We start from the raw sequence: 72,089 nt of genomic DNA on the forward strand, positions 1-72,089 counted from the left end.
GTGTTACCCCAAAGAGAACATTGGTGACATTTGACCATCTTCTGAATGGCACTGTGTGCTCACATTCCTACAGTTTCTATCATTCATGAATGACTAAAAAGCATAAGTGGAGTCAAACACAATTGGCGAAACCTCATTATCAGTGTTCATATTGGGAAAGGGACCTTTCTCTAGTTACAGTCTTGACTTGACGCCGCACAGAGCTGCGAGCTGCCCCACAGTGTCTTCCCAACAGATCCCCCGATCCAAATCTGCTTCGCCCTTTTATATACTTCAGCCAAGTCCATGAGCCGTGGTCTAATGACAAATAATGAGTGAGTGAGTGAGTTTGATTTTACGCCGCTTTTAGCAACATTCCAGCAATATCACGGCGAGTGACACCAGAAATGGGCTTCACACATTGTACCCATGTCGGGAATCTAACTCGGGTCTTCGGCGTGACGAGCGAACGAATGACAAATAACATGTCCTTAACAAGACATTTCCCTTCAAATACGAGAACTGATACACTTTAGAAGTGCAGCAATATATTTACTTGTCGAATTGGAAACCGGATCCCTCGCCAGTCGATGATTGCAAATCGATTCCTAAAGTACACAGACAGTTACGGGATTGTCGGGGATTTCACGAGGGTCGAAGGCTTTTCCGACCCCAAGGGCTTATATATTTCAACTAAAATCGAGGAGAAACAATATTAATATGTGTTTAATATTGTGTATAGAAGTGCGTTACCAGAAGCTAAAGAAACGCTCGTAAGCATGTCACCTTCTTATGAACCACCTTTCACCAGTTCTGGGATCTCGTGGTTGAAGTGAGTGAGTGAGTGAGTGAGTGAGTAAGTATGGTTTTACGCCGCTTTTAGCAATATTCCAGCAATATCACGGCGGGGGACATGGGCTTCACACATTGTACCAATGTCTGGAGTCAAACCTGCGTCCTCGTCGTGACGAGCGAACGCCTTAACCACTAGGCTACCCGACCCCCTCTAGTGGTTTCAGTTTGACAGCAGTGATGGCCGACAACATGGAACACTAGGCTGACGATTGTGTTGTTCAACACACAGTAGTCATTAGTTGCGGGGTGGGGGGAGGGGGATTAGATCAGGTCCTAAGCAACCCATGCTTGTCTCTCCCGTGAAGATCCGGGGTAGAACAGGTCTTCAGCAACCCATGCTTGTCGCCCCCGTGAAGATCCGGGGTAGAATAGGTCTTCAGCAACCCATGCTTGTCTCCCCCGTGAGGATCCGGGGTAGAACAGGTCTTCAGCAACCCATGCTTGTCTCCCCTTGGAGATCCGGGGTAGAACAGGTCTTCAGCAACCCATGCTTGTCTCCCCAGTGAAGATCCGGGATAGAACAGGTCTTCAGCAACCCATGCTTGTCGCCCCAGTGAAGATCCGGGGTAGAACAGGTCTTCAGCAACCCATGCTTGTCTCCCCCGTGAGGATCCGGGGTAGAACAGGTCTTCAGCAACCCATGCTTGTCTCCCCCGTGAGGATCCGGGGTAGAACAGGTCTTCAGCAACCCATGCTTGTCTCCCCTTGGAGATCCGGGGTAGAACAGGTCTTCAGCAACCCATGCTTGTCTCCCCAGTGAAGATCCGGGATAGAACAGGTCTTCAGCAACCCATGCTTGTCGCCCCCGTGAAGATCCGGGGTAGAACAGGTCTTCAGCAACCCATGCTTGTCTCCCCCGTGAGGATCCGGGGTAGAACAGGTCTTCAGCAACCCATGCTTGTCTCCCCCGTGAGGATCCGGGGTAGAACAGGTCTTCAGCAACCCATGCTTGTCTCCCCTTGGAGATCCGGGGTAGAACAGGTCTTCAGCAACCCATGCTTGTCTCCCCAGTGAAGATCCGGGATAGAACAGGTCTTCAGCAACCCATGCTTGTCGCCCCCGTGAAGATCCGGGGTAGAACAGGTCTTCAGCAACCCATGCTTGTCTCCCCCGTGAGGATCCGGGGTAGAACAGGTCTTCAGCAACCCATGCTTGTCTCCCCCGTGAGGATCCGGGGTAGAACAGGTCTTCAGCAACCCATGCTTGTCGCCCCCGTGAAGATCCGGGGTAGAACAGGTCTTCAGCAACCCATGCTTGTCTCCCCAGTGAAGATCCGGGATAGAACAGGTCTTCAGCAACCCATGCTTGTCGCCCCCGTGAAGATCCGGGGTAGAACAGGTCTTCAGCAACCCATGCTTGTCTCCCCCGTGAGGATCCGGGGTAGAACAGGTCTTCAGCAACCCATGCTTGTCTCCCCCGTGAGGATCCGGGGTAGAACAGGTCTTCAGCAACCCATGCTTGTCGCCCCCGTGAAGATCCGGGGTAGAACAGGTCTTCAGCAACCCATGCTTGTCTCCCCCGTGAGGATCCGGGGTAGAACAGGTCTTCAGCAACCCATGCTTGTCTCCCCTTGGAGATCCGGGGTAGAACAGGTCTTCAGCAACCCATGCTTGTCTCCCCTTGGAGATACGGGGTAGAATGGGTCTTCAGCAACCCATGTTTGCCGTAAAAGGCGACTATGCTTGTCGTAAGAGGCGACTATAGTGATCGTGTGGTGGGCTCACTGACTTGGTTGATGCATGTCATCTTATTCCAATCACATGGATCGATGCTCATGATGTCAATCACTGGACTGGCTGGTCCTACCTTACTTCCACGGCCACTTTTATTACTGTTACTTCTATTACTGCTTCTTTTATTGCTACTACTACTACTACTACTACTACTACTACTACTACACTTACTGCTACTTCTACAACTACTACAACTTATATTATAACTACTTCTACTTCTACTTCTACTTCTACAACTACTACTACTACTACTACTACTACTACTACTACTACTACTATTTCTTTTACTACTGCTACTACTACTGCTGCTACTACCGTCGCTGCTGTAACTGCCATGCATAATACTCTACTGCTACTTCAGCTACAGCACCTACTGCTGCTGCTATTGCTACTGCTGCTACTTCTACTACTACTTCCCCGTGGGGATAGTACGTTAGAATTGTCCCCAATCAAGTTAGGCACGATGACTTGGTGTGATGTCGTACCTAACAACATGAATCGTTGCTCATGATATCAATCACTGACTTGTTGGTCCAGACTAGATTATTTAAAGGCCGGTATCGCTGAATATGGCTTCAAACAAACACATACTTCTACTAATTAAAACTGCGTTCAGATAAATGGGCAATACTTTCCCCACTGACAGATGAGATATATATACCTGGCTGGGATGTACCTAACCTCCTTCGAATACACTATGATTATTCAATCTTGAAACTGATAACTTGTCAAATACAGTTCAGCGATCATAACCGAGCCTTACCGACTGTAATACAAGGGCGATAACTCTGGATGTCTTCTGTCATCCCCTACAGACCGTCGTCATAGAGCTGGACTTTTGCTAAATGCGGCGCTAAACAAGAAACAAACAAACCTAGCTGTCAGGTCGTCCCTGAAACGGTTCGCTTGCCATACTGATGAAGACATTGTAGATTACCGGACGAACATTGTAGATTGTTTCTCAGCCGAGTGAGTGAGTGAGTGAGTGAGTGAGTGAGTGAGTGGGTGGGTGGGTGGGTGAGTGAGTGAGTGAGTGAGTGAGTGAGTGAGTGGGTGGGTGGGTGGGTGGGTGAGTGAGTGAGCTAGTGAGTGAGCATTAGCAACATTCCAGCAATATCACGGCGGAGGACACCAGAAATGGGCTTCACACATTGTACCCATGAGGGGAATCGAACTCGGGTCTTAGGCGTGACGAGCGAACGTTTGAATGACGAGGCTCTCTCACTGCTTGTTTCAAAATGATGACCTCTTTTCGTCTGAGATGGTGTAATGCACTGCGCAGAGGTGCTACCTTTTCAAATATCCTTTGATCCTTGGTTCGAATCCCATATGCGCGCCCCGTTAATGATTGGAACTTGAGAAAACGGCCGCAGGGCAATTAAATAGTAATAAAAAGTCAGCGCCAGAGAATACCCAGTCTCGATTATCCAACGAAACAGATTCCATTGGGCGTAAAGGTCCAAATAGCAGTGGAATGTATATGCATCAGTATGAATCACTGAAATTAGGTGATGACATCAGGTGTTCTCGAACTGAGAAAAACACGCGAACACGGCCACAGACAGATGCTTTCGTCCTCTTTTAACCACTGGTACACGAGCAATGATGCAATGATTGATTCATTAAATCTGAATAATGTTGATAGGACTATATGATGAACTCTTTAACTTATATTTATCATTGTTAAGAGCCTCCCAAGCTGCTTTAAATATCAACAGTTAGAATTACACGGGATGCCTAACGGTTTCTAAATCTTACTTTTGGTCGAAATTCTTTTCTTCGTTCAATAAAAGCTATACAGGAATAAACAGTGGAACACATCTGGATGCAGAGAGTTCCTGAGTTGACATAAGCCTTGTACCCTGGGGGTATTGGCCCATCTACCCAACCATCTACCCAACCATCTACCCAACCATCTACCCAACCATTGATACAAGCCAGTTGCAGTGAATGTTATACAGTAGTTAAACCACACACGATGAGATCATTTTCAACGAGAGTAAGCCACAGACTCCTTTGTGGTTGTACGTCTCTAATCGATTTCCAGGAATTTATATACAACTTTTCACAATTTAAGGGACTTGCTTGGATTATTTAGTTTCCGCCACAAGCTAATACATATGTACAGTTTATTGTTTTGTTTTGCTACACCAGGCAACGGCTGTCTAAAGAAAATCTTATATTCAGTCAACAAAAACAAGCTAAACCTATCTAAGGCAGAACATTGACCAATATAGTGTTGCTCTCTGGAGCTTGTTTACTCCCATTTCTCGGAAGACTTTGGGCAACTCCGATTCTAGGAAACATGCCGTATTTGGAAGTGTTTACTATGTTTAATAAATACACAGGTGGAGTAGTTCTGTTTTCATCGGTCCAGCGAAATGTATGGTATTAGTCCATGTTAAAGTATGGGAGTTCCGATCGTATTAGCAATAAGATTGTTTTGTGGGACGGGCCCACGACTTTTTTCCAAACAAGGGCAGATAACTCTGAAGACCATAGCGTTGAGCTATGACAGTTCGGCGGTTGTGACCTTGCAGTAAGACATGGGATATCAAACTATGGCATACATATATTATATTTTACAGAATGAACCTTTCATTTTCCTCAGATAATACACTGGAAACTGCGACCCCATTGACTATTTAGGAATTAGAAGGAGGGCGTTTTGAAAGATCACACGTACTATACAGGATTGTGTGATGGCAACTGTCATTTGTTATTATCTGTCAATTTCGTTGTTTGTTGATTAGATTGCCAACTTACACTATGTTTATTAAGCAAAATCTAAGTATTTTTATATTTTATGGAGATTGTTTTGTTTAAAGATCTTTGATAACCATAAACACCCCCCCCCCCCCCCCCCAACCCCCCAACGCACGCTCGCATACACGCACACACACGCGCGCGCCCACACACATACAATGGAATGGGTCCCTGTCATTTAGGTGTCGGTTATTTAGGAGATAAACCTACAATGTTTTCAAATTTGATGTAGTCCTCCTGTAGAGTAGATACCTCTTATTATAATTTGGGACCGCCTCCGTGGTCAAGTGGTAGAGTGTCCGCCCGGAGTGCGGAAGGTCCGGGGTTCCATCCCCGGCCGCGTCAAGACGTTAAAAAATGGTACTTGTTGTTACCCTGTCTGGCTCTCGGCATTAAGGGGCTAAAACAAGGACTGGTCGGCTCGGAGTCAGTATACTGTGTCTGAGTGGGGTATTCACACGTTAAACTGCGGCATGGTATCACAGTGAGCTAGCACTATAAATTGGCATAAGTCCGGACTAGTACAAGCAGACACACACACACATACACGTGCATGCACGTCGCTATATAAGTGCAATAATCTTGGACGCGATGTTAAACCCCATTTCACCTCACCTATAATAATTTGGAACCGGGCGCTTCAGCCATATTATTGTAGAATTATACATGTCTGTCGATGGAATGACTCTTGTCCGTCCGTATGTCAGCAGTGTACTCAGCAGCGATCATTGTGGTCGCCAATGCGACTTAAATCTATGATTGAGACCTTTTTTGTTCTACTGTTCGCCACTTGGCTACCTAAAAATATACGATACGGACGACAATCATTTCTGATCATTTTGTTCTGGGTTACTAAATGTAGCCTCTTGTAAATGCATTTGCCCAAACAAAGCCTTACAAAATAAATCCGACCAAACGATCTAATGCTTTTAACCCTCTTGGTGCCACGGGACCATATTGTCCCTTTTCAACTGTGAATTAAGATGTCAAACACTGAGTGTGCACAATCAAAATTGTAACCATCATCACCCTAATCATCTCAGCTTTAACATCGTGTAACTGCGATCTTATGCAGGGCTACGGAGTGCGAAATATGGTGAGATGAGTAGGTGGTTACCGCTCTTCTCGACCTTTTTCCTCCATGTTGAATTTCATGCGAATGACGGCGAATGGTGAATGTGGGGGTTAACAGACTAAACGGCAGCGCGTATTCTATTGATGTTTATGATGATGATAACAGAAAATATTCAAATCTAAGATATGGAAAGATAGCTATGAACGTTGATATAAAGGTGGTACAGTGTATAGGTATGGACAGGAAGTTCACAATCAAAACGTAAACACTGAATGACAGAGCCCGAAGTGATCAACAGGGCACGTTCGCGTCATATCTGTGCCGCGATATCTTGTCTACCAGTTGTCTTTCATGCTCGCCCGTTTCGACAAATAACTGCTGCTTTTTCATAAGAAATGACTATGAGTCATGTGTGATTGTTCAAACTACTTGACCGCGTGAATGAATTGCCCCAACCGTTTGACATTTGGTGGCAAAGGGAGATTTCAAAAGTGTGGCCGCGACATCTAACGTGAGTCGACGCCATATTGTCAACAAATTGTGTCAAGGTCGGTTTCACATGTGGTAGCTCGGCCCCTTTTCTGTCGGTGGTACACGCAATACAAACATAATGCAACTACTGAAAACATCAACATAACTTCTAAAATGATGACAACAATGCCTTTTTGCATTTGAAATTAACCGCTTATGGATACTGTGCTGTAAAGTTCGATTTCGACTTGTCTTTCGTTTCATTGAAAGTGTGATAATGGCGCTATGATTGGTTTGCTGAAATATCACTTTCCGTGAGTCTGATGTACATGGTACATGCTGTGATAGTATAAGATAATTGATAACCGATTGTGTATGTATATAATAACTATTTATATATATATATAAAATCAAATAGACACATAAATCTCAGAAAATTGAATATATTATCATAACACGACAGCTGGTATTTCCAATATTATGCCATGGATATTAGATGTACAAATTATTGATGTAGACTGTAATCTCAATTAACGTGTGATAACCTATTGCGAGTCTTCAACTCTGATTTGTTGTCTGAAATGTCAGCAACGAATAGATTCTAAACGCTTTATATATTTTCGTTCAATGACGTAACAATCTGCAATGCTATTTGTGTAGGCTAGTAGACGGTCGGTGATTTCCGGCCGATGTGAATTTGTTGTCTGGACAGGTGCGCGTGATTTGACCTCGCTTGTTGTGACGTGGATGACGTCATGTCAAACAGCTGATCTAATGTTGTGGTTTCTCGATCCCGATTGCTATCTAACTATAGCACTCTCTGTCAATGAACATTTCAATGGCTCCATGCAGCGGTTCGAGGATTCGGTTACGCTATCTAACAATACTGTGTGCAGTGCTTCGAGTTTACCCATTTCCGACATGCACAAACCGTTCTGATTTGCTTGACAACATCATTTCAAAGGGGTTATAGCGAAAACGGCACCTCAGCAAAACGTCACCGGGCGAAAACGGCTACTATTGCCTGGCGAAAACCGCACCTTATTTTTTCCACCTTGGTCAAATAAATGCAGAAGAAATGCAGTAGAAATGAGAGTACCAATCCAGGTACCAGGACAGTGTTGACAGCAATTCAAGTCCGAGTTGAGGTATTAATATTGTTGTTATAACTGATTTGTGTAATTGTTCAAGGTAATTTACAATAAGCTCTCAATTACATGTTGAATAGTTTATTGTTACAGTAGAGTAATTGAACGTATTATGTTTTAGGTAAAGGAACAAGCTGTTGAAAACATCTACAAATCGGGCGCCAGTATCGTTGAAGATGCTCAACAGAGACTCGTCGACCCTGGTGGACGCCAAAACCACTCAACCCTCATTCGCATGGCGAACTGAACCCGCGAACTGTTGCGCCCCAAAGAGCCGAGGACATTGGACTTCGAGGTACTTAAAATAATAAAATAAACTACATAATGCTATTGTATAAATTCTCAGAATAACCGCAATTTTGTAACATAACGAGTATTGTATTTTAACTTTTATTCATATTTTCAGATTGCCGAGGACTGCTTACCTGTCCGTGTAAATACATCACATACATCCAATAACATGTAAATACATCAAATAACATGTAAATAAACCATATATATTACTACAAAAATCGTTCTTATCATTATTAAAAATTGAGGTGCCGTTTTCGCCCGACACATAGATCTAGTAGCCGTTTTCGCCAGAGAAATCGGTGACGTTTTGCTAAAGGGGCCGTTTTAGCCTGCACCCTTTCAAAGTACTTTGCTGTCTTGGCACAGCGAGACGCGATCGTTCCGACGCAGTAGGAGCATGACAGTTAAAAAAAGCATGGTTTTCATTGGTTCATATATGTGTTAATATATGTGTGACCTTCCATAGGAGTTCACGTGCATATGTAATAAGCTAAATATGTGTCTGTGGTTTTCATTGGTTAATGTGAGTGACCTTTCATCAGAGGTCACTTGCATGTGTAATCAGCCGAATAGTACGCTACATAATCTCACATATGAGAGCTGAATATGTTGGATTAAGTTTTTGTTCTATACTTTAGGTGTTTATTCCAAGTTACCACCTTGTTATTGTAACCAGATATCCACACCATTCTTGGATTCTAAAGTAATGCATTTATTAAAACAGTTAGCCTATATAGCCTTCACCTTCATCGAACACGGCGGGATAACTGGTTGCAGTTATCGTTCGCGTAGTATCGCTGGAAGCACATGCGTCTCTCCGGCTCACCTGCAAATCAAATTTCTAGCGTAGCGCCTAGACACTTTGCCTTCTAAAGAGTTGGATTCGTTTTGTTGGATGTTATTGTATGCTGTTCTTGTTTGTTACTGTAACTTATTTTGCATACTATTATTCTTTTCAGCAACTGTTTTCTGCGTTTTCTCTCTCGTTTCAGGTCAGGACACTTTACATCTACAACGCAGTAATGGCGGTAAGAATTGTACCAGTATTAACTATATGCAGTGTTAAAGTACAGTTATATGGTTTACTGATATCCTATTCGCATTTCCTCGCAAAGGTTTATGTATTTAACTATGTTCAGACTCATAAGTAATATTATTTCATGTACATTGCGTTACTAGGCAGTCGCGCGTGACAGGTGGCGCCCAAAATTCATGGCGGCTACAAAACGTTTACTATTATTAAAGAACTACATATTTCAGATGTTATTCCAATTTATATGAGGTGTGGGTTCTGATGGAAACACAATTTGCAAACATTTGCTGCGTTTTTTGTCCTATCAGGCAAAAATGGGGTTTATTATGAATACCTATATGAATGTCAAATGTATCATTTTGTTTCATGTCATTAAAATAGGTCATAAGGCCTATGGATATAGGCTAAAGGCCTCCATAAACCTAAGCTTGTCATACCAAGCGACTTAGTGGACCCGGAAATCCATAAGGGTGTCATGATACACCTACTTCATGATACAATACTAATTGCCATGTTTGATTCACTACATGATACAATCGCATTATATTTTGTGTGAATTCTTCATGTTCCATACCACCCAACAGACAACAAAATGTCGTTGATGTCAAATGGTTTGTGTTTGTATGATTGGTTAATTTATTCCTACAGTATCATAGTATAACTGACATTAAATGAAAATATAGGTTGGTGTATCATATGGGTCATATTGTCCTGTAGCAATTTGAAATACATCGCTGAAATGTGACAGCCATAGTGATCATGGTTAGTTATTTGGTTTATTTGGTATCATCAATACCCCAAGGCATGGGTCTAGTATTGTCAGTCACTGTATTGTCTTGTCCGGACCTAGCTGCAGTGGGGCGGTCAGGTAGCCTAGAGGTTAAAGCGTTAGCTCGTCACGCCGAAGACCCGAGTTCTATTCCCGACATGGGTACAATGTGTGAAGCCCATTTCTGGTGTCCCCAGACGTGATATTGCTGGAATATTGCTAAAAGTGGCGTAAAACCTCACTCACTCACTCACTCACCTAACTGCAGTAAACGTATCTGTGCTGCCAGAGCAAGATAATTGTGTTTAGATTTCCACAAACCTATCTTCCTGTGCCATACCTTATTAATTTTCTAAATTTGTTTCAGAGTGGCATTGTCTCTGTTAGCGGACATCCTACGACACGGCCAGAGCTTGGTGGACCAAGTACTCTTTCAACTGTTATGATTGGACCATCTTGAGGTAAAGTAACGTTTTCCTTGTTTATTTGCATCTAACGTAAAACATTTTGCACAATTATTTCTATATTTTTAACCTGTATTACATTAAAAAAATAAATCCCAAAGTACCTGTTAACAAAAAAAACCATTCAGATTTAACATGTCATTAAGTTATAGTGGCCTTAGACTGCTGTTGTATCTTTAAAATTGTAATGACAACTCAAACTGCTATGGTTGAACATTGCGGGGCGGTTTTTTTCATTAAAAAAACATCAGTTAATATTCCGTGTCTGGAACACAAACCTCAGCAGTGAAATATTGCAATACTAGGATAAACCTGATAAAATAGAGTGCAGAGTTATTTCTCTTTACATCATGTTACATGAGCACTGATCTATTGCACATCTCCTGTTTGGATCATGGTGGCAGATTCTGAGGAGTTTGTGTGCTTGTTTTGCCATTTGCAAACTTGGCCAATGCAAATGTGAAATTTGCAGGAAAATCACTGGAGATAATGATTTAATATTTATATATTTACTGTATGCTAGGCATTGTTTTAGATAATGAGATTAATATTACTGTGTGTAATTGTCTCTTAAAAAAATAATCCTGAAATAGCAATCAGCTGTACATCCCACATTTTCTTCCTTATCTATCGGTTATTCACTTTAAAAAATACCCAAAATCATAACTGAGAAGAATTTGTAATGCTGTGATAGAAATACATTGTGTCTCTAACTCCTCATGTTCATTTTAAGGGGTCAGTAGAGTTAATGTAAATAATGGTGAGTTTAGTGCGATCTGCTGATCAGTTCACACCATCTTTCCTAGGCAAGGGAGTTAACTTACTTTAAAAGTCCAGCTTCCACCCTTGCCAAACTAGGCTGGAAATTCTAAGTTATGTTTTGGCTGGACTACGAGTCTATGCATAGTCCAATCAAAATTGCATTACAAAATCGACATGTGGTTTGTAAACTGCTGTTAAGATTGCTGTTTGGGAGGGACATAGAAGGGCCATAACTCTTAAAAGCAAATTCCAGCCTAGTTTGGCAAGAATGGAAACTGGGCTTTTATAGTCCGTTAACTCAAAAAGATGAGTTCAATCACGATTTTGCCGAAATTAATATAAACAATATTTAATGATATCTTCGATTAAGTTAATATAATAGATTACAAACAAACTACTGTCACAAGCCTAATTATAAACATAATGCTGAGTGTTGCGTTGAGACAAAAACATGACATGATTCAATTCTATATACATATGATTATTTTTCAATTTGCAGATCCTGTATTGGAGACTCTAAATAAATGTAACAGAGCCATGCTTTTCTCTGCTATGATGGATTCAGACCTTTTTAACAGCGGCTTTGTCTCCAAAACCCGTAGACAACTCCCTGAAATGGAAAGAAAAGTCTTAGACCTAGCTGCGGCCACAGATATTGTACAAGGCATTTTCTACTCCATTGCCTTTACACAGGGAAGTCAGATGTTTGTGTCCTATTTTAAAAGTGGGTGCTTCTCTGGAATCAGGCCATCCATTTCCAATGTTCTTCAGGAATCGGATTCAACAGTCACTCAACTTTTACCATATAGGTGATGTTGTTAAGTATTAGTAATGTCTGTCCTTTAATACAGTTATCATAGTATGGATTCATACCAATTTCATGAAGTCAGAAAATTATTATTATCTATCTGTATAGCATTTAGCAGTCTGCAACTTTAGCCACTAGTTGGAAGCCCAAGGCTAGTAAAATTCTGTTTGGTCTATTAAACGCAGTTAAGAATAGTCCATATAACAACACTACCCCATTCATTCTACTGAAAATGATCCTAAGAGCCGAGTTCAGACTAGTACCAGTAGTAGTCTTGGCAGATTTTGGAGACTGATTATGTGTTACTTTACTAGCCTATATAGCATGAGTGGTGCAGCCCTGAATATAGTACATTTATGAATTATGCACATTATATCTTTTTTGTCCTAAGAATACTCACCCACAAAGACTTGAACAAGAAAGTTCTACAGCAGCAAAAGGCAGCACTCTCTCGAAGCAAAAGCCATGTGAAACAGAATGGGCATACTGATGGTAATGTATATAGATAAATATATTGTGCTGTAAAAGGTAGCTCAAAATGGGCCATTGTTTGACAGTTTCCTTCCTACATGCCATGGTTGGTTATCAACAATCTGAAATTTCAGTTCAAGCATTTTAAATGGCATGTTGACAATCTTTGATATACTGGAAGCATTTTATTAAGCATTGTAATTTGGTACAAATTCTCAATTTGAATTTAATTCTGGTTCCTTTGTCAGCCAGTGTTCCATGTATGAATCAATTTGTATTTTATTGGACATATATGTGCAGTAATGATATAAGTTGTTTGGAAACCTCTGTTACCTTTGTTGCATTTTCTTGTTCACCGAGTAAAACCTTTTTGATCAGTATATTTTGAGTCTACGAGCCCAAACTTGGTTCTTAGCATCATATTCAGTATATTTTAGTGTTATCATATGGCATTACTAGACCAAAGAGACTTTTAATAAACCTGGGCTTCCGAATGTGGCTAAAGTCTCAGACTGATTGTTCCTAAAATTAACCATATGGCTGCCACTAATCTTAAAGTCCATAGATAATTGAAAATCCTAAAACACAACCTGTTTTTTTTTAATCCAAAAGTAGTTAATTGCAATCATTGTCTTTTCGTTTGTTAAATGCTGCATTCACCAATATTACAACTACCAGTTTATAATGGCAGCTGTAAATAATAAACAAAATTGAAATCCTCAGTGGCTGACAAATCTGAAATATATCTACTAGCCACAGGACAAGGCATGTCTACATTCACTTGTGCTGATATTATGTTTATATTTGTCCACAAAAATTCTGAAAACCTTCATTGAAGGAAATAAATGATTTTGGCTCAGTAAATGCATCTGCCACTGAATAAGTACTTGGAGCATATTTGGTTGTCCAAGTATAGAATTCTACATACCACTGCTCGAGTCCTGTAGTCCTTTGCAGTACTGCCCATTAGTTAAGGTATTATACGTACCAGTAGAAATTTACCCTTTTTAAGGGTTCTGCTGTATGTTATCATTATAAGGACAAGTGTACTAAAACTGCTAGTTTCTATTGCTGGTATGGCACTCCAATGTGTCAAGCCCTGAGTAATCTGTGGAGTAGCTGTATTGAACTCAAAGTATGTTGACATTCATCATGTTCATCTCTTATTATGCACATACCACTACCTTAACAGCAGTTGTTATGATTGCATACTTTTGATTTTCTTTGTAAGTATGTTTATTTTCATTGTGATCATAGTCATAGTTGCTCACATTTAATGATATACCCAGTAGTTTGCTTTTGGCAGTTACATCTTATATTAGTCTAATTTCCATACGTTCCATGACTATGTTATGTTTTATTTCTGTTATCTAAAGACCACAGTGGACAATACATTTTCTACGAAATGTTATTCTCATTTGGGGCCATCTATGTCAAATAATTTATATGAATTTATACATGAGAGGACAAGTATTGAAAAAGTAATTATTGTATATACCAACTTAGTTTGGAAAAATAGCAATAACATTATTGTAATGTTTGATTAGGTTTGTTTAAGGCATCATCAGGTTTTTTCATTGTTTGTAATTTTCATGGGTTTCTTTCAGCCTTGTGTTTCTTTAAGTATAAACATAATAAAGTATAGTTGGCCATGAATATAAGAAGAACAAATTAGACTTTTTAAAAACTTTTGTAGTTAATCAGCATGATCAGAGCAATGTTGTTGTTTTTCAGGACCCAAGAGACAATGCTACAGCCAGTATTTCAACAGCAGATGGAGTATATGCAAAGTAGTGTTTGATAAGTTGTCCATTCTTGCACAGTCTGAAGACATATCCAACAAGCTTCAGGTATCATCTGTGATTTTCAACTGTGTCAAGAAGAATGCAGATGAAAATCACATCCATGATAGGTAAACTTTATATACACGTTCCATAGTTACAGTATAAATGTTTTTATCTTGGCAGTGCCATTATCACTCTCATTTCACAAATGCTAAACTTTGATAGGCCATCATTATCGGCCGACCTGTTATGGGCTATGGAACAGAATAATAACAGAAGAGAATGTTTGGAAATAAAAGGCCAGGTGTGGAAGGCGGCGACTGGCGCTAGACCGAGCAAAGGGAGATAACTCCGAGCAGCGAAACCATGTGCTCTCCACTGTACAGCAGACGAGCTATATGCATTTGTGTCCACCCATGGAAACATGAGGGCTGGAATGGGCTCCCACTGTACAAGCAGGCAACCGAGCATACAAGCGAAACCTTATCAGGCCAGAGCCCGTCCAAACCTTGCCACACCTAACGGTATTTATTGATATAAAGCGATAATCAGCAACAACAACATGAACAACATTCATAAGGTTTTTACATTTTGCTGCTATGTACATGAAGGTGTGACAAGAGCGAGGGAAGGGAGGGTGGGTATTTTTTATGAAGGTGTATACTGGTGTACTGAAGCGGTTAAAGATGGCGATGTGAGTGTTTTTGAAATGACGTAATAAATATGACGTCACTTGAGAAACAAACAAAGACGATAACAAGGAGAAGAATTTGTTTGGCAACAAGGCCACGTGTTATGGTTGTGGTTATTTCGTATCACAAATTGGAGGGTGATAATTATTGCGGAGTCACCGAATGTATCATTATATTATGATTATAACTTAGAGTGATTATGTAAACTTGAATATGCTTGTGTATGAACAGATGAGTATGCGCCTATGTGTCCATGTGGCCGAAAGGGAATACACGATGTACACAGACTACTTGGATATGCCTGGAATTACATTATGATTAGATCTATAAGTTAAGGTAGATTTATCAGGCGGGCCAATAACACCATTTAGCTAAATATTGCTAAATGACATTATGCATCCTCCTCCTGTTATGAATGTAACCAAATAGTCAATAAACAAAAGTCAGTGTTTGTTTTTAGCTACCTGACTGATATTATCAAGTTTCATTTACCACAAAGTTTGCTTATTTACAAACCGTCCCAATCTTGCTCACTCACTACTCCCTTCTTGGGGTGAAACTGCACATTGGTGCATCGATGCATCGTGATTTTTTTGTATCAATACAAGACGATATCGATGATGACATCCAGCATTTTTGTCAGTCAACTATCGCGAAATGTGTTGTAATTAGGGTTTCAAGTTCACTAATTAAACTAACCGCTGCAAAACATGTCTACAGCTATCTTTACCTTTTTATAGTCAAGAAGTTTCCACATGATTTGACGTAAATATGCACATTGCAATACGTATTGTACATGTATCATGATCTTGCTGTTGTGTGTCACTGTACTCCCTTCACCTATGATAGTAACACATTTATTTGACTATTTTAACAGGCCTCTACACATATTTGGGCTTCATGACACTGATACACTTTTGCAAGTTCTAAAGGATCACAGAATCCATGGAAACCACGTTGTAGATGACCCTGTGGACTTCAGCAGCTTGAAAAAAGAAATAAAACCAAAAAGTGTTGAAGAAGAGTTCCACATTTTGTCATCAGTATCAAACTATCACTGGGACAATGACCAAAAAGCGAGCTACATGCAGTACTTTTCTACATACAATGAAGACACAAGGAAGTACCCTACCTCTTTAAGAAATAAAATCATATTTCACTTCTGAATTGGATGTCAAGAAAAGTATAGACAAAGTGTGAAGATGCTTTCTGCTCAACATGCTCAGGGAAACAGTGAAAACTGCACTCACTCATCATCGCTGTTTGACAACTTCTCAACACGTCTCATTGAAGGTGGCACTATTCTCTGGCAGTCTCATTCCTTTACAAAGGATGTGTTGATTATGAGTGACTATTGTCCTGAAAGTGGAAAGTTCAAGCCCCAGTCATACTGCAAAGTGACAATGCTTCATGAGGAGGAGGATACAACACATGTCCAGTGTTCTTGTTCTGTTTACAAGATGTCATGTTAATGAAAGTTACATTGAAAATGACAGCACAGAAGAAACATCTAGACACATCAGGTGTTACATGCATGCATGCCCGATTTGTGAAAGAGTATTTACTGCAAGATTATCACAATCTCTTCAATTCAGAATTTCAACCTGAATCTGACAAAGATAAAAAGTTAAGGGATTCAATGTTAGTGCAAAATCAGGAAATAGTGCTGGTTGCAGAATCTCCTCGTGTAACCAAATATACAGTCAAAGGAAGAAATGAAAGTGTTGAATTTGTACATGTCAACAATGATACCTGGACTATTTCATGTCAATCAGGACTTTGTTCGGTTGGAAAATCTAAAACTGTAAAGAACTTAGAGGGATCCCAAAGGATCTGTCCACATTTATTGTCAATGAAAGAAAACCAACAACTCTGGATTCCTTCACATCAACTGAGAGCACTTCTACCCCGGTACATTCACTGAAAAGGTATGTTAAACCATGCAACAAAACCTTCGTTTGTATCTTATAATGAAAAGTACATGTAGGTATCAGGTCATGAGTTTTCCGCCTGTCCTGGCTTTGTTATCAGCAAAATCTGAATCAAAGTCACTTTAAGATGTAATACCTATACATAGGGGTGGCTACTGGGTGTTATTTTCACTATTGTAGTTGTATTGTAATAGTAGCCCACACTATCATGACTATTGCAATAGTATTGTGATAGCAGTAAACCAACTTTAATGCTATAACTAATTGAAACTACCATATTCGACGTGATAAGCGCCCACGCCGATATTTTCTAAGATATTGGCTAGTGAACAATCCCAATTAGCACCCCTTCTGATTGATCAATGTACACAAGACTTATTTATTCACATATAATATGCACTCGTGTGTTATATGCACCGTAAATAATGGGGAATTAAATTCTGGAAAAATATATCTGTCGTACATAAACATTTCACGCTGTCAGCATGGTCAGCGTAAACCACGAAATTTATCTTTCAACTCTTCTTTTTTTTTCACCAAAATAATGTTCTAATAAGAGCCCCCTATTTCTAATTTTGAGAGTGCCTAGGGTGCTTATTACGTCGAATACGGTATTAATTTTTATGCATACTATTAACATTACCAAGGTTTCCTGTCGATATAGGGCAAATAATTGCAATAGTTTTATAGTTTGATATACCAGTACCGGTATTGTAAAATTACTATCGTAATTGGCTCATTATTTACTGATTGATAGATTTTTGTGGTTTGTTGTTAAATTCACATCTGATGCATCCATTCTTCTTAGTATTAATAAACATAATATGTCAAATACTGATAAATACTGTTCAGGAACATATGGTTGAAAAAAGGCACATTTCTTTTCACTCAGTCAAAATTGCTGATTTTATCCTTGGAATTGTTTCCTTTTAACATGTTCATAAAACTTTAGATCAGGTTTATATTTCTACACTTTTTGTTATTGCTAATGTTTGCACTTTCATCACCAGTCAAACTTCAATGTCGACACTGGCTTCTGGGACTTTGGATCACTGAGTAAACATCCCAACTCCTCAGAGTTGCCCAAAATATAGGGAGTAAGTAGTATCTTTATCTTTAATCGCTCTGCTGTGTGAACTATTTGTGTATAGATTTCATATAGTCTGACAAAAAAACACTGCAATGGAACTATCTAAATTCAAATGTAAGCTATTGAAGTCAATGCTTATTACTCATGTTTCCTAACATTAAAACATGTTAAGTGCACATTGTTTCCTCCACTGCTCTTTGTTAAAATGTTCCGTATAATATTGTATTTTAAGGGATTAATTAGGACATATCTTGTTGTATTTCAGAAATATCCACTTGCATGAAAAATGGTGCTTTCAGCACCAAACAGATGAATCTGGTTTTGTCAGTATTATCTTGCTTTGTCCTGCACTACCAGAAAACTGTTCATGTGGGGTATGTATGAATTACCAAGCACAGTATGTCCAGTTTGCTTTGTCGCTGATAGCCATAGGGACTGGAGGGATTTATCCACACCTGCTCATATTGACTTGAATGCCATATATGTATAATGTTATGATGGATCATAAATTAAGTAATTTTAGAAAAATGCTAATTTTTAACCAAACGATTAAATAAATCCTAATTTGCCTGCCAGAGGCACATGGTTAAGAATCAGCTTAAAAAACTACCCGACAGTTGCAGGTCATTTTGACTTTTTGTAACCTTATCAAACAGAACTTTGTTACCAAAAAGTCACTCTGACAGCCTTTGCTTTCAGTTCATGTCTGATGTTGTCCAATCACAAGATGTTGGCATACCATATTCGACGTAATAAGCGCCCGGGGCGCTCTCAAAATTAGAAATAGGGGGCTCTTATTAGAATATTATTTTGATGGAAAAAAACATAGTTGAAAGATAAATTTCGTTGTTTATGCTGACAGCCTGAAATGATTATGTACGACAGATATATTTTTCCAGATTTTAATTGCCCATAAATAAGGGTGCATATAACATGTGTGTGCGTATTATACCGAATAAATAAGTCTTGTGTACATTGATCAATCGGAAGGGATGCAAATTGGGCTTGTTCACTAGCCAATATATCAGCAAATATCGCCGTGGGCGCTTATTAGAGCGGGGCGCTTATTACGTCGAATACGGTATATATATTTTAGATCCATTTACAAGATTAAGGATGACTGGAAGAATGTATACTGTAGGGGTCAGATAATGCTCAAAATGTACTCAGGACAATCCATGAATTTACAGGTCCAATTCATATGTTACCACTGGTCCTTGTTGCTTTTTCAATCATGCACCAAGCTTTAATCTTTTTTCAGTGCACCTTCCATGATGTACAAACACCAGATGGCATTAACCTACTACAGCAGCACAGCACGAAAACAACTTTACACCCGACTAGCCCCTATTATGGCAACTGTTTGCTGTGTCATACAGAGGAAGAGGACAGTATTCATTTTTGGAGGAAGAAACCACCATTGTTGATGAACTGTCATGACTTTTTGTATAGAATTACAAGCTTTTCAAGTGACAGTGTCACATTCACTGGTTACTGCAAAGAAATGGATCGTATGTACAAGTCAAGACACAATGAATCCAGTTTTATGTCTCAGAGTACATTTAACAACTGTTTTATTCTCCTGGAAAGCTAATATGAAGATTGACTTCAGGAAGATTGGAGATCCATTCTGTAAATCTTCCGAAGTACTTGCATGTGATGGAACCAGTCAGTTTTAGAGATGTCAAACTTATTCGGCCCGAAATAAATAATCTTTTGCAGAGTTCTTACACATCACAATTTGCAGCTGAAATACATGTACATTAATTTCATAGTGTACCTTGCAGACTATGCAAAGAACTTGCTTACACATTTACCTGCTTACCAGGATGCACATAGCATCCCTAAATCTTACAATCCAGAAAGTGGCGTGGCATATCGTTTTACCGAAAGTGGAGAACAGGTTAGAAAACTCCCTATCTACAACATAAACAAGATCAGCAAAACTAAAATTTATGATGACCTACCAGCAGCAGATGAAAGATGTAACAAAGACTTCCCTAGAGTCAGCACAAGTGGACACAGTAGTTTGTTTTTCTGGTTTTTACCCATTCATGGTCATTGTCTTGGGTTCCACATAATTCCTGAAAGCGAAGGCAGAAAAGATCCGTTTGCTTCCATGTTCAGGTACCTGCCTGAACCACCGACACATGTACTTTATGACTTTGCTTGTTCACTTTCTGAATACTGCTTGAATAGAGAACCTTCATTCTTTAAAGACACTTGATTCTTCCATGATTATTTCCATGGTTGTACGCATGTGTGTGGCGACGCTTTCAAGTCTTCAGTGTTTGAAAATGTGGGTGTCAACACGGAAATCTGTGAGCAGTTCAATTCGTTCCTTACAAAATATCAAAGCAACTTCAACTCATTTGAGCCAGAGCAAGTTTTGTTTTCTTCTCCTTCTGGAGCAATCAAAATGGAATTAGAGAAAAACCGAAATGTTTTATCAACGATTGCAAGTTGCTTTAGATGGTTCAAAGTAAAATGTGATGAATAGTACTCACTAACATCAATGTTGCATGATACCGGTGATGTAGGACTGGTTTTAGGACTGTATATTAACGTCGTTCAAGCCCAACTAGGTTACTCAGTGCATGAGAGGTTTTTCTAGGTACTCAGATGTTTCAAATCAAACTGACACTTTGTTCTGTAATACTCTGCTGTAGATGAATGATATTTTTCCAGTTATATCTATGTTGTCATACTGCTTTCCTCAAACTTTTTACATTTATGGTTTATTTGGTTGTAGTTTGAACAGTGAAATGAGTCATACATAGATTTGTTTATTTGCTTTAATGTTAGTCTTAATAAAAAGATAAAACTTACAAAATGTGTTTATTTATTTTGTTGAGAACACATATTACCTATCTGTGTAACAAAAGTATTCATTCAACAATAATACCACCAGTCATATACTAAAGAATCTTGCAACAATACAGCACACAAACAACTTCAAACAAGTAAAAAGTAATTGAGTTATTACATGATACTCAATGAATATATTAAAAAATGCTTCTTAACAAAGCTAATTATAGGCACATGCGCGTATGGTGTTATGTCATACATGATATTAACCCCATTTGAATACTGTAGACGTTATGGTTCGCCAACATACCCGCATCAGGAAGAGCTAGGGTTAGGTTATATATGTCAAGTCTGATGCCGCCACAGATATGTAAACGCCCTATTTGGGTTAAGGTTTCTACCCAATATATGCCTGACAGTGATTTACAACTGGGTTATTCCTAAATACAGACGCTGATGTTCTCGTATCTCAACATAAACATGAATCATGAGGTGCTAGGGTGAGGTTTTCTACCCAATATATGTCCGGCACTGATGTAAAACTGGATTATTCTTGAATCAGGCGCAGATGTTTTCTTATCTCAACAGAAACATGAATGGTAAGGTGCTAGGGTTAGGGTTTCTACCCATTATGTGTCCGACAGTGATGTAAAAGTGGGTTATTCCTGATACAGACGATGATGTTATGAAATCTCAACAGAAACATAAATGATAAGGTGCTAGGGTAAAGGTTTCTACACAATATATGTCCGACAGTGATGTAAAACTCGATTATCCTTGAATCAGACGCAGATGTCACGAAATTTCAACAGAAACATGAATGATAAGGTGCTAGGGTTAGGGTTTCTACCCAATATATGTCCGGCACTGATGTAAAACTGGATTATTCTTGAATCAGACGCAGATGTCACGAAATCTCAACAGAAACATAAATGATAAGGTGCTAGGGTTAGGGTTTCTACTCAATATATGTCCGACAGTGATGTAAAAGTGGATTATTCTTGAATCAGGCGCAGATGTTTTCGTATCTCAACAGAAACACGAATTATAAGGTGCTAGGGTTAGGGTTTCTACTCAATATATGTCCGACAGTGATGTAAAAGTGGGTTATTCCTGATACAGACGCACATGTTATGAAATCTCAACAGAAACATGAATGGTAAGGTTCTAGGGTTAGGGTTTCTACCCAGTATATGCCCGACAGTGATGTAAAAGTGGGTTATTCCTGATACAGACGCTGATGTTATGAAATCTCAACAGAAACATAAATGATAAGGTGCTAGGGTTAAGGTTTCTACACAATATATGTCCGACAGTGATATAAAACTGGATTATCCTTGAATCAGGCGCAGATGTCACGAAATCTCAACAGAAACATGAATGATAAGGTTCTAGGGTTAAGGTTGCTACTCAATATATGTCCGACAGTGATGTAAAACTGGGTTATTCACGATACAGACGCTGCTATCACGAAATCTCAACATAAACACGAATGATAAGGTGCTAGGGTTAGGGTATCTACCAAATATATGTCCGACAGTGATGTAAAACTGGGTTTTTCCCGATACAGACGCTGCTATCACGAAATCTCAACAGAAACATGAATGATAAGGTGCTTGGGTTAGGGTTTCTACACATTATATGTCCGATAGTGATGTAAAAGTGGGTTATTCCTGATACAGACGCTGATGTTATGAAATCTCAGCAGAAACATAAATGATAAGGTGCTAGGGTTAAGGTTTCTACACAATATATGTCCGACAGTGATGTAAAACTGGATTATCCTTGAATCAGGCGCAGATGTCACGAAATCTTAACAGAAACATAAATGATAAGGTTCTAGGGTTAGGGTTTCTACTCAATATATGTCCGACAGTGATGTAAAACTGGATTATTCTTGAACCAGGCGCAGATGTTTTCGTATCTCAACAGAAACATGAATGATCAGGTGCTAGGGTTAGGGTTTCTACTCAGTATATGCCCGACAGTGATGTAAAACTAGATTATCCTTGAATCAGACGCAGATGTCACGAAATCTCAACAGAAACATGAATGATAAGGTGCTAGGGTTAGGGTCTCTACCCATTATATGTCCGACAGTGATGTAAAAGTGGGTTATTCCTGATACAGACGCTGATGTTATGAAATCTCAACAGAAACATAAATGATAAGGTGCTAGGGTTAAGGTTTCTACACAATATATGTCCGACAGTGATGTAAAACTGGATTATCCTTGAATCAGGCGCAGATGTCACGAAATCTCAACAGAAACATGAATGATAAGGTTCTAGGGTTAGGGTTTCTACTCAATATATGTCCGACAGTGATGTAAAACTGGATTATTCTTGAACCAGGCGCAGATGTTTTCGTATCTCAACAGAAACATGAATCATGAGGTGCTAGGGTTAGGGTTTCTACTCAGTATATGCCCGACAGTGATGTAAAACTGGATTATCCTTGAATCAGACGCAGATGTCACGAAATCTCAACAGAAACATGAATGATAAGCTTCTAGGGTTAGGGTTTCTACTCAATATATGTCCGACAGTGATGTAAAAGTGGATTATTCTTGAACCAGGCGCAGATGTTTTCGTATCTCAACAGAAACATGAATGATCAGGTGCTAGGGTTAGGGTTTCTACTCAATATATGTCCGACAGTGATGTAAAACTGGATTATTCTTGAACCAGGCGCAGATGTTTTCGTATCTCAGCAGAAACATGAATGATCAGGTGCTAGGGTTAGGGTTTCTACTCAATACATGTCCGACAGTGATGTAAAAGTGGATTATTCTTGAACCAGGCGCAGATGTTTTCGTATCTCAACAGAAACATGAATGATCAGGTGCTAGGGTTAAGGTTTCTACACAATATATGCCCGACAGTGATGTAAAACTGGATTATCCTTGAATCAGACGCAGATGTCACGAAATCTTAACAGAAACATAAATGATAAGGTGCTAGGATTAGGGTTTCTACTCAATATATGTCCGACAGTGATGTAAAACTGGATTATTCTTGAATCAGGCGCAGATGTTTTCGTATCTCAACAGAAACATGAATGGTAAGGTGCTAGGGTTAGGGTTTCTACCCATTATATGTCCGACAGTGATGTAAAAGTGAGTTATTCCTGATACAGACGATGATGTTATGAAATCTCAACAGAAACATGAATGATAAGGTGCTAGGGTTAGGGCTTCTACTCAATATATGTCCGACAGTGATGTAAAAGTGGGTTATTCCTGATACAGACGCACATGTTATGAAATCTCAACAGAAACATGAATGGTAAGGTGCTAGGGTTAGGGTTTCTACCCATTATATGTCCGACAGTGATGTAAAAGTGGGTTATTCCCGATACAGACGCTGATGTTATGAAATCTCAACAGAAACATAAATGATAAGGTGCTAGGGTTAAGGTTTCTACACAATATATGTCCGACAGTGATGTAAAACTGGATTATCCTTGAATCAGGCGCAGATGTACCAAAATCTCAACAGAAACATGAATCATGAGGTGCTAGGGTTAGGGTTTCTACCAGATGCATGTCCGACAGTGATGTAAAACTGGATTTTTCTGGAATCAGACACAGCTGTTGCGGTATCTCAAAAGAACCCTCAGAAGAATCGTAAGGTTCTAAGGTTAGTGTTCCTTCCCAATATATGTCTAATTGTGATATAAAACTGGGTCATTCCTGATACAGACGCAGGTGTTACTGTATCTCAAGGTGCTAGGGTTACCCAATACATGCTGAAAAGTGACAAGAAACTGCTTTCTTAGCCACACAGACCCTACTTATTAATTTCTGTCTTTATGGTACTGCAATTATGCCAAAGTAGAGTGAGAGAAACTTGGGTGCACAGGTGGCCCACTTGTCATGGTTGATGGAACTTGATGTGCAGTTAGTGCCAGGATGTCCTGGTCATGGGTTGAAATCCAGAATACGACCCTTCGTATCAGCACCACAATACCTCATGTGGTTGCATAAATTTGTGTCTCCCTTACAAATCACACTGCCACATGTCCATCTGTTCAGCTTTAGGTCACTATTCTCCAAACCAGTGATCAGAATGGATCCTCACATAACCAATCGACACAACTCTGCAGTGTTGAAGCATTTTAGACCATTAGGCCAACTTTTCTCTCAAACAGCCAAACAGCATAAAACATCCACACTATGGTGACGGAAACACAACTAGTATCACATGTATTTCAATACTTTATTCTATTGCAGAAATCCATTTTTTAATACTATATATAAATCAGTAGTGAAAACAAAAAACTTCTGAATAACATATTTGTGAAACTTAAAGATGGTGTCAGTCATCTTCAACTTGCTGAATATGAAAATTATTAACATTTGGTCATGACAATATTAGTGCTGGAATCAAGAGCGCAGCGTCCAGTTCATGACTTCATTAAAGCGGATATCTGAAACCACAAAAAAAAAAAACTGAACGAGTTAAATGTATAATTTAAACATACAGATTATTATTTTATTCTTCTTATCTATAAGGCTACAATATTTGCCAAAGATAGGTGAATGAATTTGGTAATGATAGCCCATAGGCTGGTTAAAAATAGTGCTACAACAGTGTAGCTCACCTGGACATGTAGTCAACACTTTATAATGACAAAAGAGACAACCACTATACAGAGACTATCATTGCTACCCTGCATATATATATTTTTTATATTTTCCATATAAATACTGAGGACTAAAAACACTAAAATATCTGAACAAATCATGCTGTCATCTTGAGGAGAAACACACACGGCACAAATTCAGCTCCCTCAGTCTGGCAAATTTAGAGAAGTTTACATTGCCAAATATGCATTTTGATAGAATTTAAAAGCATGGTCAAAGCAAGGTCAAAATTATGAATTATGAAAAACCAGAAATATTTTTTGAATCCCATAACATACACAAATATGCATTTTGATAGAATTTAAAAGCATGGTTAAAGCAAGGTCAAAATTATGAATTATGAAAAATCAGAAATATTTTTTTACTCCCAAATTTCATTAGAACTTGTACAAAACTGACTGAATAATGGCAATAAGAAGTTTCAGCTACCAGTGTAGTTTAAGTGCAAAGATCATACTGGAATTTGGATTTGAACGTCTTGAACAAATTCTGATGTGATCAACAAATGCGAAGTTTCAGCTTCAGTGGTCCAGTAGTTTCTGAGGAGGTGCTCACAACAGATAACTCATCATTGTAGATTGACATGCAGACGATATCTCGAACCTGGACATTAAAATACTGTAAAATTTGCATTTAATCTCAAACCTCAAATGAAATATTTCAAATATTTTACATTCACACATTTCTCTGCCTATTGATACAACAATTAGTGAAAGCACACTTTCAAGATTTATTATCTGGCATTATGCTTAGCAACTGCTACCCTTTTGATCATTCCAACCCGATAAGTACATAGAAAGTTGCACGATCAAAAACATAAGTACAAATATTTGAAGGCAAGTGTTTTAAGAAGCACATAGTATTTCAAATAAAAATATGACTAAACTTAATCAAATAGATTGCAAACATATGTCCAAAGTCTAGATGTATACAATGAACACTCTTCATGACCATCTGTACATCCTTACAACAGGACTAACTTGCATAAATTGCATATACCAGAATCATGGAAAATAACAATCAAGAAAACTAGAAAATTATTTTACAGAATTTGTATATAAACAGTTGCTTAAGTGATCTGACTAAGCCTGTAAAAGGCGCTAGAATCTTTTATGATAAATTAATATCAAATGAAAATAATCTTAAAGTTTGTAATAAATGGCAACCAATTTTTCACTGTGATTTTAATTGGAAAACGATATTTACTGTTTATAGATATAAACTGAAGGATGTAAAACTTTTAGATTTTCAATACAGATTTCTACATGGAATTATCTACACAAATAAGGAACTATTAACAATGAATCTTGTAGACAACTGTGTTTGTAACTTTTGTAATGCTGTCAATGAGGACGTCAGCCATGTCTTTTGGGAATGTAATGAAACTAAACAATTTTGGAATGATCTCGAACTTTGCCTTAACAATTATCTTCCACAAAAAATTAAATTGACAAAATATCTTATTTGGTTTGGTTCTAACTACTCTAATACTTTATTCAATCATATAGTTTTATTGGGAAAAAGGCATATTCATGTAAGTGGAATTAAAGGAACCAAATCGAAATTAGATATACTTTTAAAATTGTTTAAAAACATATATTCAATCGAGAAATTTATTGCTATAAAAAAGGATGACAAAAGTAACTTTAACAAAAATGGTTACCTTTATTCTCAGCATTTGATTCATAGCTCTCTGTTGATACATGATATGTTTGAGTCTGACTGTGTGTTGCAACCATTTTGGTTTGAAATAGGACAATGTTTGTTTTCAACCCTTTTATATTCTAAAGAGTGTATTGTGCCATTCTATGCAAACCGAAATATGTTTTTGACGGAATACTGTATTAATCTACAACTCTGGGAACAATAAAAACATTTATAAAAATAAAAAACTTGCATAAATTCAGAGCAGAATTGTTGATATGCTTAAAAATGTGTTGTTGTTTGTTTGTTTTTTTTGGGGGGGGGGAAGGAAAGGAGAAGTATTTAAATTTATGTGACCCATATATTTTACCTGAAGTTTAACCCAATCTGTGGTATCATGAAGGGTGTTTTAGCAAGGGATGACTGTATTTATGTTTATCTTCCAACATTACAAAAAGAACCAACATCAGATATTTCAAATCCTTATCTTGAACAAATATACAGTTTGGAATCCCAATAAAATTCACATTTCTAGAACTGATTTGCCGCTCTGATAAATGGTACTTATGTGGCTGTTTTCTCAAAGTCATTTTTATTATAACACTTAGATAAATTCATAACATTTAATACACTCCTGTGTCACCATTTACAGTGTTGATATTTTGTCCAATTCATTCATCACTCCAATTTACCGGTATATGCATAAAACCAAAAGGACTAAACGAAAATGCATTAAATGTAGATAAGGGGGCACATGTGAAGAACAAAAGTAACAGCAGTTACAAAAATCATACTATGCCCCAAAGTACAATGTAATATAATTTAGCATCATTGACAAATTCAATATGGTTGACATGGCGGCCATATTTAGAATCTGATCCGATTTCAGTGATTGTCTTAGTTTTATTAAACACAGCAGTCCGCCATATATATTTTATCAGCTATATGAAGATAACCTGGAAATAATTCAGTCTGGCCTGGAAAAACCAGTCATATTATCACTGTCATCTTGTTACAATAACAAGCAACTAACCAAGTCACCGAACCTGACCACCCAATCACTTAACTCGTCCCTTATAACAAGGATAGGTTGCAGTGGACCTATTCTAACACAGAATCACCAAGGTGGACTGATTTTTGTGAACATTAATCTAGAGACACCACGGCTGGGATTGTCAGAAAAGTAAAAGTTTTTAACAACTGAAGGTTAAAACAAACAAACATTAGCTGACTTCAGCGCTTGGTACCTGAACATAACACATCTACAGACTGAATTTGGTTAAAATATATCAACAAAAGTGTGTTGGTATATTTGTAGCCATGTTATTTTCGACCACCTTAAAAGAAGATAAATTTGAAAGTGACCATTGAACATGACATGTCTTTACACACATGACCATTCTATTTTATGTTGTAATTTACATTTCATGTCCATTATTCATGTGTTCAATAATTTTCAGATGACTTTGGACCCCACAACCCCTCAATACCTGAAAAGTTCATGGATATCAAACCTGAACTGTGTTCAGATAACAGCAGTTATGTGGGTGATTTCTGACCCGCTGACTTTTCCACATAATTTTTTTAACCAGATGTTATTCTTCCACCATTAATTGATTTGCAGATTTCCATGTCAGACAAAGATCAAGCGGTGTCATAGGATTCCTTTTCACTTGATCAGGAGGGATGCTATTGTGTGCCAACTGAAATAAAAAATATGACAAAAATAACAATGATAATCAATGGTCTATAATTCAGGGTCTTACCACCTGCACAAGGCGCAACGAAGTGAACTAAGCAGGTTGCACCACCAAAATATTGGCTGCACTAGTTAAGCAAAAATTGAAACACTTTATTTTCAGTTATTTTGAATATTAAATAAATTCAAAGAAAAAAAACCCCTTGAGAATGTGCTCCAGAATTTATTTTGTGTGAATCTGTACATGCCTTTTCATATCATGATATCAAGTAAACAACCTTAAACAGAAGTCTCAAAGTGTCTGTTGTGATTGTAACCTCATGAGTGACTGTTCTAGTGGTAATTGTGAAGAGTCCTGCAAGTTCAATGCATTCAGACCACCTGTGTATTTCACTACTTTCATGAACTTTTGTTTCCTGGATTCGAAAAGACTTGCAGCCAGTTCTAAAAGAATTCAGTTTTCCACTTATGGCTGGAAATGTTACCTGCACTGGGTGCGACCTAACCTCACCTAAAAGTTACCGACACCTGGGCCTAGTTGCACAGAACAATCTTAGTTACATCGATCTTAGGCGGCTACAATCAATTTTACAATCACCATACAATTGTCCTATGCCACTTTCACAAACCCATCTTAGCACGATTGTAAGACGGCTTATCTAAGATTGAAATCTTCAACAGTGGAAGTACGAATATCTTAAACTCGACTCCTGTCTACAGTTGTCTGCAAACGCGCATAGCTCGCTGCGTATACAATAAGTGGAACTGTTCACGACACACAACACATACCTCCCCCCATCACACCTTGCACTGTTTCAAGAAAGGTGCCAATTATTTGAAGGAAACGATTACTATAATGATGGCATTAATTTTTGTCAGCATTAATACTGTCATGATTTAGGAATTGTTTTCTGTTGCAACTAGAGAAATACCTACTCATGATTTTTTATCAAAATTATTGAAATACGAATAAATATGTTATTTAGTGACACAATCATTATGAAAATTAAAAGAAATAATACTAAAAATATTTCCTAATAACATAACACAGGTGAGCTTTTTGTAAAATCCGAAATATATCCTTCATGCTTTCATTTCGCTGCTATAACAAAGGATGTTATGACTACCTTTTCAAAACACAGAAACACACAGGTTTTCAAGAATGAATGGATGAGAAATAATGATAATGAATAATGTTTCGAGAAAGTAGTTGTCTAATATATATTCACTTGGTATTAATTATATTGATAATTATTTTCCAAAGGTGTGAATTTTATTTTTGCTATTTCAAATGTCTCATCATGTGTTTTTGCTTGTTTAATGAATACTTTTCTTTTCTTTTTAATTCAGATATTAAATTCGCTCGTCCCCTGCCAAATAGATTTTAGATTTAAACATGTATGATTTTGCACTTCAACTTATATTCATATGTAGATTAATTTAATGATAAACTAAAGACAAAATAACTGACACAAATGTGACCCAAAAGAAATACAGGGGCAGCAACATTATACACTGGGCAAGGTAGATTCTATGCTACATGCTTATACAAAGGGAAACCACAGAGGCAGAATATTTATGTGAATAAATGCGTATACCGCATTCGACGTAATAAGCGCCCCGATCTAATAAGCGCCCATGGGGCTATTTGCTAATATATTGGCTAGTGAACAATCCCAATCAGCACCCCTTCCGATTGATGAATGTACACAAGACTTATTCATTTGTGTAAAATACGCACTCATGTGTTATATCACCCTTAATTATGGGCAATTAAATTCTTGAAAAATATATCTGTCGTATGTAAACATTTCAGGCTGTTAGCATAAACCACAAAATTTACGATCTTTCAACTCAAAATAATATTCTAATAAGCGCCCCCTATTTCTAATTTTGAGAGCGCCCTGGGCGCTTATTATGTTGAATACGGTATTCCTTATTTGACAACAAGTCATTAAAGCCTTAATGATATTTAACATAACCCTAAGATAATGATTGTTCTCTTCCTGTCAACATTAACTGATTTCTACATTCAACTGTTTATTACTCAAAATTGTGTATCTTGTGTAAGTGAATAGGCAATATAATCAGAAACCTGTTATCAGGATGAGTTGGTTTTCAAACACAGAGATCCGTGAAAAATGTTGGACAGAGACCATTATACGTAAGGGCAATGTGTTGAATTGGACTTGATCACATGTGTCTAATGGTACTCTCTCTGATTGGGTGCTGCCTAACTTTCTTCTTTCTAACATGTCAGTCACTGGATACAATAGATCATATTTGAAGATATTGATGAATTTCAAAACAATTGTCATACACACTGGTATACCATAATGACATTATAGATGGAAATAAAACCCTTCTACGGAAATTTAATATCATCTAACAGTTCTGGAATAGCTAAATATGCAAACAAAAGAATCGACATGTTTTTACAGACGACTTACTGTACAATAACTTAAATGTCTGAGTAGTGGAAGAAAACAACATTTTAAACATATCTGCCATGTTCGTCATGCTCAAAATCAGATAAAAATTTTGAATGCATTTCTGGTGAATTTATTCCTGGGACCACACAAAAAATGACAGCTTCATAACAATTGTAGGTTATTTAAGAAATGTAAAAATAAAACATCACTGGATTAAAGGATTACATTAAGGTTAAAGTTCATAAATGCGCAAGTTATTGAAATACACAAAACAGAACCTCGTGCAATATTGTCACCATATATTGAATTACATGAGCAGTCTGTGCCTAAAAATGATGGGTCAACTAGTCCGAACAGGATTTTAGTGTTGTCATATTGACTATTATTAATTGGACTTACTACATCGAGCACAATATTACTAGACTTGCGTTTCAAATTTGGGGTCTTTTCAGGAAGAATTGCTCAAGCAAAACATGTTACAGTGGTGCCTCGTTTATACGGACACTTGCATCATGTCAGTATATGTTGACAGTATAAAGAATTAGTACATGCATTATAGTATACTTTAAAGTAACAGACAACAGGCTATCGCTTGCTACTTCAATTCTGAAATGAAAAGACGTTGATACTTCATTGTGTATCAAGTGCAGAGTCTGGTGAGTCCCATTATCAAGTAAAGAGTTAGAATATAACATAGCAGTTGCCTTAATAGTCTATACAGAGCTCCAGAAAAGTTGCGTATCTGCGTGAAATAGGCATCAGAAATGCAGAAATACACAGTAAAATATAATCCAAGCGTATCAAATACGCAACGAACATTACAGATACACTACAAAAATAAAACTTGTGCGTATCATCAAAATATTGCGAAGTAACCCTGCGTATTCGATTAGCAAATCAGCAACTTATTTTGAAATTATAAACGGGCATTCCGTCAACCTTGCCAAACTCCACGATGACAGTTACATCATGATCATTTGCCATCACACTTTCTTGTGGAAGTATCGTGGTATTTTTGAGTCCTATAAAGCTCTCGAACCCACACGACACCAGTTTGCAGGGACTAGATGAATAGTGTTTTTAAATATTTAACTTAAATACCCACATGTGTAAAAACTAGTGGGTAACAGAAATTTGAATACCCAGATAGAATTACTGATACCCAATGATTTTAAAATGCATGGGTAAAATACCCACAACACCAAAAGCTTATCAGGAGCTCTGTCTATAGCAATTTGTTATCTGCAAATATAATAAAAAATATTTATTTAATTGGTTAGGAATTCCACAGAGAGTAGATAAGTACGTAAAACATAATTTTCACAGTATGATTAGAGAAACAAGACAATATATTTAAGATAAGAAATTAAATTTGTCCCCAGTTTTAAGAGGCTTGGGTAAACCCTGTAGTGACCAGGCTCCATGGTCTAGTGCACAACATTTACAATGTAGGTCTAAACTAAACAGGTAGGCACCTTGCACAAACATAACTTGAGAAAGACAGAGACGAGTTCAACAAAAAAATACCACAACAAAGTAGTGCACATTTAGTTCTGTCGTGAGGAACATACTGATTTTACAACCAAAGTTGACACTTTCTAGCAAACTTTTTACAAACATACATAACCTGAAGATACCGTATTAATTGTGTTATGACAAGCATGTGCAGATAGTTGTACGAATCTTGGTTTGTCTCTTACAAACTGATACAAACAGTCTGTATTCATAATAATCGATAAAAATAGCACATTATAATACTAGGGCATAAGATTATTTAAAAAATTGAACTTTTATCTTTGTTTGTTTGTTGTTTAATGCTGTACTAAGCAATATTCGTGCTTTGACAGCTGCCTGTAAACAATGAAATCTGGACCTGACAATCCAGTAATTGACATCATGAGCATCAATCCATCCAAAAGGGATACGATGACATGCATTAACAAAGTCTGTGAGCCTGACCCCTCAATCGCGTTAGTCGCCTCTTATGACAAGGATAGTCACCTCTTAAAGCAAGAATGGTTTGCTGAAGACCTATTCTGACCCTGATCTTCACTGGTAACTTGGTAAGTTTGTATAACTAAACATGTGGCACTTGCTGCCAAGACAATGAATGACAAGAACTACAGTAACAATATTCCCTCTATTTGGGTACAACACAAATTGACTAAAACACTGAGAAATATGCACATTTGCTCTTAGTCCTTATTAAAGTGTGCTGGTACTGTACAGACAAATCTTATTTTGGAATGTATCAGAAATAACAGGAAAATGACAAGGACTAATGCAGGCCAGTAGACAAAATGAAAAGGAAAATATACAATATATAAAACACTGCCAAACAGATCACTTTTTAAAAACTACACTATGTTGTTTTTGTGTGTACAATGACATTATAATTGGGAATTCAATTATACTTACAAAAACAGGATGTTGCCAGCAGTGCACACTACTGTTCATGATAAGGTATTCTCAGTTCTGTCCATTGCTCATAGACAGATGTAGTGTCTGCTACTGTCAACAAAAACATTCAAACATTACACCCTACACTAAACTGTATGAGTTAAATGGAGATACATTCATCAATAAAATGGTATTTTGTCTTCAGACATTCAGTTACCAGCGGATTACAGTTAGTTAGATGCTGTAGGCCTAGTCATAATCTTATAACAACACAATTATTCAGGTATAAATGGATAAATTTGAGTTTGTTGACAGAAGTTGCAAAGAAACAATACAGATGTAGACCAGTGTAATTAACTAACAGTTAGGGAATGTTGATCATGACTTGTTATAAAGTCTATCAGCCTCTCTGCTATCAACAAACATTTACAAAACAATCACTTTCACCAGCACTTTGAGAATACCAGGGTCACGTGATGGTGTTTTGGAGCATTTTCAGTTGTTTGGGACTTCAGAGCTTGAATAAATTTTCTGCCTCAGATTCATACTGCTGAAATGTAAACGAAATACGATATATATATATTATGTAAGCAGTAATAACTAGTAATTACTACCAGTTGGACCAAAAGAAACGAGCGAGTATGAAAAGGAACGTGACCCAATCGTCTTTGGACGCAAGTGATTCACCTTAAAACATGGGCGCTTGATACCAATACAATATACGATAGGTAGTAGGCCATACCTTAGCGGTAAATCACTCTTTCTTTTAGAATAAACGGCATTTATGATGCGTGACTTTGCTTGTGCACGTCAACGTTGTTTCTAGGGACGCAAAGAATGCAAGGCTACCTGAAGAAAACATGCACGACATTACGTTCCCATTTGTGGAAATGGCAGGAATATTGAAGAGTATTTATTGTTGTGAAAACACCCACGTTTGTTGTGCTCTATTTAGAGAACTAACTAGCCTAAACTAGGCCTAAGTTGAGTGGAACAGATGACGTGACCTTACACAAAATGGCGGCGGATGATGATGCATGACGAGGTCATGTGACCAGCTGGTGATGTAATGATCAATGGTTACCGTATAATTTTCTTCATGATAATGTAGATTCTATTTGTAATTATTTAACAACCACAGTATATTTCAAGTGCTACTTCTACATCTAGAAAGATAGCTGGTTACAGGCTGAAGTTGCTCTGCGGTAATCTTTTCATTTTTCTGTTGAGACAGCCCGGCTTGCATATCGTCTATGTAGACTCGTTGACCAATGAAAATCAAAGACATGCTCCTTTGCCGTTAGCTAGTAGTAGCAGTAAATGTTAGTCTCCAGAGACGAAGTGACCGTCTTTGTACCTACTAGTAACAGCTCACAGTTGCTAACAAATCTGTGCTAGAAGTAGGTCATATTTCCTGGATCGGTGACGCTGATCACTGTGTCGGATTAACGAGACTTTTAATGAGTGATTTCAGTAATTCGTTGCAAATTAGGTGTTGGAGTCAGAGTGCGAGACTGTCGGATTGAGGGGCTAAATAGCATTGATTAAATCGGTTCCTATCATTAGTGTCGGATAAAGCTGTTTGTTGGATTAACGAGTGTCGGATTAATGAGATTTGACTGTACTTAACAAGAGCCAAGAATATCACTTTGTTGTTTTTGTAAGACAAAAAAAAAGAACTCTAAACATAACATCACACTTTTGCAAGATGTCGGAGATAAGTGATTGTGAGCAATTCCGAGAAGGATCCAGGCCAAGCTCAGGGAGGATAACTGGATCAATTTATCTAATCTGACACGCAAAAAGAAGTGGACAGTACACACAATGCAGAAGCATCTTGCTACGGATTTATGATTCTGTTTCTTGATGTGTATCTCTTTCCATGTCTTGCTATATCAAATATGCAGATAATTAGAAGTCTGCTGCAAGATACCAGGGCCCGACTGTACTTTCAGTATCATTCAGTATTATAAATATTTCTTTTATTGTCGTTCGTTATATAACTTGCATGAATAATTGAACATGATGTTGACAAATTATGAAAGATGATTATCAAGGCAAATTTTATCATGAGCAAAAATATGGTAGATCTACATATTCTTGAAACACCAAATACATAATTAAGAAATACAATTAGGACAATGACTGTTTCAAATGAGACGCAACAAGCATACTCAACGAGTTATCAACATGCAGAATGTGCAAACATATTTTGAATGAAATATGCCTTACTGTACTTCACTTTGCACATGATTTGGACTGAATCAATTCCAGTATGTTAATACACATATAAATTAGTGTACGGCTACAAATTCCTTGGCGATTTATGAGATCGGACGGGCAAAATTAGCTAAATTAGTATGCCTGATTGCCGCGGGTGGACGGCGACACGTGGGCACAGCACGTGGGCTACAGTAAATCTGTAGACATGGTGAAATGAGATTAACAATGAGATTGAGGATACTATTATGCGATTTAATAAATCAAAACTAAAAACAGTTAGGCAACAATAAGAAGAACATCATAGTGCATAGCCGAACAATATGTATAAAACGCCTTACGCTTGGACTGACGGAGCGCTGCTGGACGAGAAAGGAGAGGTGAAGGTCATGCCCAAGCGGCCCGGATTTGTTTCGAATGATGTTTTTTTTATATTGGCAACTCTTGAAAGAATACGTAACAGTTCATTCCAACTTTACAAAATTTAATTGTATATGAATACATGTTGCTGTTTTTTATGTAGTATTTCTAAACTGTAGCGATGGAATTGCACGTCGATGTTAATATGGTTACAGGCTGCATAGGCTCTGCGATTATGTGCAAGGCGTAGAGACGGAGCACAGCCGATAACAGACAACAACCCAAACGACGTATGTAAGGTGCACTGTGAGTGGCTGCGTGGTGCTTTTTTTAACTGTCATGTTCACCCTCGACGAAAAGGAAAACAGTGATGACAGTTGCGTTGGAATTAATAATAGAGATGGTGGACGCGATTCCGAGCCGATGGTCGCACATGAAAACACGGAGAAACCGTCCACACCAGCGATAGGATGGCTAAGCAATGATTCCACGAATAACGGTATGTCTGTTTGTTTGTTTCTTGTTTAACGCCGCACTCGGCAATATTCCAGCTATATGACGGCGGTCTGTAAATAATCGAGTTTGGACCAAACAATCCAGTGATAGACAGCATAGGCATCGATCCACGCAATTGGGATCGCTGACATTCATCAACCAAGTCAGCGAGCCTGACCACCCGATCCCGTTAGTCGCCTTTTACGACAAGCATAGTCGCCTTTTACTGAAAGCATGGGTTGCTGTAGACCTATTCTACCGCGGATGTTCACGGGCCGAATAATGGTATGACTTGCACGTATTGTTCTGCACAACCTGCACATGTCGCTAATGCAATAATACTGCATCAATAGTTCAATGGTACTTCTGTTATAATAGGCTTGTAGGATATCAGTTGTTATTATGCCTCAAAGTGAGATCAGAGCGAGAGATAGCTTACAGCGGAGGTCACCGAGTTCCAAATAGCAACGTTATAGAACATACTATGGGATGACGTCACAAACAAGAAACTTGACGCCAATGACGTCACATAGCAATAGGATAGATACCAGTCCGTCGTTAGGGTAAAGCGGACTGCTATCAAGTTACAGTGGCCTGCAGATTTCTGTTAACATGCGGACATTTTTATGATAATTGTATTCATTTTAGGTATTATACTTAAAACGTTCACATGTAGTGCATTATATAGTCCCTTGTTACCGTTTATGTTTACATTAAAGCGTTGCTCACGCCACGCCCAATATGACACCGTATACAGCGACTAAAGACAACATAACTTATAATATGATGTTGTCTGTGACTTACAGCAACTACTCCTCCAATACGACTACTATTACTGCTACTACTACTACTACTACGACTACTACTACTGCTGCTACTACTACTACTACTGCTGCTACCCCCACGATAATACTCTACTGCAACTACTTCTACATGTACGACTACTACTACTACTATTACTACTACTACTACTACGACTACTACTACTACTACTACGACTACGACTACTACTACGACTACTACTACTACTACTATTACTACTACTACTACTACTATTGCTGCTGCTACCCCTCCAAAAATACTCTACTGCAACTACTACACTTACTACTACTGCTACTGCTACTACTACTATTACTACTACTACTACTACTGCTGCTACCCCAACGATAATACTCTACTGCGACTACTTCTACATGTACCACTACTACTACTACTACTACTACTACTAGGACTACTACTACTGCTGCTACCCCAACGATACTACTCTACTGCAACTACTTCTACATGTACGACTACTACTACTACTACTGCTACTGCTACTACTACTATTACTACTACTACTACTACTGCTGCTACCCCAACGATAATACTCTACTGCGACTACTTCTACATGTACCACTACTACTACTACTACTACTACTACTAGGACTACTACTACTGCTGCTACCCCAACGATACTACTCTACTGCAACTACTTCTACATGTACGACTACTACTACTACTACTGCTACTGCTACTACTACTATTACTACTACTACTACTACTGCTGCTACCCCAACGATAATACTCTACTGCGACTACTTCTACATGTACCACTACTACTACTACTACTACTACTACTACTACTAGGACTACTACTACTGCTGCTACCCCCACGATAATACTCTACTGCAACTACTTCTACATGTACGACTACTACTACTACTACTACTACTACTACTACTACTACTACTACTGCTGCTACCCCAACGATAATACTCTACTGCAACTACTTCTACCTGTACGACTACTACTACTACTACTACTATTACTACTACTACTACTACTGCTGCTACCCCAACGATAATACTCTACTGCAACTACTTCTACCTGTACGACTACTACTACTACTACTACTACTACTAGGACTACTACTACTGCTGCTACCCCAACGATACTACTCTACTGCAACTACTTCTACATGTACGACTACTACTGCTACTACTACTACTACTACTACTACTAGGACTACTACTACTGCTGCTACCCCAATGATAATACTCTACTGCAACTACTTCTACATGTACCACTACTACTACTACTACTACTACTACTACTGCTGCTACCCCAACGATAATACTCTACTGCAACTACTTCTACCTGTACGACTACTACTACTACTACTACTATTACTACTACTACTACTACTGCTGCTACCCCAACGATAATACTCTACTGCAGCTACAGCACCTACTACTACTACTACTACTACTACTACTATAACTTCTTCTACTGAAGCCACTAGTACTAGTGCTACCATCACTGCTAATACTTTCCTGCAATTGCTGCTGCTACTACTACTACTACTACTACTACTACTACTAGCCACTGCTATTGCCTTTACTAATACTGCTACGTCAGCAACATCACCTTCTACTGTTGCTACTGCTTCCGCTACAGCACCTACTACTACTGTGCTGCTGCTACCACTACTGCTACTACTGCGACTACTACTGCTACCCTAGTGTAACTACAGCAGCTACTACTAATACTAATGTCGCTGCTGCAACTGCAATGACTAATACTCTACTGCTATTGTGGCTACAGCACCAACTACTGCTGCTGCTACTACTACTACTACTACTGTTACTACTACTAGTGCTACCGCTGCTTCTACTTCTACTACCCAAGTGCAGCTTCTGCTACTATCCTACTGCTGCTATTGCTACTACTACAGCCACTACTACTGCTACAGCACTTACTACTACTGCTACTGCTGCTACCACCACTACTCATACTTTCCTTCAGCTACTACTTCAACTACTGCCATGACAAATATTCTCCTGAAGTACCTGCTGCTACTACTACTACTACTACTACTACTACTACTACTCCTGTTACAACATCTACTGATGCAGCTACTACTACTGCTACAACACCTACTATTACTGCTACTGCTGCTAACACAACTACTGATACTCTCCTGTAGCTACTATGGCAAATACTACTACTCCTGCTATTGCTACTACTGTTATGACTCATACGTTACTGCTACTCCTACTCCTACTCCTACTTCTACTAGTACCGCACCTGCTGCTACTACTGTTACTACCACCACTACTAATACCTTCCTGCAACTACTACTAATACTTTTACTACTAGTAGTACGAGTACTACTGTCGCTGCTGCTACTGCTACTACTCTTACTAAAACATCTACTACTACTGCTGCTACTATTATTCTACTGCTGCTACTACTACTACTGCTACAGCAGCTACTACTACAAACACTACCGCAGCTACAACTACTACTCCTAATACTAATACTCTACTGCTGCTACTACTATTGCTACAGCAGCTACTACTGCAGCTACAACTACTACTACTACTGCTACTGCTGCTACCACCACTACTCATACTTCCTGCAACTACTGTGACTAAATGGCCTTTTATAAGTCGAGATATGCTGAATTGAGAAGTGGGCTGTGTGCAGTTCTCCCAAAAGCACAGAATTAAGTAGTAACTTCTGATTAAAATGACAATTTCCACAAAATGATCATTAAATATCTTTCTTTTGAAGAGGTGAAATGATTGGTGGCAAACCACACTTCGTGCCAAAAAGGCCTGTTTTCAGTAGTGAGTGAGTTGGGTTTAATGCCGCTTTTAACAGTATGACAGTTATATCACAGCGTGTCAGTTTATTGTGGGAGGAAAGCCTGAAGTGATGCAGGTCTCGGACGTTTACCACTTTGGTGAGACCCACAAGCACGTGTATGGTGCTGACAAACTCAGAAACATAATCAGGGCGACCCGGGATTCGAGCCCACAATGAAGGGACGCAACTCTGCACACCTTTTTTAGTAAAGATGTGCTGAACTGAGAGGTGGGCTGTGTGCGCTTCACCAAAAACAACAGCAATAAATGGTATGTTTTGTTGGGAAAAGATCTTTAGTTTTGTTTAAAATGAGAATGTCCTGTAAAACAAATGTATTGTCATCGTTTTCAAAATGTGAATTGGATAGTGCAAAACCCTGTTTGCTGCCAAAGTTGACTTTTTTCAGTAAAGGTGTGCAGAATTGAGAGGTGGGCTGTGTGGGGTTCTAAAAAAACAAAACATTAACTTGTAACATCTGTTGGGGAAAAGTCCTTCACTCTTGTTTAAGATGCGAATTTCCTGAAAATATTATTCATAACTTTTGTTATCAAGACATAGGGTAATAGTGCCAAACCATATTGCGTGCCAAAATTGTCTATTTTGAGCCAAGATGTGCCGAACTGAGAGGTGGCTGTGCTGTTCTCCCATCAGCATCCAGTGGAGATGGACACCCCACCCACCACTGACATCAGAATCCAGTGGAGATGGACACCCCTCCAACCAGTGGCATGAGCTTCCAGTGGAGATGGACACCCCTGCCACCAGTGACATCAGCATCCAGTGGAGATGGACACCCCGCCCACCACTGACATCAGCATCCAGTGGAGATGGACACCCCACCCACCACTGACATCAGCATCCAGTGGAGATGGACACCCCACCCACCAGTGACATCAGCATCCAGTGGAGATGGACGCCCCACCCACCAGTGACATCAGCATCCAGTGGAGATGGACACCCCACCCACCACTGACATCAGCATCCAGTGGTGATGGACACCCCACCCACCACTGACATCAGCATCCAGTGGAGATGGACACCCCACCCACCACTGACATCAGCATCCAGTGGAGATGGACACCCCTGCCACCAGTGACATCAGCATCCAGTGGAGATGGACACCCCACCCACCACTGACATCAGCATCCAGTGGAGATGGACACCCCACCCACCACTGACATCAGCATCCAGTGGAGATGGACACCCCTGCCACCAGTGACATCAGCATCCAGTGGAGATGGACGCCCCACCCACCACTGACATCAGCATCCAGTGGTGATGGACACCCCTGCCACCACTGACATCAGCATCCAGTGGAGATGGACACCCCACCCACCACTGACATCAGCATCCAGTGGAGATGGACGCCCCACCCACCACTGACATCAGCATCCAGTGGAGATGGACGCCCCACCCACCAGTGACATCAGCATCCAGTGGAGATGGACACCCCTGCCACCACTGACATCAGCATCCAGTGGAGATGGACACCCCACCCACCACTGACATCAGCATCCAGTGGAGATGGACGCCCCACCCACCACTGACATCAGCATCCAGTGGAGATGGACACCCCTGCCACCACTGACATCAGCATCCAGTGGAGATGGACACCCCACCCACCAGTGACATCAGCATCCAGTGGAGATGGACACCCCACCCACCAGTGACATCAGCATCCAGTGGAGATGGACACCCCACCTACCACTGACATCAGCATCCAGTGGAGATGGACACCCCTGCCACCACTGACATCAGCATCCAGTGGAGATGGACACCCCACCCACCAGTGACATCAGCATCCAGTGGAGATGGACACCCCACCCACCAGTGACATCAGCATCCAGTGGAGATGGACACCCCACCTACCACTGACATCAGCATCCAGTGGAGATGGACACCCCTGCCACCACTGACATCAGCATCCAGTGGAGATGGACACCCCACCCACCAGTGACATCAGCATCCAGTGGAGATGGACACCCCACCCACCAGTGACATCAGCATCCAGTGGAGATGGACACCCCTGCCACCACTGACATCAGCATCCAGTGGAGATGGACACCCCTGCCACCACTGACATCAGCATCCAGTGGTGATGGACACCCCACCTACCACTGACATCAGCATCCAGTGGAGATGGACACCCCTCCAACCAGTGGCATGAGCTTCCAGTGGAGATGGACACCCCACCCACCACTGACATCAGCATCCAGTGGAGATGGACACCCCTGCCACCACTGACATCAGCATCCAGTGGTGATGGACACCCCACCTACCACTGACATCAGCATCCAGTGGAGATGGACACCCCACCCACCACTGACATCAGCATCCAGTGGAGATGGACACCCCACCCACCACTGACATCAGCATCCAGTGGAGATGGACACCCCTGCCACCACTGACATCAGCATCCAGTGGAGATGGACACCCCTGCCACCACTGACATGAGCATCCAGTGGAGATGGACACCCCACCCACCACTGACATCAGCATCCAGTGGAGATGGACACCCCTGCCACCACTGACATCAGCATCCAGTGGTGATGGACACCCCTGCCACCACTGACATCAGCATCCAGTGGTGATGGACACCCCTGCCACCACTGACATCAGCATCCAGTGGAGATTGACACCCCTGCCACCACTGACATCAGCATCCAGTGGAGATGGACGCCCCACCCACCACTGACATCAGTATCCAGTGGAGATGGACACCCCACCCACCACTGACATCAGGATCCAGTGGAGGTGGACACCCCACCCACCACTGACATCAGCATCCAGTGGAGATGGACACCCCACCCACCAGTGACATCAGCATCCAGTGGAGATGGACACCCCACCCACCACTGACATCAGCATCCAGTGGAGATGGACACCCCTGCCACCACTGACATCAGCATCCAGTGGGGATGGACACCCCACCCACCACTGACATCAGCATCCAGTGGAGATGGACACCCCTGCCACCACTGACATCAGCATCCAGTGGAGATGGACACCCCCGCCACCACTGACATCAGCATCCAGTGGTGATGGACACCCCTGCCACCACTGACATCAGCATCCAGTGGAGATTGACACCCCTGCCACCACTGACATCAGCATCCAGTGGAGATGGACACCCCATCCACCACTGACATCAGCATCCAGTGGTGATGGACACCCCACCCACCAGTGACATCAGCATCCAGTGGTGATGGACACCCCACCCACCACTGACATCAGCATCCAGTGGTGATGGACACCCCACCCACCACTGACATCAGCATCCAGTGGAGATGGACACCCCACCCACCAGTGACATCAGCATCCAGTGGAGATGGACAATCCACCCACCACTGACATCAGCATCCAGTGGAGATGGACACCCCACCCACCACTGACATCAGCATCCAGTGGAGATGGACACCCCACCCACTACTGACATCAGCATCCAGTGGAGATGGACACCCCACCCACCAGTGACATCAGCATCCAGTGGAGATGGAAACCCCACCTACCACTGACATCAGCATCCAGTGGAGATGGACGCCCCACCCACTACTGACATCAGCATCCAGTGGAGATGGACACCCCACCCACCAGTGACATCAGCATCCAGTGGAGATTGACGCCCCACCCACCACTGACATCAGCATCCAGTGGAGATGGACACCCCACCCACCACTGACATCAGCATCCAGTGGAGATGGACACCCCACCCACCACTGACATCAGCATCCAGTGGAGATGGACACCCCACCCACCAGTGACATCAGCATCCAGTGGAGATGGACACCCCACCCACCACTGACATCAGCATCCAGTGGAGATGGACACCCCACCCACCAGTGACATCAGCATCCAGTGGAGATGGACACCCCACCCACCAGTGACATCAGCATCCAGTGGAGATGGACACCCCACCCACCAGTGACATCAGCATCCAGTGGAGATGGACACCCCACCCACCAGTGACATCAGCATCCAGTGGAGATGGACACCCCACCCACCACTGACATCAGCATCCAGTGGAGATGGACACCCCACCCACCACTGACATCAGCATCCAGAAGAGATGGACGCCCCACCTACCACTGACATCAGCATCCAGTGGAGATGGACACCCCTCCCACCAGTGACATCAGCATCCAGTGGAGATCGACACCCCATCCACCACTGACATCAGCATCCAGTGGAGATGGACACCCCACCTAAGAGTGACATCAGCATCCAGTGGAGATGGACACCCCATCCACCACTGACATCAGCATCCAGTGGAGATGGACACCCCTCCAACCAGTGGCATGAGCATCCAGTGGAGATGGACACCCCACCCAAGCCGACGACTGCATCCAGTGGAGATGGGTACTCACTTCCCCGATCATATATTCCTTGCATGGTTATATGCTATCTTCAATGTGTACTTACTATTTAAGGGGGGCACGGATGGCCCAGTCGTCTAAGGCGCCGCGATTCGCTGTGCAGAGTTGCGTCCCTTGGGCACACCAGAAACCTATGATTGTGGGTTTGAATTCCGGTTCGCTCGAATTATGTTTCTAGGTTTGTCAGCACCATACCCGTGCTCGTGGGTTTCACCGAAGTGGTAAATGTCTGAGACCTCCATCACTTCGGGCTTTCCTCCCACATTAAGCTGACACGCCGTGAGATAACTGGAATACTGTACTCACTCACTCACTCACTTACTGTTTAAACCACTGTCCAATGTTTCTGAATCTGCCAGCAGTATCACTCATGGTCCATTATACATGCTTCTGTGACATTATGTATTGTTCTTAATTGGTCCGCCAGCAGTATCACATCTATGAAAGGCCAGGGATTTGTGTACATTCACATTACTACAGAGGAAAGCATTAATAAAGCATTCCTTTCTCAAAGGTTTGTTGATCTTTAGTAGCATGTGCTGGTCTTATATATTCAAAGCTAGATGTTGTCATTGTAGAATGTGCTTTATATCAAAGTGGTTTTGAAATAAATTAATAAATTGTCAGCATATATGTTCTGAATGAGTGAGTGAGTTTGATTTTACACCGCTTTTGGCAATATTCAAGCAATATCATGGCGGGGACCACCAACAATGGGCTTCTAACATTGTACCCATACCAGCAAACGAACCTGGGTCTTCGGCGTGACGAGCGAACACTTTAACCACTAGGCTAGCCGATCGAACCTGTTCTGAATGAACACTACAGACTTGAATACCAACTAGGCTATTATAGGTACTGGTACAGTGATTCGTCATAGGGGTTTTTAATCCCTGAAAGTCCTCTCCTCAGTAACCAGTACGTATGTTCAATATGGACAAGGTGTTTGGTGTGACATCACACCGACAAGTGGGTTCCAACTACCTGGAGATGATGACTTATACTAATGAACAAAGTGACACAACAAGTATCATTATTATAGTTGATTGTTTATTGCTGTTGTCATTATAAATCGAACGATCGTGATGCAGTGCACATTTTGAGTTTGGTCTCTAAGATACTGATCACACATACTAGCATAATGAACATTGATTCTGTTAGGATCTAACCAAAACATACATGTGTTTCAGTCAATATGGACCCAAAAGGTACAAGCCAGTAGGTAGAGTCCTTGTTCATTTATTACATGTTCAGTAGACCATGTATTATTTGGTGCTATGTTAATGTACAATGCTTGCTTATTTAGACCTGAAGGCGACTATGCTTGTAAGAGGCCATTAACGGGATCAGGTGGTCAGGCTCGCTGACTTGATTGATACATGTCATCGTATCCCAACTGCGTAGATCGATACTCATGATGTCAATCACTGGATTGTCTGGTACAGACCGCCGTCATAAAGCTGGAATATTGCTGAGTGCGGCGTTAAGCAACAAACAAACAAATGTTTATGCCTGATGTTAGTTTAAATGTTTCTGAAATTTGCAGGTCAAAATAGAGACAGCAACCATAATATTCTGACCTTTTTTTCTGCTGTGATGAATACATTTGGGTTGCAAGTGACAGTCTGTTTAACTAACATACAAATATTATACTTCTTTTGTGAAAAAAACTATGATTAGGGCTAACTGGATGTCAAATTCCTATATCACACGAACTACTGCAACAACCAGTCTGGTTGGCTCATGTATATGTGGCATTGTACATATCATACCGTGACATCAGTGTCATGATAGTACTGTGTCATACTGTGACCTGACTATCATGAAAGTACTGTATCATACTGTGACCTGACTATCATGAGAGTACTGTATCATACTGTGACCTCAGTGTAATGATAGTACTGTGTCATACTGTGACCTGACTATCATGAAAGTACTGTATCATACTGTGACCTGACTATCATGAGAGTACTGTATCATACTGTGACCTCAGTGTCATGATAGTACTGTGTCATACTGTGACATGACTATCATGAGAGTACTGTATTATACTGTGACATGACTATCATGAGAGTACTGTATTATACTGTGACATGGCTTTCATGAGAGTACTGTATTATACTGTGACATGACTATCATGAGAGTTCTGTATCATACTGTGACCTGACTATCATGAGAGTACTGTATCATACTGTGACCTCAGTGTCATGATAGTACTGTGTCATACTGTGACATGACTATCATGAGAGTACTGTATTATACTGTGACATGACTATCATGAGAGTACTGTATTATACTGTGACATGACTATCATGAGAGTACTATATTATACTGTGACATGACTATCATGAGAGTACTGTATTATACTGTGACATGACTATCATGAGAGTACTGTATTATAATGTGACCTGACTATCATGAGAGTTCTGTATCATACTGTGACCTCAGTGTCATGATAGTACTGTGTCATACTGTGACATGACTATCATGATAGTACTGCATCATACTGTGACCTGACTATCATGATAGTATTTTATCATACTGTGACATTAGTGTCATGATAGTACTGTATCATACTGTGATCTGACTATCAGGATAGTACTGCATCACTCTGTGACCTGACTATCATGATAGTACTGTATCATACTGTGACCTATCATGATAGTACTGTATCTTACTGTGACCTGACTATCAGTATAGTACTGCATCACTCTGTGACCTGTCTATCATGATAGTACTGTATCATACTGTGACCTGACTATCATGATAGTACTGTATCATACTGTGACCTGACTATCATGATAGTACTGTATCATACTGTGACCTATCATGATAGTACTGTTTCAAACTGTGACCTGACATCATCGCTGAAGTAACTTAGTTAGATCTACACATCATTCACTCAAAGTTCAGTCACGATTTTCTCTTCTTTTTTTTAATATTTCAAGACTTCAAATATATTGTTAACCTAGAAGCAAAGCAAAATGTAATTTCCTTGCACTAAAAACAGACAAGGGGAAACCGGGATGGTGACAGGCAAGCTGACTGTTAGAAATTATACTACTGTATATATAATATTGTGACCTCACTTTCATGATAGTATTGTATCATACTATGACCTCAATATCATGATAGTACTGTATCATACTGTGACTTGACTATCATGATAGTATTGTATTATGCTATGACTTCACTATCTTGATAGTATTGTATCATACAGTGACCTCACTATCATGATAGTATTGTATCATACTGTGACCTGACTATCATGATAGTACTGTATCATACTGTGACCTGACTATCATGATGGTACTGTTTCATACTGTGACCTCAGTATCATGATAGTACTGTATCATACTGTGACCAGACTATCATGATAGTACTGTATCATACTGTGACCTGACTATCATGATAGTACTGTATCATACTGTGACCTGACTATCATGATGGTACTGTTTCATACTGTGACCTCAGTATCATGATAGTACTGTATCATACTGTGACCCTACTATCATGATAGTATTGTATCATACTGTGACCTGACTATCATGATAGTACTGTATCATACTGTGACCTGACTATCATGATGGTACTGTTTCATACTGTGACCTCAGTATCATGATAGTACTGTATCATACTGTGACCTGACTATCATGATGGTACTGTTTCATACTGTGACCTCAGTATCATGATAGTACTGTATCATACTGTGACCTGACTATCATGATAGTATTGTATTATGCTGTGACTTCACTATCTTGATAGTATTGTATCATACAGTGACCTCACTATCATGATAGTATTGTATTATGCTGTGACCTCAGTATGATGATAGTACCGTATCATACTGTGACCAGACTATCATGATAGTACTGTATCATACTGTGACGTGACTATCATGATAGTACTGTATCATACTGTGACCTCAGTATCATGATAGTACTGTTTCATACTGTGACCTCAGTATCATGATAGTACCGTATCATATGTGACCTCACTATCATGATAGTACCGTATCATACTGTAACTTTACTATACCTCTATAATTATCTTGACTGTATTTCACCATGCTGTCAGTGCACACACACACACACACACACACACACACATCCCCTACAGAAGTAATACAAGTACGAGCCATGTACATAGTGGCATAGTTCAGCTGGTTAGATAGTTATGTCATCAACCATCGTCCTATCTGTGTAACACTGAACCCTACCCCACAACCCACGTTACTGATTTGTTGTAATACAAGTACGAGCCATGTACATAGTGGCATAGTTCAGCTGGTTAGATAGTTATGTCATCAACCATCGTCCTATCTGTGTAACACTGAACCCTACCCCACAACCCACATTACTGATTTGTTGTAATACAAGTACGAGCCATGTACATAGTGGCATAGTTCAGCTGGTTAGATAGTTATGTCATCAACCATCGTCCTATCTGTGTAACACTGAACCCTACCCCACAACACACATTACTGATTTGTTGTAATACAAGTACGAGCCATGTACATAGTGGCATAGTTCAGCTGGTTAGATAGTTATGTCATCAACCATCGTCCTATCTGTGTAACACTGAACCCTACCCCCCAACCCACATTACTGATTTGTTGTAATACAAGTACGAGCCATGTACATAGTGGCATAGTTCAGCTGGTTAGATAGTTATGTCATCAACCATCGTCCTATCTGTGTAACACTGAACCCTACCCCCCAACCCACGTTACTGATTTGTTGTAATACAAGTACGAGCCATGTACATAGTGGCATAGTTCAGCTGGTTAGATAGTTATGTCATCAACCATCGTCCTATCTGTGTAACACTGAACCCTACCCCACAACCCACGTTACTGATTTGTTGTAATACAAGTACGAGCCATGTACATAGTGGCATAGTTCAGCTGGTTAGATAGTTATGTCATCAACCATCGTCCTATCTGTGTAACACTGAACCCTACCCCACAACCCACATTACTGATTTGTTGTAATACAAGTACGAGCCATGTACATAGTGGCATAGTTCAGCTGGTTAGATAGTTATATCATCAACCATCGTCCTATCTGTGTAACACTGAACCCTACCCCACAACCCACATTACTGATTTGTTGTAATACAAGTACGAGCCATGTACATAGTGGCATAGTTCAGCTGGTTAGATAGTTATGTCATCAACCATCATCCTATCTGTGTAACACTGAACCCTACCCCACAACCCACATTACTGATTTGTTGTAATACAAGTACGAGCCATGTACATAGTGGCATAGTTCAGCTGGTTAGATAGTTATGTCATCAACCATCGTCCTATCTGTGTAACACTGAACCCTACCCCACAACCCACGTTACTGATTTGTTGTAATACAAGTACGAGCCATGTACATAGTGGCATAGTTCAGCTGGTTAGATAGTTATGTCATCAACCATCATCCTATCTGTGTAACACTGAACCCTACCCCACAACCCACGTTACTGATTTGTTGTAATACAAGTACGAGCCATGTACATAGTGGCATAGTTCAGCTGGTTAGATAGTTATGTCATCAACCATCGTCCTATCTGTGTAACACTGAACCCTACCCCACAACCCACATTACTGATTTGTTGTAATACAAGTACGAGCCATGTACATAGTGGCATAGTTCAGCTGGTTAGATAGTTATGTCATCAACCATCGTCCTATCTGTGTAACACTGAACCCTACCCCCCAACCCACATTACTGATTTGTTGTAATACAAGTACGAGCCATGTACATAGTGGCATAGTTCAGCTGGTTAGATAGTTATGTCATCAACCATCGTCCTATCTGTGTAACACTGAACCCTACCCCACAACCCACGTTACTGATTTGCTGTATTTCATAGAGGAATACGTCATGAAATACAGGTTACATTTGATAACAGCTGACATATTTTGTAAGCTACTTTCAAGAAAGCACCACTCTGTCTCTGTCCTGTGTTATACTCCTGGTGACCTGCCCAGTCAGCCTTCATGTCACCAGCAGGAATACACCTCCTCCCCAAATACTCCCTCTTCTTGTTGCCACAGTCGTTAGAGGACATCAGTAGGACATCAGTCACACCAAGTCCATGTACATAGTGCTGGAGTGTTCACTTCATAGAGTCACTGGTCCATACAGCCGTCATGTCACCAGCAGCTATTACAGTGTTGACTTGACAGTGTCACTGGTCCATACAGCGTTCAGGTCACCAGCAGCCATTACAGTGTTGACTTGACAGTGTCACTGGTCCATACAGCGTTCAGGTCACCAGCAGCCATTACAGTGTTGACTTGACAGTGTCACTGGTCCATACAACGTTCAGGTCACCAGCAGCCATTACAGTGTTGACTTGGCAGTGTCACTGGTCCATACAGCGTTCTGGTCACCAGCAGCCATTACAGTGTTGACTTGGCAGTGTCACTGGTCCATACAACGTTCAGGTCACCAGCAGCCATTACAGTGTTGACTTGGCAGTGTCACTGGTCCATACAGCGTTCAGGTCACCAGCAGCCATTACAGTGTTGACTTGACAGTGTCACTGGTCAATACAGCGTTCAGGTCCCCAGCAGCCATTACAGTGTTGACTTGACAGTGTCACTGGTCCATACAGCGTTCAGGTCACCAGCAGACATTACAGTGTTGACTTGACAGTGTCACTGGTCCATACAGCCGTCATGTCACCAGCAGCTATTACAGTGTTGACTTGGCAGTGTCACTGGTCCATACAGCGTTCAGGTCACCAGCAGCCATTACAGTGTTGACTTGGCAGTGTCACTGGTCCATACAGCGTTCAGGTCACCAGCAGCCATTACAGTGTTGACTTGGCAGTGTCACTGGTCAATACAACGTTCAGGTCACCAGCAGCCATTACAGTGTTGACTTGGCAGTGTCACTGGTCAATACAACGTTCAGGTCACCAGCAGACATTACAGTGTTGACTTGGCAGTGTCACTGGTCAATACAGCCGTCATGTCACCAGCAGCCATTACAGTGTTGACTTGGCAGTGTCACTGGTCAATACAACGTTCAGGTCACCAGCAGACATTACAGTGTTGACTTGGCAGTGTCACTGGTCAATACAACGTTCAGGTCACCAGCAGCCATTACAGTGTTGACTTGGCAGTGTCACTGGTCAATACAGCGTTCTGGTCACCAGCAGCCATTACAGTGTTGACTTGGCAGTGTCACTGGTCAATACAACGTTCAGGTCACCAGCAGCCATTACAGTGTTGACTTGGCAGTGTCACTGGTCAATACAACGTTCAGGTCACCAGCAGCCATTACAGTGTTGACTTGGCAGTGTCACTGGTCAATACAACGTTCTGGTCACCAGCAGCCATTACAGTGTTGACTTGGCAGTGTCACTGGTCAATACAACGTTCTGGTCACCAGCAGCCATTACAGTGTTGACTTGGCAGTGTCACTGGTCAATACAACGTTCAGGTCACCAGCAGCCATTACAGTGTTGACTTGGCAGTGTCACTGGTCAATACAGCCGTCATGTCACCAGCAGCCATTACAGTGTTGACTTGGCAGTGTCACTGGTCAATACAACGTTCAGGTCACCAGCAGACATTACAGTGTTGACTTGGCAGTGTCACTGGTCAATACAACGTTCAGGTCACCAGCAGCCATTACAGTGTTGACTTGGCAGTGTCACTGGTCAATACAGCCGTCATGTCACCAGCAGCCATTACAGTGTTGACTTGGCAGTGTCACTGGTCAATACAACGTTCAGGTCACCAGCAGACATTACAGTGTTGACTTGGCAGTGTTACTGGTCAATACAGCGTTCTGGTCACCAGCAGCCATTACAGTGTTGACTTGGCAGTGTCACTGGTCAATACAGCCGTCATGTCACCAGCAGCCATTACAGTGTTGACTTGGCAGTGTCACTGGTCAATACAACGTTCAGGTCACCAGCAGACATTACAGTGTTGACTTGGCAGTGTCACTGGTCAATACAGCCGTCATGTCACCAGCAGCCATTACAGTGTTGACTTGGCAGTGTCACTGGTCAATACAACGTTCAGGTCACCAGCAGACATTACAGTGTTGACTTGGCAGTGTCACTGGTCAATACAACGTTCAGGTCACCAGCAGACATTACAGTGTTGACTTGGCAGTGTCACTGGTCAATACAGCCGTCATGTCACCAGCAGCCATTACAGTGTTGACTTGGCAGTGTCACTGGTCAATACAACGTTCAGGTCACCAGCAGACATTACAGTGTTGACTTGGCAGTGTCACTGGTCAATACAACGTTCAGGTCACCAGCAGCCATTACAGTGTTGACTTGGCAGTGTCACTGGTCAATACAACGTTCAGGTCACCAGCAGACATTACAGTGTTGACTTGGCAGTGTCACTGGTCAATACAACGTTCAGGTCACCAGCAGACATTACAGTGTTGACTTGGCAGTGTCACTGGTCAATACAGCCGTCATGTCACCAGCAGCCATTACAGTGTTGACTTGGCAGTGTCACTGGTCAATACAACGTTCAGGTCACCAGCAGCCATTACAGTGTTGACTTGGCAGTGTCACTGGTCAATACAACGTTCAGGTCACCAGCAGCCATTACAGTGTTGACTTGGCAGTGTTACTGGTCCATGCTGCCTTGATATCATTCGAAAACATCTGCCTTGAGGCAGTTTGCTGACAGAAGGTTGTATTTAAACTGAAATCCCATACGACTGTTGTCATAATGGCCTATATTCAATCATTGTACATGCAAGGGTTAAAAGGAACAAAATACTCGAAGACATATAAGATGTACAAAAATTGACTGTTCTGGTTTACAGTTTTCTGATGAACAAAAACAATGATAATGAACTGGTATTCAAACTGACTTTCCTGATTACTTCACCTGTGTAGATTAAAGGGCAGAACGATTCCCATTTGTCTCATGCGGGTCTCAAGTTAAGGTTTCAGTGGAAACACCCAGGTCAGCGAGCCTGACTACCCGATCCCGTTAGTCGTCTCTCGGGTCTTCATGGATACATAATTCAGATACATAGTTAAACAAGGACAAGTCCATATCCAATATAGATTCTGATACTGAACAAGGTTCTACACCCAGGTCAGCAAGCCTGACTACCCGATCCCCTTAGTCGCCTCTCGGGTCTTCATGGATACATAATTCAGATACATAGTTAAACAAGGACAAGTCCATATCCAATATAGATTCTGATACTGAACAAGGTTCTACACCCAGGTCAGCAAGCCTGACTACCCGATCCCCTTAGTCGCCTCTCGGGTCTTCATGGATACATAATTCAGATACATAGTTAAACAAGGACAAGTCCATATCCAATATAGATTCTGATTCTGAACAAGGTTCTACGCCCAGGTCAGCGAGCCTGTCCACCCGATCCCGTTAGTCGCCTCTCGGGTCTTTATGGGTACATAATTCAGATACATAGTTAAACAAGGACAAGTTCATATCCAATATAGATTCTGATACTGAACAAGGTTCTACACCCAGGTCAGTGAGCCTGACCACCCGATCCCGTTAGTTGCCTCTCGGGTCTTTATGGGTACATAATTCAGATACATAGTTAAACAAGGACAAGTTCATATCTAATATAGACTCTGATACTGAACAAGGCTTTCTGACCCATTAATGAGCAATGAGAATGTGGTATGCTGAATAACACTATGTTTTAAAATGTATTTGGAAATCTGGCAAACGTTTGACCTTTGATCTTCATGTTATGATTATGTTCTGCTGTCAATATGTATGCAGTAAAGCCTATCCAGATGAAACATAAATATTCATGCTTTCAATCTATCCTACCTCACAAGCCCCAGGCTGCTGAAATATCGCTCCAGTTTGCTGGTCCTGACTCATTGATAGGCTGCTGCGATATAGCGGAATATTTCTGTATGCAGCTAAGATTATTGTTAACGAAGTCACTGGTTTGCTTGATCCAGACTCATTTATATGCTGCTGCGGAATATTTATGTATGCAGCTAAGATCACTGTTAACGCAGTCACTGGTTTGCTGGTCCAGACTCATTAATATGCTGCTGCGATATTGCGGAATATTTCTGTATGCAGCTAAGATTACTGTTAACGCAGTCACGGGTTTGCTGGTCCAGACTCATTGATAGGCTGTTGCGATATAGCGGAATATTTCTGTATGCAGCTAAGATTACTGTTAACGCAGTCACGGGTTTGCTGGTCCAGACTCATTGATAGGCTGCTGCGATATAGCGAAATATTGCTGTTTGCAGCTAAGATTACTGTTAACGCAGTCACGGGTTTGCTGGTCCAGACTCATTGATAGGCTGCTGCGATATAGCGAAATATTTCTGTATGCAGCAAAGATCTGTGTTGTACATAGTCTATATGATACACTGAACCCGATTGAAGATAATGTATAGAGTGAGACACTACATCGACACCCTGAACACCCCTTTAAAATAATTTTTCAAAATGATGGGATGTATCTTGGAGATATGCATAATATATCTCACATACTGTATCTGATTGAAGAGGATGTATAGAGTGAGACACTACACCGACACCCTGAACACTCCTTTAATATAATTCTACAACTTAGGGGATGTATCTTTGAGATATGCATAATATATCTCACAGTGTACCTGATTGAAGGGGATGTATAGCATGAGATACTACACCGACACCCTGATGGGATGTATCTTGGAGATATGCATGATATATCTCACATACTGTACCTGATTGAAGGGGATGTATAGCGTGAGATACTACACAGACACCCTCAACACCCCTTTAATATAATTCTACAACTTAGGGGATGTATCTTGGAGATATGCATAATATATCTCAGTGTACCTGATTGAAGGGGATGTATAGCGTGAGATACTACACCGACACCCTGAACACCCCTTTAATATAATTCTACAACTGATGGGACGTATCTTGGAGATATGCATGATATATCTCACATACTGTATGTGATTGAAGGGGATGTATAGCATGAGATACTACACCGACACCCTCAACACCCCTTTAATATAATTCTACAACTGATGGGACGTATCTTGGAGATATGCATGATATATCTCACATACTGTATCTGATTGAAGGGGATGTATAGCATGAGATACTACACCGACACCCTCAACACCCCTTTAATATAATTCTACAACTTAGGGGATGTATCTTGGAGATATGCATAATATATCTCACATACTGTACCTGATTGAAGGGGATGTATAGCGTGAGATACTACATCGACAACCTGAACACCCCTTTAATATAATTCTACAACTTAGGGGATGTATCTTGGAGATATGCATAATATATCTCACATACTGTACCTGATTGAAGGGGATGTATAGCGTGAGATACTACATCGACAACCTGAACACCCCTTTAATATAATTCTACAACTGATGGGACGTATCTTGGAGATATGCATGATATATCTCACATACTGTATCTGATTGAAGGGGATGTATAGCATGAGATACTACACCGACACCCTCAACACCCCTTTAATATAATTCTACAACTGATGGGATGTATCTTTGAGATATGCATTATATATCTCACATACTGTACCTGATTGAAGGGGATGTCTAGCGTGAGACACTACACCAGACACCCTGAACACCCCTTTAATATAATTCTACAACTGATGGGATGTATCTTGGAGATATGCATAATATATCATACATACTGTACCTGATTGAAGGGGATGTATAGCGTGAGATACTACACCGACACCCTGAACACCCCTTTAATATAATTCTACAACTGATGGGATGTATCTTGGAGATATGCATAATATATCTCACATACTGTACCTGATTGAAGGGGATGTCTAGCGTGAGACACTACACAGACACCCTGAACACCCCTTTAATATAATTCTACAACTTAGGGGATGTATCTTGGAGATATGCATACTATATCTAACATACTGTACCTGATTGAAGGGGATGTATAGCGTGAGATACTACACCGACACCCTGAACACCCCTTTAATATAATTCTACAAGTAATGGGATGTATCTTGGAGATATGCATCAGGATGTATAGCGTGAGATACTACACCGATACCCTGAACACCCCTCTAATATGAGTCTACAACTAATTGGATGTATCTTGGAGATATGCATCAGGATGTATAGAGTGAGACACTACACCAGACACCCTGAACACCCCTCTAATATGATTCTACAACTAATGGTATGTATCTTGGAGATATGCATCAGGATGTATAGAGTGAGACACTACACTGACACCCTGAACATCCCTCTAATATAATTCTACAACTAATGGGATGTATCTTGGAGATATGCATCAGGATGTATAGAGTGAGACACTACACCAGACACCCTGAACACCCCTCTAATATGATTCTACAACTAATGGTATGTATCTTGGAGATATGCATCAGGATGTATAGAGTGAGACACTACACTGACACCCTGAACACCCCTCTAATATGATTCTACAACTAATGGGATGTATCTTGGAGATATGCATCAGGATGTATAGCGTGAGATACTACACCGACACCCTGAACACCCCTTTAATATAATTCTACAACTAATGGAATGTATCTTGGAGATATGCATCAGGATGTATAGAGTGAGACACTACACCAGACACCCTGAACACCCCTCTAATATGATTCTACAACTAATGGGATGTATCTTGGAGATATGCATCAGGATGTATAGAGTGAGACACTACACCGACACCCTGAACACCCCTCTAATATGATTCTACAACTAATGGGATGTATCTTGGAGATATGCATCAGGATGTATAGCGTGAGATACTACACCAGACACCCTGAACACCCCTCTAATATGATTCTACAACTAATGGGATGTATCTTGGAGATATGCATCAGGATGTATAGAGTGAGACACTACACCAGACACCCTGAACACCCCTCTAATATGATTCTACAACTAATGGAATGTATCTTGGAGATATGCATCAGGATGTATAGAGTGAGACACTACACCAGACACCCTGAACACCCCTCTAATATGATTCTACAACTAATGGGATGTATCTTGGAGATATGCATCAGGATGTATAGAGTGAGACACTACACCAGACACCCTGAACACCCCTCTAATATGATTCTACAACTAATGGGATGTATCTTGGAGATATGCATCAGGATGTATAGAGTGAGACACTACACCAGACACCCTGAACACCCCTCTAATATGATTCTACAACTAATGGAATGTATCTTGGAGATATGCATCAGGATGTATAGAGTGAGACACTACACCAGACACCCTGAACACCCCTCTAATATGATTCTACAACTAATGGGATGTATCTTGGAGATATGCATCAGGATGTATAGAGTGAGACACTACACCAGACACCCTGAACACCCCTCTAATATAATTCTACAACTAATGGGATGTATCTTGGAGATATGCATCAGGATGTATAGAGTGAGACACTACACCAGACACCCTGAACACCCCTCTAATATGATTCTACAACTAATGGGATGTATCTTGGAGATATGCATCAGGATGTATAGAGTGAGACACTACACCAGACACCCTGAACACCCCTCTAATATGATTCTACAACTAATGGGATGTATCTTGGAGATATGCATCAGGATGTATAGAGTGAGACACTACACCAGACCCCTGAACACCCCTCTAATATGATTCTACAACTAATGGTATGTATCTTGGAGATATGCATCAGGATGTATAGAGTGAGACACTACACTGACACCCTGAACACCCCTCTAATATGATTCTACAACTAATGGGATGTATCTTGGAGATATGCATCAGGATGTATAGAGTGAGACACTACACCAGACCCCTGAACACCCCTCTAATATGATTCTACAACTAATGGGATGTATCTTGGAGATATGCATCAGGATGTATAGAGTGAGACACTACACCAGACCCCTGAACACCCCTCTAATATGATTCTACAACTAATGGGATGTATCTTGGAGATATGCATCAGGATGTATAGAGTGAGACACTACACTGACACCCTGAACACCCCTCTAATATGATTCTACAACTAATGGGATGTATCTTGGAGATATGCATCAGGATGTATAGCGTGAGATACTACACCGACACCCTGAACACCCCTCTAATATGATTCTACAACTAATGGGATGTATCTTGGAGATATGCATCAGGATGTATAGCGTGAGACACTACACCAGACACCCTGAACACCCCTCTAATATGATTCTACAAGTAATGGGATGTATCTTGGAGATATGCATCAGGATGTATAGAGTGAGACACTACACCAGACACCCTGAACACCCCTCTAATATGATTCTACAAGTAATGGGATGTATCTTGGAGATATGCATCAGGATGTATAGCGTGAGACACTACACCAGACACCCTGAACACCCCTCTAATATGATTCTACAAGTAATGGGATGTATCTTGGAGATATGCATCAGGATGTATAGCGTGAGATACTACACCAGACACCCTGAACACCCCTCTAATATGATTCTACAACTAATGGGATGTATCTTGGAGATATGCATCAGGATGTATAGCGTGAGATACTACACCGACACCCTGAACACCCCTTTAATATAATTCTACAACTAATGGAATGTATCTTGGAGATATGCATCAGGATGTATAGAGTGAGACACTACACCAGACACCCTGAACACCCCTCTAATATGATTCTACAACTAATGGGATGTATCTTGGAGATATGCATCAGGATGTATAGAGTGAGACACTACACCAGACACCCTGAACACCCCTCTAATATGATTCTACAACTAATGGGATGTATCTTGGAGATATGCATCAGGATGTATAGCGTGAGATACTACACCGACACCCTGAACACCCCTTTAATATAATTCTACAACTAATGGAATGTATCTTGGAGATATGCATCAGGATGTATAGAGTGAGACACTACACCAGACACCCTGAACACCCCTCTAATATGATTCTACAACTAATGGGATGTATCTTGGAGATATGCATCAGGATGTATAGAGTGAGACACTACACCAGACACCCTGAACACCCCTCTAATATGATTCTACAACTAATGGGATGTATCTTGGACATATGCATCAGGATGTATAGCGTGAGATACTACACCGATACCCTGAACACCCCTCTAATATGATTCTACAACTAATGGGATGTATCTTGGAGATATGCATCAGGATGTATAGAGTGAGACACTACACCAGACCCCTGAACACCCCTCTAATATGATTCTACAACTAATGGGATGTATCTTGGAGATATGCATCAGGATGTATAGAGTGAGACACTACACCAGACACCCTGAACACCCCTTTAATATGATTCTACAACTAATGGTATGTATCTTGGAGATATGCATCAGGATGTATAGCGTGAGACACTACACCAGACACCCTGAACACCCCTCTAATATGATTCTACAACTAATGGGATGTATCTTGGAGATATGCATCAGGATGTATAGAGTGAGACACTACACCAGACACCCTGAACACCCCTCTAATATGATTCTACAACTAATGGGATGTATCTTGGAGATATGCATCAGGATGTATAGCGTGAGACACTACACCAGACACCCTGAACACCCCTCTAATATGATTCTACAACTAATGGGATGTATCTTGGAGATATGCATCAGGATGTATAGAGTGAGACACTACACCAGACCCCTGAACACCCCTCTAATATGATTCTACAACTAATGGGATGTATCTTGGAGATATGCATCAGGATGTATAGCGTGAGACACTACACCAGACACCCTGAACACCCCTCTAATATGATTCTACAACTAATGGAATGTATCTTGGAGATATGCATCAGGATGTATAGCGTGAGATACTACACCGACACCCTGAACACCCCTCTAATATGATTCTACAACTAATGGGATGTATCTTGGAGATATGCATCAGGATGTATAGAGTGAGACACTACACCAGACACCCTGAACACCCCTCTAATATGATTCTACAACTAATGGGATGTATCTTGGAGATATGCATCAGGATGTATAGAGTGAGATACTACACCGATACCCTGAACACCCCTTTAATATAATTCTACAACTAATGGGATGTATCTTGGAGATATGCATCAGGATGTTTAGAGTGAGACACTACACCAGACCCCTGAACACCCCTCTAATATGATTCTACAACTAATGGGATGTATCTTGGAGATATGCATCAGGATGTATAGAGTGAGACACTACACCAGACACCCTGAACACCCCTCTAATATGATTCTACAACTAATGGGATGTATCTTGGACATATGCATCAGGATGTATAGCGTGAGATACTACACCGACACCCTGAACACCCCTTTAATATAATTCTACAACTAATGGAATGTATCTTGGAGATATGCATCAGGATGTATAGAGTGAGACACTACACCAGACACCCTGAACACCCCTCTAATATGATTCTACAACTAATGGGATGTATCTTGGAGATATGCATCAGGATGTATAGAGTGAGACACTACACCAGACACCCTGAACACCCCTCTAATATGATTCTACAACTAATGGGATGTATCTTGGAGATATGCATCAGGATGTATAGAGTGAGACACTACACCAGACACCCTGAACACCCCTCTAATATGATTCTACAACTAATGGGATGTATCTTGGAGATATGCATCAGGATGTATAGAGTGAGACACTACACTGACACCCTGAACACCCCTCTAATATGATTCTACAACTAATGGGATGTATCTTGGAGATATGCATCAGGATGTATAGCGTGAGATACTACACCGGACACCCTGAACACCCCTCTAATATGATTCTACAACTAATGGGATGTATCTTGGAGATATGCATCAGGATGTATAGAGTGAGACACTACACATTACATTGTCAGTGAAAATGTTCAACAGCAGCAATACAAATCAATAATCATTAATCCAAAAAGAATATCAACATGATACCCAACAAAAACCAAAATAATAGGAATAAATAAACAAATAGCAATGAATAGTCATAATTATAACACCAATAATTATTCAGAATACTTACCCGGACTGAGCATTGACCCACAAACATAGGATATATAGAATACTAAACGAGCACCCGTGTAATACCAATTTTATGAAACGAGTGAATAGTTGTGGTATCTGACGAGCGAAAGCTAGTCAGATACCACAACTATTCACGTGTTTCATAAAATTGGTTTTACACGGGAGCGAGTTTAGTATTTTATTTATTACTTGCCATTTATAACGTTTTTAGAATTGTACTGTTGAGTGTGAATAGGCTGACACCTACACGATCCACGGCATAATCCAACTGAGTTGAACACAATAATACTTCAAATGCGTCAAAGGTTGAAACGTTTGAATTTTATGCCATACAACGGCCCACCTTTAGAATTCAGGCGTCCGTTCCACAAAATTATCATAGCATTAAGGTTATCGCAACTCACATCCTTTAACTTAGACCAACGACTGTCGTTGCACTACAATACGATCGCCTTGTGGAAGGGAGCCTTGCACCTCAAAGTTTACAATCACGTCACAATACTCGATGACGTAATTTGTGGAATTTTGTTGCAAGATCCTTCGGCGAAACAATGCCATGTGACGTCAGCCTAGCAACAAGGTTGCTGGGGGTCATCGAGTGTGCATAAACTCCTCTCAGTGATCTATCATCTCCACACGCAATGTCGTTGAATAAGCCAAGGGATGTTGAGAGCTTTCAACATTTGTTATAGAAAAGTGTTTCGAGAGTACATAAGCACGCGTTTTGGTATTACACAATGTGTAATACAGCTGTATGTTTATTAAACAGGTGATCTCTTCACGGGCAAGTAATAAAATTAATTTACTGTTCTACCAGTAAATAACAAAACCTTTGAATGATAAAAACAATAATGACATGAGATATATGCAATGAAACCTGTTAAACCTGCTATTATGATATACTGATCAATTGTTGTGGCCACTGATTGAATGTGGGGCTGCACATTAATTGAAATATACTCTCAGTGGCGTGTTGCTGACTGATGGTGGTTGAGTGTAGAAACATAATAACTTGGCATTATTCTTTCAGTGAATACTTCATGTAAACAAGAATACATCCTGTTACATTACATTTAGTGTACTCTTCATTGCTACAGCAACATACAGCAAGCCATGTTTATTATCAGACCAGACTTTCTATATATCGCTTGTTGCTGACTTTCTATATGTTGTATCTTATTGTCCTGTACTCACTTATATCACGAAACTAACATGATAAAAAAGCGGTCATCGATTTCATGACTGTTCATTTGAAACTAACACCAATCAGTCATCAATGCAATTGGTTCTTTTTATCAGCACTACTGGTTTTTGACACTAGATGATGTGACCAAGATCAATTCGTTCTTTTTATTAGCACTACTGCTTTTTGACACTAGACGGTGTGACTGAGTACAATTGGTTCTTTTTATCAGCACTACTTCTTTTTGACACTAGATGGTGTGACCGAGTACAATTGGTTATTTTTATCAGCACTACTGCTTTTTGACAATGGACGGTGTGACCGAGTACAATTGGTTCTTTTTATCAGCACTACTGCTTTCTGACACTAGATGGTGTGACCGAGTACAATTGGTTCTTTTTATCAGCACTACTGCTTTCTGACACTAGACGGTGTGACCGAGTACATTTGGTTCTTTTTATCAGCACTACTGCTTTCTGACACTAGATGGTGTGACCAAGTACAATTGGTTGTTTTTATCAGCACTACTGCTTTCTGACACTAGATGGTGTGACCGAGTACAATTGGTTCTTTTTATCAGCACTACTGCTTTCTGACACTAGACGGTGTGACTGAGTACAATTGGTTCTTTTTATCAGCACTACTGCTTTCTGACACTAGATGGTGTGACCAAGTACAATTGGTTCTTTTTATCAGCACTACTGCTTTCTGACACTAGACGGTGTGACCGAGTACAATTGGTTCTTTTTATCAGCACTACTGCTTTCTGACACTAGATGGTGTGACCGAGTACAATTGGTTGTTTTTATCAGCACTACTGCTTTCTGACACTAGACGGTGTGACCGAGTACAATTGGTTCTTTTTATCAGCACTACTGCTTTCTGACACTAGATGGTGTGACCGAGTACAATTGGTTCTTTTTATTAGCACTACTGCTTTCTGACACTAGACGGTGTGACTGAGTACAATTGGTTCTTTTTATTAGCACTACTGCTTTCTGACACTAGATGGTGTGACCGAGTACAATTGGTTCTTTTTATCAGCACTACTGCTTTCTGACACTAGATGGTGTGACCGAGTACAATTGGTTCTTTTTATCAGCACTACTTCTTTCTGACACTAGACGGTGTGACCGAGATCAATTGGTTCTTTTTATCAGCACTACTGCTTTCTGACACTAGACGGTGTGACCGAGTACAATTGGTTCTTTTTATCAGCACTACTGCTTTCTGACACTAGACGGTGTGACCGAGATCAATTGGTTCTTTTTATCAGCACTACTGCTTTCTGACACTAGATGGTGTGACTGAGTACAATTGGTTCTTTTTATCAGCACTACTGCTTTCTGACACTAGACGGTGTGACCGAGATCAATTGGTTCTTTTTATCAGCACTACTTCTTTCTGACACTAGATGGTGTGACCAAGTACAATTGGTTCTTTTTATCAGCACTACTTCTTTCTGACACTAGATGGTGTGACCAAGTACAATTGTTTCCTTTAACAGCACTACTGCTTTTTGACACTAGATGGTGTGACCGAGATCAATTGGTTCATTTGTCAGGGGAGAAAATAAAATTAAAATAATCTAAGATAGGGGGGCAGAATTCATGGGCTTCTCAGTCGGTAGGTAACCAGGGATCTCTTTCACTTGTCCTGGAAATCAGGATGTGCAAATGAGATGTCTTGCTTAAAAGCTATATATATGATCAAATTACTCCCACGGTCCATAGCAGATATATATCAGCAGACAAGTCGTACTTACATGATATATTTATAATCAAACAAGTCTTTCAGTCCATTGAATATATCTATCAGGAGACAATTCTTACTTACCGGGTATATATCATCAGACAAGTCTTACAGTCCATAGCAGATATATATCAGTAGACAAGTCTTGCTTTCAAGATATATATCAGTAGACAAGTCTTGCTTTCAAGATATCAGGATATATATCCCACAGTCATCAAAATATCATTTATTATAGGGAATATATCAAATTTGAAATGGAATATAATCTGGCAGTTTGTCTGTAGATAACATTAGTATGTACCCAGAAAAGTGTATATTCTGGATCACTTATGACATCACTATCTTTATATCCAAACGTTGTCTTGTACAACGCATAGTTACACATTCAGGGATAATTATCCAAACTGATATGCACGTCCATTAAACATGACCACGTGCAGTTGACCACGTGCCTATGTATATCGCAGTGCGTCAATCTCATGTGATCATCACACAGACTTGCATCATGTAAATGTTATATAAAACTTGGATGTTGAAAGACGTAAGATAGTATACACCCTTGTAGTCTGAATGAGCAGAGAACATCCTCAGTGACAGAGATACATACACATGTGAGATGGTGACAGAGGCAATCAGTTCAATACGGACTTGATACGAACTATTTCCTGAACTACTGAGTTTATTCTGAATGAGCAGAGAACATCCTCAGTGACAGAGATACATACACATGTGAGATGGTGACGGAGGCAATCATTTCAATGAGGACTTGATACAAACTATTTCCTCAACTACGTACTGTAGATTATGCAGACATGTAAGAATTAGCAGTGGTATAGTTTAAGTGTGTTGACATGATTCTAATCTTATGTTAAAGATGACAGGTGCCCCACTGGGTCTTCTGTGCTGCCTTTTTAACAGGTGTGTCTACATCCTCCTAAACAGTGAAGGTGTGCACAGCAGCACATGTTATATCCTATTGAGTATGTTTATGATTGCACCAACAGTGAAGGTGTGCACAGCAGCACATGTTATATCCTATTGAGTATGTTTATGATTGCACCAACAGTGAAGGTGTGCACAGCAGCACATGTTATATCCTATTGAGTATGTTTATGATTGCACCAACAGTGAAGGTGTGCACAGCAGCACATGTTATATCCTATTGAGTATGTTTATGATTGCACCAACAGTGAAGGTGTGCACAGCAGCACATGTTATATCCTATTGAGTATGTTTATGATTGCACCAACAGTGAAGGTGTGCACAGCAGCACATGTTATATCCTATTGAGTATGTTTATGATTGCACCAACAGTGAAGGTGTGCACAGCAGCACATGTTATATCCTATTGAGTATGTTTATGATTGCACCAACAGTGAAGGTGTGCACAGCAGCACATGTTATATCCTATTGAGTATGTTTATGATTGCACCAACAGTGAAGGTGTGCACAGCAGCACATGTTATATCCTATTGAGTATGTTTATGATTGCACCAACAGTGAAGGTGTGCACAGCAGCACATGTTATATCCTATTGAGTATGTTTATGATTGCACCAACAGTGAAGGTGTGCACAGCAGCACATGTTATATCCTATTGAGTATGTTTATGATTGCACCAACAGTGAAGGTGTGCACAGCAGCACATGTTATATCCTATTGAGTATGTTTATGATTGCACCAACAGTGAAGGTGTGCACAGCAGCACATGTTATATCCTATTGAGTATGTTTATGATTGCACCAACAGTGAAGGTGTGCACAGCAGCACATGTTATATCCTATTGAGTATGTTTATGATTGCACCAACAGTGAAGGTGTGCACAGCAGCACATGTTATATCCTATTGAGTATGTTTATGATTGCACCAACAGTGAAGGTGTGCACAGCAGCACATGTTATATCCTATTGAGTATGTTTGGGATTGCACCAATAGTGAAGGTGTGCACAGCAGCACGTTATATCCTATTGAGTATGTTTATGATTGCACCAACAGTGAAGGTGTGCACAGCAGCACATGTTATATCCTATTGAGTATGTTTATGATTGCACCAACAGTGAAGGTGTGCACAGCAGCACATGTTATATCCTATTGAGTATGTTTGGGATTGCACCAATAGTGAAGGTGTGCACAGCAGCACGTTATATCCTATTGAGTATGTTTATGATTGCACCAACAGTGAAGGTGTGCACAGCAGCACATGTTATATCCTATTGAGTATGTTTATGATTGCACCAATAGTGAAGGTGTGCACAGCAGCACGTTATATCCTATTGAGTATGTTTATGATTGCACCAACAGTGAGGTGTGCACAGCAGCACATGTTATATCCTATTGAGTATGTTTATGATTGCATCAACAGTGAAGGTGTGCACAGCAGCACATCCTATATCCTATTGAGTATGTTTATGATTGCACCAACAGTGAAGGTGTGTACAGCAGCACATCTTATATGCTATTGAGTATGTTTATGATTGCACCAACAGTGAAGGTGTGCACAGAAGCACATCCTATATCCTATTGAGTATGTTTGGGATTGCACCAACAGTGAAGGTGTGCACAGCAGCACATCCTATATCCTATTCAGTATGTTTGGGATTGCACCAACAGTGAAGGTGTGCACAGCAGCACATTGTATCCTATTGAGTATGTTTATGATTGCACCAACAGTGAAGGTGTGTACAGCAGCACATCCTATATCCTATTGAGTATGTTTATGATTGCACCAACAGTGAAGGTGTGCACAGCAGCACATGTTATATCCTATTGAGTATGTTTATGATTGCACCAACAGTGAAGGTGTGCACAGCAGCACATGTTATATCCTATTGAGTATGTTTATGATTGCACCAACAGTGAAGGTGTGTACAGCAGCACATTTTATATCCTATTGAGTATGTTTGGGATTGCACCAACAGTGAAGGTGTGCACAGCAGCACATGTTATATCCTATTGAGTATGTTTGGGATTGCACCAATAGTGAAGGTGTGCACAGCAGCACGTTATATCCTATTGAGTATGTTTATGATTGCACCAACAGTGAAGGTGTGCACAGCAGCACATGTTATATCCTATTCAGTATGTTTGGGATTGCACCAACAGTGAAGGTGTGCACAGCAGCACATTGTATCCTATTGAGTATGTTTATGATTGCACCAACAGTGAAGGTGTGTACAGCAGCACATCCTATATCCTATTGAGTATGTTTATGATTGCACCAACAGTGAAGGTGTGCACAGCAGCACATGTTATATCCTATTGAGTATGTTTATGATTGCACCAACAGTGAAGGTGTGCACAGCAGCACATGTTATATCCTATTGAGTATGTTTATGATTGCACCAACAGTGAAGGTGTGTACAGCAGCACATTTTATATCCTATTGAGTATGTTTGGGATTGCACCAACAGTGAAGGTGTGCACAGCAGCACATGTTATATCCTATTGAGTATGTTTGGGATTGCACCAATAGTGAAGGTGTGCACAGCAGCACGTTATATCCTATTGAGTATGTTTATGATTGCACCAACAGTGAAGGTGTGCACAGCAGCACATGTTATATCCTATTGAGTATGTTTATGATTGCACCAACAGTGAAGGTGTGCACAGCAGCACATGTTATATCCTATTGAGTATGTTTGGGATTGCACCAACAGTGAAGGTGTGCACAGCAGCACGTTATATCCTATTGAGTATGTTTATGATTGCACCAACAGTGAAGGTGTGCACAGCAGCACATGTTATATCCTATTGAGTATGTTTGGGATTGCACCAACAGTGAAGGTGTGCACAGCAGCACATGTTATATCCTATTGAGTATGTTTGGGATTGCACCAACAGTGAAGGTGTGCACAGCAGCACGTTATATCCTATTGAGTATGTTTATGATTGCACCAACAGTGAAGGTGTGTACAGCAGCACATCTTATATGCTATTGAGTATGTTTATGATTGCACCAACAGTGAAGGTGTGCACAGAAGCACATCCTATATCCTATTGAGTATGTTTATGATTGCACCAACAGTGAAGGTGTGCACAGCAGCACATCCTATATCCTATTCAGTATGTTTGGGATTGCACCAACAGTGAAGGTGTGCACAGCAGCACATTGTATCCTATTGAGTATGTTTATGATTGCACCAACAGTGAAGGTGTGTACAGCAGCACATCCTATATCCTATTGAGTATGTTTATGATTGCACCAACAGTGAAGGTGTGCACAGCAGCACATGTTATATCCTATTGAGTATGTTTATGATTGCACCAACAGTGAAGGTGTGCACAGCAGCACATGTTATATCCTATTGAGTATGTTTATGATTGCACCAACAGTGAAGGTGTGTACAGCAGCACATCTTATATCCTATTGAGTATGTTTGGGATTGCACCAACAGTGAAGGTGTGCACAGCAGCACATGTTATATCCTATTGAGTATGTTTATGATTGCACCAACAGTGAAGGTGTGCACAGCAGCACATCCTATATCCTATTGAGTATGTTTATGATTGCACCAACAGTGAAGGTGTGCACAGCAGCACATCCTATATCCTATTGAGTATGTTTATGATTGCACCAACAGTGAAGGTGTGTACAGCAGCACATCTTATATCCTATTGAGTATGTTTATGATTGCACCAACAGTGAAGGTGTGCACAGCAGCACATCCTATATCCTATTGAGTATGTTTATGATTGCACCAACAGTGAAGGTGTGCAAAGCAGCACATCCTATATCCTATTGAGTATGTTTATGATTGCACCAACAGTGAAGGTGTGTACAGCAGCACATCTTATATCCTATTGAGTATGTTTGGGATTGCACCAACAGTGAAGGTGTGCACAGCAGCACATGTTATATTCTATTGAGTATGTTTATGATTGCACCAACAGTGAAGGTGTGTACAGCAGCACATCTTATATCCTATTGAGTATGTTTATGATTGCACCAACAGTGAAGGTGTGCACAGCAGCACATCCTATATCCTATTGAGTATGTTTGGGATTGCACCAACAGTGAAGGTGTGCACAGCAGCACATCCTATATCCTATTGAGTATGTTTGGGATTGCAATAACAGTGAAGGTGTGCACAGCAGCACATGTTATATCCTATTGAGTATGTTTATGATTGCACCAACAGTGAAGGTGTGCACAGCAGCACATGTTATATCCTATTGAGTATGTTTATGATTGCACCAACAGTGAAGGTGTGCACAGCAGCACATGTTATATCCTATTGAGTATGTTTGGGATTGCACCAACAGTGAAGGTGTGCACAGCAGCACATGTTATATCCTATTGAGTATGTTTATGATTGCACCAACAGTGAAGGTGTGCACAGCAGCACATCCTATATCCTATTGAGTATGTTTATGATTGCACCAACAGTGAAGGTGTGCACAGCAGCACATGTTATATCCTATTGAGTATGTTTATGATTGCACCAACAGTGAAGGTGTGTACAGCAGCAAATCTTATATCCTATTGAGTATGTTTATGATTGCACCAATAGTGAAGGTGTGCACAGCAGCACATGTTATATCCTATTGAGTATGTTTATGATTGCACCAACAGTGAAGGTGTGCACAGCAGCACATCCTATATCCTATTGAGTATGTTTGGGATTGCACCAACAGTGAAGGTGTGCACAGCAGCACATCCTATATCCTATTGAGTATGTTTGGGATTGCACCAACAGTGAAGGTGTGCACAGCAGCACATCCTATATCCTATTGAGTATGTTTGGGATTGCACCAACAGTGAAGGTGTGCACAGCAGCACATCCTATATCCTATTGAGTATGTTTGGGATTGCACCAACAGTGAAGGTGTGCACAGCAGCACATCCTATATCCTATTGAGTATGTTTATGATTGCACCAACAGTGAAGGTGTGCACACACAGAACAGTCCCCACCCAGCCTACACACAGACCCAGCACATCCTATATCCTATTGAGTATGTTTGGGATTGCACCAACAGTGAAGGTGTGCACACACAGAACAGTCCCCGACCCAGCCTACTCACACAGACACAGTACAGTCCCCCACCCAGCCTACACACACACACACAGAACAGTCCCCCACCCAGCCTACACACAGACACAGTACAGTCCCCCACCCAGCCTACACACAGACACAGTACAGTCCCCCACCCAGCCTACACATACAAACACAGAACAGTCCCTCATCCAGCCTACACACACACACAGTACAGTCCCCACCCAGCCTACACACACAGACACAGTACAGTCCCCACCCAGCCTACACACACACAAAGTACAGTTCCCCACCCAGCCTACACACACAGGCACAGTACAGTCCCCACCCAGCCTACACACAGACACAGTACAGTCCCCACCCAGCCTACACACACACACAGAACAGTCCCCAAACCAGCCTACACACACAGGCACAGTACAGTCCCCCACCCAGCCTACACAGACAGACACAGAGCAGTCCCCCACCCAGCCTACACACACAGGCACAGTACAGTCCCCCACCCAGCCTACACACAGACACAGTACAGTCCCCCACCCAGCCTACACACACACCGAACAGTCCCCCACCCAGCCTACACACACAGACACAGTACAGTCCCCCACCCAGCCTACACACACAGACACAGTACAGTCCCCCACCCAGCCTACACACACAGACACAGTACAGTCCCCCACCCAGCCTACACACACAGGCACAGAACAGTCCCCCACCCAGCCTACACACACACACAGAACAGTCCCCCACCCAGCCTACACACACAGACACAGAACAGTCCCCACCCAGCCTACACACACACAGACACAGAACAGTCCCCACCCAGCCTACACACACAGACACAGTACAGTCCCCCACCCAGCCTACACACACAGGCACAGTACAGTCCCCACCCCGCCTACACACACAGACACAGTACAGTCCCCACCAAGCCTACACACACACACACCGAACAGTCCCCCACCCAGCCTACACACACAGACACAGTACAGTCCCAACCCAGCCTACACACACACACACAGTACAGTCCCCACCAAGCCTACACACACAAACACAGAACAGTCCCCCACCCAGCCTACACACACACACACAGAACAGTCCCCCACCCAGCCTACACACACAGACACAGAACAGTCCCCCACCCAGCCTACACACACACACACACAGAACAGTCCCCCACCCACCCTACACACACAGACACAGTACAGTCCCCATCAAGCCTACACACACAAACACAGAACAGTCCCCCACCCAGCCTACACACACACACAGAACAGTCCCCCACCCAG

The 72,089-nt window shown here is 40.8% G+C and overlaps 1 protein-coding gene and 1 long non-coding RNA gene across 7 annotated transcripts; one reads left to right on the forward strand and one right to left on the reverse strand.

Annotated features, from left to right (window-relative positions):
• The first annotated feature begins 8,714 nt into the window (after window positions 1–8,714).
• On the forward strand, window positions 8,715–20,953 carry LOC124122690. Of its 2 annotated transcripts, XR_007220559.1 has the most exons (9): window positions 8,715–9,349; window positions 10,491–10,584; window positions 11,849–12,158; window positions 12,549–12,649; window positions 14,363–14,540; window positions 15,982–17,032; window positions 18,046–18,132; window positions 18,391–18,499; window positions 19,387–20,953. XR_007220559.1 is itself a non-coding variant. In XM_048394965.1 (5 exons), exons 1-4 carry the CDS (start codon window positions 11,827–11,829, stop codon window positions 16,268–16,270), a joined length of 900 nt encoding a protein of 299 aa, XP_048250922.1. In that variant the 5' UTR covers window positions 11,811–11,826; the 3' UTR covers window positions 16,271–17,032; window positions 19,387–20,953. The 2 variants fall into 2 exon arrangements, 1 of the variants encoding a protein (XP_048250922.1); XM_048394965.1 differs by lacking the exons at window positions 8,715–9,349; window positions 10,491–10,584; window positions 18,046–18,132; window positions 18,391–18,499 and having other exon boundaries at window positions 11,811–12,158.
• A 4,186-nt stretch (window positions 20,954–25,139) lies between these two features.
• On the reverse strand, window positions 25,140–36,456 carry LOC124139106. 5 transcript variants are annotated; one of them, XR_006861735.2, is made up of 5 exons: window positions 36,318–36,456; window positions 34,198–34,306; window positions 33,775–33,867; window positions 28,740–28,928; window positions 25,140–25,364 (listed from the first exon to the last, which is right to left on the reverse strand). It is a non-coding gene; the product is annotated as an uncharacterized LOC124139106 (long non-coding RNA). The 5 variants fall into 5 exon arrangements; XR_007220563.1 differs by adding an exon at window positions 34,499–34,605 and having other exon boundaries at window positions 25,140–28,928; window positions 34,198–34,303; window positions 36,318–36,423; XR_007220562.1 differs by adding an exon at window positions 34,499–34,605 and having other exon boundaries at window positions 25,140–28,928; window positions 36,318–36,423.
• Between the last annotated feature and the right edge of the window lie 35,633 nt (window positions 36,457–72,089).

This window comes from Haliotis rufescens, unplaced genomic scaffold, assembly GCF_023055435.1.
Source record: "Haliotis rufescens isolate VD_foot unplaced genomic scaffold, xgHalRufe1.0.p SCAF_135, whole genome shotgun sequence".
In the NCBI taxonomy this organism is placed as follows: domain Eukaryota; kingdom Metazoa; phylum Mollusca; class Gastropoda; order Lepetellida; family Haliotidae; genus Haliotis; species Haliotis rufescens.

What these genes read in the sequence shown, in the direction of transcription:
- LOC124122690 (XM_048394965.1), top strand. Translation starts at nt 11,827, where the DNA reads ATGATTATTTTTCAATTTGCAGATCCTGTATTGGAGACTCTAAATAAA. An exon ending in ACTCAACTTTTACCATATAG is followed by an intron (nt 12,159 to 12,548) that starts GTGATGTTGTTA and finishes TTTTGTCCTAAG; the next exon opens with AATACTCACCCACAAAGACT. An exon ending in GAAAATCACATCCATGATAG is followed by an intron (nt 14,541 to 15,981) that starts GTAAACTTTATA and finishes CTATTTTAACAG; the next exon opens with GCCTCTACACATATTTGGGC.